General features: G+C 38.3%; 4 protein-coding genes across 6 annotated transcripts; 1 reads left to right on the plus strand and 3 right to left on the minus strand.

Moving 5' to 3' along the window:
- Positions 1-9385: 9385 nt before the first annotated feature.
- On the plus strand, positions 9386-13884 carry LOC103962661 (transmembrane protein 120 homolog). The gene is made up of 10 exons (XM_009375405.3): positions 9386-9866; positions 10086-10164; positions 10282-10379; positions 11237-11341; positions 11449-11528; positions 12270-12360; positions 12436-12543; positions 12625-12711; positions 13228-13296; positions 13510-13884. The coding sequence occupies exons 1-10, from the start codon at positions 9612-9614 to the stop codon at positions 13636-13638; spliced, it is 1101 nt and encodes a 366-aa protein (XP_009373680.2). The 5' UTR covers positions 9386-9611; the 3' UTR covers positions 13639-13884.
- Positions 13885-23781: 9897 nt separating this feature from the next.
- On the minus strand, positions 23782-28663 carry LOC103962683 (trihelix transcription factor GTL1-like). 3 transcript variants are annotated; one of them, XM_048566586.1, is made up of 4 exons: positions 28155-28663; positions 25738-27322; positions 25172-25503; positions 23782-24174 (listed from the first exon to the last, which is right to left on the minus strand). In XM_048566586.1, the coding sequence occupies exons 1-3, from the start codon at positions 28511-28513 to the stop codon at positions 25204-25206; spliced, it is 2244 nt and encodes a 747-aa protein (XP_048422543.1). In that variant the 5' UTR covers positions 28514-28663; the 3' UTR covers positions 23782-24174; positions 25172-25203. The 3 variants fall into 3 exon arrangements, with proteins under 3 accessions (XP_048422543.1, XP_048422542.1, XP_048422544.1); XM_048566585.1 differs by lacking the exon at positions 23782-24174 and having other exon boundaries at positions 24543-25503; XM_048566587.1 differs by lacking the exon at positions 23782-24174 and having other exon boundaries at positions 25312-25499.
- Positions 28664-36253: 7590 nt separating this feature from the next.
- On the minus strand, positions 36254-38882 carry LOC103962659. The gene is made up of 3 exons (XM_048566580.1): positions 37899-38882; positions 36916-37467; positions 36254-36814 (listed from the first exon to the last, which is right to left on the minus strand). The coding sequence occupies exons 1-3, from the start codon at positions 38730-38732 to the stop codon at positions 36704-36706; spliced, it is 1497 nt and encodes a 498-aa protein (XP_048422537.1). The 5' UTR covers positions 38733-38882; the 3' UTR covers positions 36254-36703.
- A 12851-nt stretch (positions 38883-51733) lies between these two features.
- Positions 51734-54547, minus strand: LOC103962658 (probable receptor-like protein kinase At4g10390). Its single transcript, XM_009375403.3, has 2 exons — positions 53662-54547; positions 51734-52536 (listed from the first exon to the last, which is right to left on the minus strand). Exons 1-2 carry the CDS (start codon positions 54332-54334, stop codon positions 51821-51823), a joined length of 1389 nt encoding a protein of 462 aa, XP_009373678.2. The 5' UTR covers positions 54335-54547; the 3' UTR covers positions 51734-51820.
- Positions 54548-71855: the final 17308 nt, after the last annotated feature.

The raw sequence follows: 71855 nt of genomic DNA on the forward strand, positions 1-71855 counted from the left end.
CCCTTTTGCTTGCAATTCTACTTTTTTCTTTTTCTTTTTTTTGAACTTTTTTTGTAACCTCTCTTCTCTTGGTGCATCATCAATGTTTTGCTCTGGGATTTTGTAAAAACAGTATAATTTGCTTCCAAGTGGGAAATTCGATAGTTTCTTTTTTGATTAATTTGGAGGAGGATTTGAACTTGAGATCTCTTTCAACATTGGGAGAAAAAGTGTCGCTAAACTGACACCTAGTCAGTTTTTAGTTGTGAAGATATTTAGCAACAAGTGTTATGGTTAGTGATTAAGTTTTACTGGTTTAGGAGTTAGGTAATCCATCCTGTTGAAGCTTCATGTATTAAAATTAATTTGAATAATCTTCCATTACTTTTATCTTTGAGTTTTGTTATCTTTCTCCACGTAAAAGTACTTTATTATAAAAAGGGCTGTGGGTTCCAGTTTTCTTACATATGATATTGCAGCCTGCAGGTAATGTTGCCTGCTTTGAGAGTAGTCAAAGTTTGTCTACTTAGTTGGAGCTTGATTTTGCGTATACAGACCATAAAAACGAGGTTGGCTACTTATTTGTGTATTCCATTGGAGATAGACCTGACATTCGTGTTGTGTTTTCTGTGTTCGTGTCATTTTTGTGTCATATCCGATATCTTAACGGGTCGTGTCGTGGAACATCCATTAAAATAAATGAGTAAAATGACCCAACCCGAAATCGACCCGGTAATATTAATAGGTAATATGACCCGACCCGTTACCAGTTAAGGAAAATATATTTTAAACTAATAAATAATCAAATGAAAAAAATAATACTAAATAAGTATATAAATACCATATTGTCACATCTAAAACATAAAAACGTAATTTTCTTTTAAGTATATTTTCGCCTACCTAAATTGATTGCTCTAACATTTTTCTTTGCAAGACTCGTATTTGTATTGTCTATACTTTCGTTTTCAAGACCTCGTTCTGTTCCTATTATAATCTCCACGGACTCCTCATCACTAAGGTTTACTGAATTTGAATCTCTAGCGTCCATTGCTTTTGAAACAAAATGGGTATAAATTAATTAATAGCTTAATTAATTAATATGGCGTACTGTGTAATGTGCCTTCTCCATCTCTAAGGCCCTGTTCCCTGTGGATTAGGCCAAGAGACTTAAAATCCTTCAGTTAGCTAGGCCTTGAAAAAGACCATTGTGCCTATTTCTAGGAATCCTGATGCAAGCTATCGTGAGTTTATCTTCCCACCTTAGAGAGCAGACCTATGTGGGTGTCGGGGAATTGGTTTACCTTCTCGCACTAGAGAGCATGGTTGGTCCCTCAGAGGGCACAATATCTGCTATGAGTTCTTTAGAAATGTGCGGTCTTCTTTTGAAGTGCAAAAGTGATCAGTTATTATAAGCATTCAGTCGAGCCAAGTTGTAGATTACTTCTAAATTCCTCATTGAAAAACAAATGAAACAAACGAGAACTTTGTTGTAAGGTAGGATCTGCTTAACAACTGGATAGTCCTCAGCTTGCAAGGTGGTGCACATCGAGCTGCTTGAGTCTTCGGGCTTTGATGTGGTGGGAGGTCACACATGGTACTTCCTTAGGTAGTAAGCGTTACACTGCTTTTCAATCTCTTTTGTCTTTCATGGTGGCAAAGGTGTAACTATCCTTACCGCCGACTTTGCTAATCTTGTATGGACCTTCCTATATGTGATCCATTTTTTTGGAGTATCATCTGCAGGCGATAAAAGCTTTTCTTAGGATTACATCTCCGGGTTGGAACTGCCAGATCTTGGCGATTTTGTTAGAACTAGAAAGGAATTACTGATGGTAGGCTGCGATGCGGGTGATGGTCTGCTCGGGCTTCTTTTCTGCCAGATCTAAGCTTGTGGGCATCTCCTTACTGTTTTGCTCAATACTTAGCAGTAGAATGCTGATACTTGACACAATGACATTTTGGGATGAATGATTACTTTTGAACCAAATGCTAAAGAGAAATAAGTCTCACCGGTGGCTCGTTGTTTGATCATGCGATATGCCCATAGACATCCGGAAAGTTCGTCTGGCCACTTTCCCTTGTTATCGAAGACGGATTTCTTGAGGCAGTTAGAATCGTCTTGTTGAATGCTTCGGCATGCCAATTGCCTTGAGGATATCTTGACGTAGATATGTGCTGCTTGATGCCATACTTTTGGAAGAACTTCGCCAAATCTTTGCTCACGAATTACGAGCTGTTGTCGGTGACGATGGATTGGGGATGCTAAATCGGCAAATACTATTCCTCTATATGAAATGCTATATGCCGGCATGAGTCGTGGTTGCCATAGGTTCTGCTTCTACCCATTTTGTGAAGTAATCAGTTGCCACGATCATCATGCCTCTACCCTTAGTAGTGGGCAGCATTGGCCTTACTAAGTTGATTGCCTACTGCATGAACAGCCAAGGACTCGTCTATAGGTATAGCTCGTTGGCAGGCAGTGCTGGTACCGGTTTGTAGCGCTGGCAGCGATCACACTTTGACACTAAATCCTTAGCATCTTGATGCATGGTAGGCCAGTAGTAGCCTGCGTTAGGAACCTTCTACGCTAAGGATCGACCTCCAGAGTGATTTCCAAAAATGCTTTCATGGATTAAGCTTAGAACCTTTAGGTTGTCGGGGAGGCGCTAGGCAACGAAGATGTGGTACTAGGCAACGAAGATGTGGTATAGTGTAGGATCTTTAGGCAAGAATGCCGTTCCACATGTAGCGTGTTGCCTTTATTTTAGACTCCAACATTTTCTTGAGGAATGTGCCATTGACAGGTAATTTATAATAGAACTTTGCCAGTTTAGAGTTACACTTCGGCTACCGACTCCGATTCTATGCTTGGCTTGTCTAGATACTCCACTGAGATAGAGCGTTTGAGTTGGTGGTCGAGGGCGGAGCCTAAGCAGACTAGTGCGTCTGCGTGGGCGTTGTCTACCCGTGGAACTTGAGTGAGGGTGTAAGTCTGAAATGCCTCAAGTTGCTTGCGTACTTTCTCTAAGTATTGTGCCATCCTTAGATGTGTTACCATGTATTCCACAATAATCTGGCTGGTGATTAGCTGGGAATTGGAATGAATTGCAAGCTTTTTCACCGTCAAGTCTTTTGCCATTCAGAGGCCTATTAGTAGGGCTTTGTACTCTGCTTTGTTATTGGATGCTTTAAAGCCTAGAGTGATTGCCTACTCGAGCATTTAACCATTTGGGGTGGTAAGGGGCCACGCCTACTCCTGAGCCCTTGTAGTTGGATGCGTCGCCAACGTGCAAATGCCAGAAATCTTCATTGGGTGAAGCAGGCGTGGCTAGGGTGTGTTTGGCTGCCTCCGAAGTGTCGTTGGGTGGCTCTGTTGCGTCTCCTAAGCGAGGCGTGAATACACGATAGGGAGCTGTGGAGCTGAGGCCATGTTACACATTGTAGAAGATGCTCAACTGTCGGTATCAGGCCATTCTAAAGTTGAATTATGGAGCAAAGGTCGGTTAGGGCCGTGTGACGCGTAGTAGGAGGTGATGCTCAACTGCCAATACATGTTACTCCTATGTAGAATCTTCTGGGGCAACGAGGACAAAACTTGCTTTCTAGTGTCCTTTTAGTGTTTGTCTGCCATTGGCATGCCTTTTGGGTTGAGTTGTTACATTTGTCAAAAAATAGTGCGTTATGAAGATGATTGTGTGCGTCTGAAGGTATAACTTGATCTTCCGGGTTGCAACGATTGTTGCCAAAGTTAGCTTTTAAACTTCTGGTAGCTGGTTTCTGCATCGAGGAAAACTTTTGAACTGTGGAATACAGGTAGTTGGGCTCCCAGCTCTTCTCATATGAAGGTAGAGCTTATTGATGCTTCAGATTAGCGGGGGACTTTATATTTAAGATCGCTTGGATTTGCCTTAAATGTGCATCGGCAAGCCTTGTCCCAAAGTTCATGCTTTTTTACCAAAGCGAAAGAGTCTGCCATAGTTAGATCTTCTTTCATGATCAATTCTTCGAACATCAGGTGGTCTATTGAGAGTCATTTCTGGAAGGTTAAACTAGCTATTAAGTCGTTACATCTGACTATCTTTGCCTTCTCTGCTTTGAACTTCTTCATATAGTTATGAAATGATTCCTTTGGGTTCATTTTAACGTTGAACAAGTGGTTGAACTTCTTCTTGATCGAGCGACATGATGAATATTCTTTGGTGAAAACCAAAAAAAGTTCGTCAAAACTTCCGATGGATTGTGGCAGCAGGGTGTGGAATCAATCTTGCGTCTCGCTTTGTAGAGTGATGGTGAATATCTTGCACATGAGAATGTTGTTGTTCCGATAGAGGATCATTGCACTTTGACAGTGCTTTAACTGTTTCTCCAGGTCTTCATCCCCTTTGAAGGATGCAAAATGCGGAATGCTGAACTTGCGTGAAGGCTCTGCTTGCTTGATCTCGTCCATGAAGGGTGACTTGCTTATGTTGGTCATGTCCCGTCGTAGTGCATCATCAGTGACCCTATTGCATTGGAAATCGCGCAATTGCTAGTTTAAGAGCCTCTCTACCTTTTCTTGAATTTGCCTTTGTTAGGGTAAATGAGCTCTCGGCTGCTCCCGATCGTGACCTGCTGGTCTTGGCTGCTCTTTGATGTGAAATATCCTAACACTCAAATTAAAACCCTATGATTGTAGTATATGAAAGTAAGAATCGTTTTATACCGGGGATTAGAAGGGATGCTAATCTACTCTAAACTGACTTAAAAATACAAAACAAAACTTAAAAACACTTAACTAGACTTATATGACTCAAAACAAACTAAAAAGACTCAAAACACACAAATCAAGTTAAATTGACTCGAAACAGACTCTAAGAAGTTATTTGGACGAATTTTAGACTATTAAGACTCAAAATACTAAATTGGATAGATTTGAACACGTTTCTAACTAATCTAACACACTTAATTAAAGGGGAGATTGATTTGGACGAAATTAAAGTAAAAACAAACAAATTTAAAGACTTAAACAACTTTGGACGAAATTAGGGAAAACTATGGGTGATAAGCTAGCTAAAGGGTCATTCTCCACACATGACACACTTGTATACAAATTGATTTCCAGTTGGTTTTCCAATAAACCATGAACCTTAACACCCCAGATTAACCGTTAACAACACTAATTAACCCTCAGATTTTCCTTAAGTCGTTGAATTGGATGGAATACGCATCGGCAACCAAATTATTCTTCAATAGTTCCCTACATGAATAGCACAATAGAGATACAATCAAAGATCATTAAGCCTTGTGAAAATCATAAGCATTGACAGGGCATTCGTAACTATAAACAGCATGATACTCTTGCCAGGAATTTACTTAACACGATTGTGACTAGCAACCTCCACTACTTATGAATATAAGTTCATAACAATTAGGTGAAACTCCCTTATATTCTAGCATCAAATTCATGCATGCAAACTAAGCGGGCCCTTTTAATCAACACATAAGAATAAGTTCTTAATCAAACAGTTAAGTAAATTGTATTCACAATTTATGAAATCACAACTGAAAGTAATCAATTCATATTGCAAATATAATCATGGTTTCAAAGTCTCCTCTAGCTAAAACAAGTTTAGCTCCTCATATTCGCAAAACAAAAATAATTAAACTTAAACATTAAAAACAAAGATAGAATACATCTAGAAACACTCCAGGTAGCTCATCCTTCCTTCCTTGATGTGCACAATGGGGATTTGTGTGAATTTAGGCTCTTGAGGGGTGGTGTGAAATTGTGGTAAAGGGTGGTGCTTATGAGTGCTGCGGCATCATGTATTTATAGGGTGAAGGGAATGCACAAAATTGGGCTGAAAAGGAGAGGAATTAGCACTCCAAATCACCAAAGAACAATGACACTTTCAATCAGATTCCAGGAAGGACAAGGAATGGTCCTTGTGGCAGACCGGGGGGCCCCTATAGAACAAATTCCCTCAGATGGAGAAGATTCCGAAAAGGAAATCTCAATCCAATCGCTGGGTGAATAACGAGTGGGACCGGTTGGATCAAACTGTGATCCATACTGAAAAAGAGAAAGCTTACGCTTCATTTTGATATGAATTCTTCTAGAACTTCTAGAAGGGTTACATGTGGCATAAACTTAGGCATGAAAATAGGGCTTCTAGAACCTGATATTTAGGTGATTTAATGTGAAAAGGAGTCCTTTTTGCAGCTGGAATTAAGGTAGGAAAAGATTAGGATATGATAAGATAAGATAAGGTAGGATAAGGTTAGGTTGTTTGGATAATGTTCCATGTTTCTTGCTCTTTCCTTATCTTCTTTGTCTTGAACTTGTTTCTCCAGATTTGTAGCATGTTCCTAGCCTCATTTGACTTCAAATTTGTTCATCCACCTTGCTCCATATGCAAGCTATCCATTCCATGCCCAAAACTACTCAAAATAGCTCCAAAATGCACTTTCTTGCCAACTTTGCCATTAGGACTTACAAACACACGAAAATAGCTTAAATAACTATAATAAATAGAAACTAACTATGTAAATGCAAAGAAACAAGCTAACAAAATCGCATAAATATGCTCCTATCACTATTCCATGTGTTCGGCTCATCTATGCAGTGGTTGCGGTGCATGTAGTATGTTCCTAGCGAGCGAGTGAATTTCTTATAGGTTGATGATTGACGGTTGAACTTGAGCCGGATTAAGTGACTGCTTCTCTCTGTCCGTCGTGTTGCCTACTCCAATGTGAGTTGAAGGATGCTTCTTATGGGCCTAGTCGCGAATGAACGCTTCGCCTGGAAGGCTACTCATGTTGATTATCAAAGTGTGGCCCCAACCATGAATGTATGCTCGTCTATGGGCTTATTCAAGAGTGCACACTCATTCGAGTGTGGCCCTAACCATGAATGTATGCTTGTCTATGGGCCTAGTCGAGAGTGCACGCTTATTCGAGCTCTAAGACGGGAGTATACACTATCTCGAGGGCCCAGTAGAGAGTGTACATTGCCGGAACAATCAGTTTGTGGCTGATCGAATGGCTGTTTGTCGGGATGCTGTTGGAGAGGTTCTTCGTCTGCCCTTGTCCTACTTCGGGACACCTTGTATGGGCACATTGCATCTTGGTACGCTGCAAGAGCTAATTCACCAAGGTCATCTGTTGTCCAATGGCGTTTGTTAACTCTATGACTTGTTGAAATAAGTGTTGTTCTCCGTTTGGGTTAAAAGAGCTTGGACAGAATGAGTCTCCTTGGGTAGTGAAAGTATGGTAAACTTCAGGTGCGACATTTGAGTTGGGAAATTAATACACCACGGGAGTGGGTTGAATTGCATACGCCGCACGCGGGTGTGAGGCTAGGGCTCGGCTCGGTAACGGGTTTGGCTAGCGTTGCTTAGGCCATCTTGCCTTAGGCTTGGGCCCGTGTGAGCTTAAATGGCATAGCTTGGACCGATGTTGCTTTTTTGGTGATTGCCATAATGGGGCTTTATGGTGGTGGTGCCGCTCCACTTGTCGCGTTTAGCCTCGTGGATCGCCATGGTCTCATTTCTTGAATGTTGGAATTTCTGTTTGTTGAGATTCTTGAATCTCTTGTCATTGTATTTCTCTTTTACGTTTTATCTAAGAATTTTTATTTAGTAAGAACATATGAAAAATCTACAAATGAACAAGAAAACAAAAAATCTTGAACGCGAGAGTCTTCTACGAACTTGTGACTCAAGCTCTCAATAAAAGCATCAATTTGTGGAAGCAAATTTCCGCCTTCTTCTTCTTGGACGAAAATGCACCTACAAAATAATTAACAACTTAGGTCAAGGCCAAGAGCCTCACGCACCCACGATGAATGAGGGGGCTTTGGCCAAAGAACCTCCAATGCCAAATTTAGAATTTGAGAGAGAATATGTTTAGAGAAATTTTGGAGAATTTTAGAAGAGAATTGGACTTAAGTTTTTGGGAGAAATGAGGGCTATTTATAGGGGTGTGCTGACCCCTATTTGGAGAAAAGGGGTCCGGCCATTTATGGTGGTTTTTTGCTAAATAATATCTTGCAATCAATTAAGAAATTAATTAGAAAATTAATCAATTAATTTTGGTAATTAATCCTAATTTGAAAAGAATAAATAGGGTTTGCCTTGTGGGTCGGATTTGATGAGGATTGATGAAATATGTTTTGAATAAATACGTATTTTGATCATCTTTGACCTTCATTGAGCCATTATTGTCTACTTTTTGTGCGTGGGAGTTCCAGTATGCCTTGAGGGTCATTTTGATTTTTTTCATTCATCCAAGAATCCATATTTTTCTTGATTATTTTTTGCTCCACAAATGCTTTTAAAACAAATTATATGTAGTTTAAAAAATAAAAAATTGTTGATGTGGCAATTGGTTAAAACCTCATAATAAAATCTTAGAAAGAAATCAATGTTTGATCTAACATATATTGAAAAAAATGCAAGGGATTCTAATTTCTCCCTTTAAATATGCAACTTACAAGACTTGTAGTTGAAGTAATATACTAATATTTATTCATTTATTCAAGATTCTGTTCGACTTCCCGTGGTCAAGGCTTCAAGCTTTATTAGTAGATGATGAAGCCAAACAATCACATATAGTGGTGGAGGCCCACATGGTGAGGGGGGTTTTGCTTAGCCTGGTGTGAGAGTGACACTTGACTTAGATGTCACTAGGATCAAAATTCAAGCAAACATAGATCTAATAATTTAATAAATAACACAACTTATGCAGGAGGAAGAAATCAAACAAATAGCTCCAATCACAAAATGATGTGAATCCGATGCCTTATTTAAATCCCAAAATTTCCCCCATTTATTAAAGTGAAAATACATTGAAAATTAGAAATTCATGCACCAAACAATGTATATTGCACATTTGTTTTTTAATCATTAGATGAGATGAGTTTAGTTTATTTTTTTTAAAGTGTATAAAGACATTTTATCATTTAATTTGCCAAATATATCATACATTGTTGTATAATAAAATTGTTTAAAACATACGAGTCATATGATACATGTGACTTATGGTCAATAACCTGTTGTATGTTTAAGATAAGAGCACTAAATCATGTTTCATCTCATAAATCATGTCAAATAAAACATACGGACTGAAATCGTAATATCTCTCTACATATAAAGCCAGGAGGCCTTTTTGAGGTCACCGACTTCACGAAAAAATTTAGGACAAAAATATCTCTCAAACAAAAAAGTTCAAAAACAATCTAAAATTATTCATAAAACCTTTGTGCATATCCATGAAGGGAGTTGAGGTTTTTTCTTTTTATTTTTTTATTTTTTTTATTTTATTTTATTTTTTACTGGATGGAATAAGAGAGGAAGAGAGTGAAAAAAAGAATAAAAACAAAATGGTTAATAATAATAATAAAAAATAAAAAAACAGTGTTTGCATCTACAACCTCCGCTGGGCTTCTAGTTTGTTGGCTACCACCGGTGTGGGGGTTCGTGCGTGTGTATTTGTGACGGTCGTGTTCCCCAAACCCAAAAACCCCATAAAAATTATATAAACATTTTGGGTGGACCGCGGAAGCTGGAGGAGGAGATTGATTGTTTCGATTGAAAGGATTAAATTGCATTGAACGCAGTCGATTGAAGCAGAAAAGGAAGAAGATTTTGGCGATGGGGGATGCCAAGAGGAACACTTCTTCTTCTTCTTCCGGCAGTGACGAGGAGATACGAGCACAAGTGGCCAAGGTGGTGGAGGAGGTGAAGGAGCTGCAGGACAAAGCTGCTTCCTTTGTATCCAGAGCCGCCACCGACGAGCAATCCCTCCGCCAGCGCGCCCAATCTCTCGATTCCTCCATCCGCCGCCTCCGCTCCCAGCTTTATTCACTGCTTTCCAGCAAGGCCTTGGATCCCAAGTTAGCAGAAAAGGTAAGTTCTTTCGACCCCTTTTCTGGTTTTTGTATCCTTCTGCTGCTTCTGCATGTCTGTGCATGTAAATCCAACTGCTGAAATTGCTGATTTAGCTTATTTCCTGGATCCATTCATCGTCCATTTTGTGATTTTGCTTTCCGGGATTGTAATTTTTCATGAAATTGAAATGGAATGTTTGGAATTTATGGGTGTTTTGGATGGATATGTTAATGGCAGCTGGAAGAAGATTTGCAGAGGGCCACATGTGTGTTGGTGGATGGCGAGGCCGCTTCGTTTCATCCTGGGAAATCTCAGGGTACCCTTTTCATTAACTGCCTCATTGATCATTTAATCTGAGGTTTTTGCTTTAGTTTTGTGTTAATTGCTTGGATTGAGCCGTTGTATGTATGTTAAAGGGTTAAAATTTACGCAGGAGGAGGGTTTCTAAGGATGTTTCTCGGTCCTATCAATGTGCGTTCCTCTAGCAAAGATATCCAACTCAAGGTTAAAGAGGAATACAACGCTTACAGAGTAAGTAATACGTCTTATTGCTTTACGCTTTTCTCCTAATTTGCTTTTTATTCTGGTATAGAACATATATCGTGAGCTAAATGTACACAATGTTTTGAAAACTGGTGGAATATATTCATCTTGCATTGGAGGTAACAATAGTATTCCTTACTTTAAATATGCTAAGTGAAGAATCAGTTATTGGGATCATGCCTTTAGTTCATGGTTACCAACTGAGCCAACTAATTACAGTCAATAGGGCCTAGGAAGAACCTAAGACTTATTCATGCTTAAGTGGTTTCACGTACAAAAAAAGACCACTTTGTCTCTTTCTTGAATTATTTTTCAAAGGATGGTTTTTGTTTCCCTTTTTTAATAGCCCTTTGAATGACACATGTGACATAAACGATCTCTATGATTTCAGGATAATCGGGGTTTATTCCTTCATTCCATGACTTTTTTGTCTTTTTTTTTTTTTTTTTTTTTTAATTTCCTCTCACTAACAAGCTATCTTGAATTGCAATAGGTATACGTTTCAATACAACTAGAAGGCCCTTGAGGTTAAATTGACTACTTATTCTTCCATCAGAGATAAATAAGTGTGCTTGGAAATTCTTATCATTCATCTTAGTGATTTATGCTAATCAACATAACATCAAGGTCATAAATGTTTTACTTGCCCCCTTTTTGTAATTATGCCTTCTTGTTTTCGTTGAGATCTGCTCCCTGAGAGTAGAATTGACTCATATAGTATGCTTTCCCTCATGCTGCTTCGTTACTCTTTATCTCATATAGCTACTTTCTCCATCTTGACTACAAAGAGTGTCAAGCAAAAATAGTTTGAGCAGCTTACATACAATGATGTTACTCTGGAGCAGGATAGAACTGCCCTGCTATTCCTTATTTTTCCAGCAACACTACTTATACTAAGATCTTGGATTTGGGATGGATGTTTGCCAGCGTTTCCAGTTCAGGCTTACCAGGTACATTGAGATCACGTGTTTCATATCGTATGATTTGAATGTGCTGATATTTGTGTCTATATGGATGATTTCATAATGGATTTGACTTGATTTTTTTGCTTATCAAGGCATGGCTGTTATTCCTCTACACTGGTTTGGCCCTGCGAGAAAACATACTGAGAGTAAATGGAAGTGATATTCGTCCATGGTAAATACATAGCATCTTTCCTCCGACATTTTTTCCTTTTCCCTGGCTGTTATTCCTCTACACTGGTTTACAAGATAAAATAACCAAGTTTGTGACCTCTTATGCTCAACTTGGGTCGATAACATCTGTAGTTTCTTTACAATAATGAAGCTGAATTAAGTCAAGTTCTGTGTGCGCATGCAGGCGTTTGTTTATATATATTGGTTCCAAATTGTGTTGGTTCAACTAGTACTTGTAATCACGTAAGGACTGTTTAGGATCCATATATAATTTCAGAGTAATTGTAATATCTGTTCTCTCTTTTCCTAAGTAATGTAAAAGTCACATTTTTTGAGGTATCATTTATTGAGGTGTGAAGGTGGATAAAACCAAGGAAACTTTGTCTATAATTGTTATTCATGGTCAATCTGATGACTTAGTACTATTATTTTTCATAACTTATCACAGAAATTTCTTGTGCCCACTTTTGTGATTTGGGTTGAAGGTACATAAACCAAGGAAACGTTGTTTGCAATTGTAATTCATAGTCAATCTTATGACTTGGTACTATAATTTTTCACAACTTACCACGTTAACTCGGATATGATTTCTTTTGTCATCCCATGCATTCATTCTTCTGGTGGAGCTTAATTCACGACAAACCCATATGTTGTCAAAATGGTCATTCATGCATCTATTTTGGTTGGTTAATTGGCATTGTAACTGAACAAACGAATTTCTTATACTCATATGCTTGTGCAGGTGGATATACCATCACTATTGTGCTGTGTTTATGGCCCTTGTTAGTCTCACATGGGAGATTAAAGGACAACCAAATTGTTCCCAAAAGCAGGTAACTTTTTTGTTTTATTGTGTGTTAGTGTTAATAGCTTTGGCGCCGTTAATGATTTTGTTAAATCTTGTCCAGAGAGGTGTGCAACTTTTCCTACAATGGGCTATGATGCAAGGAGTTGCTATGCTTTTACAAAATAGATATCAACGCCAGAGACTCTATACTCGAATTGCATTGGGAAAGGTTCCATTAAAAAGATAAATTGTTTGATTACAAAATTTAAGCCTGATTCTGGCGTTTTATATATTTGTTTTGCAATTTCAGGCCAAAAGAATGGATGTGGTCTGGGGAGAAACAGCGGGCGTAGATGGTCAATTGTGGATTCTATGTCCAATACTATTTGTTTTACAGGTGATTGGACAACTTGATTAGTTTTTACATATGGCAGAATTTGAACTAAGGATCTACCGCTACCCCACCTTATCCCAATCCCACTTGAGCTAAAGCTCATGGGCAGTTGGTAGATGTATGATTTAACCATGCTAAATGCAACCTTGTTAACTGACTGCATTGACTTAATCATGCGTCTTAGGAGTTTGCATGATATGCAGCAGAACGAATTGGTGAAGAAAAATCATAGTCTGTAGACTTTCGATTGAGTAGTTTTCTTTTAAGTTGCAGCACAAAATGATAGGTTGTATCACTTATGCTTGCCTTCGTGCAAGATAGAGATTGGACTGGTACACCACAGATAAACTGAAATAGGTTATGTATGATGTGCAAGTGGGTGGGTGGGAAAAGTTGCGTAAGTAGTGATTCGTTCTTTCAATGAAATGCAATGCAGACCAAGTCTGCTCCATTTTTTAATTCTATCCAGTGACTTAAATGCAATAATAACTGAATAATTGTTTGTGCTTCTTGTTGTAGGGTTTTGAGGCATATGTCGGAATACAGTTGCTCACAACTGCTTTTATTGGCGTTGTTTCGGAATGGCAGGTAATTTTTACCGAAAGCTTCCTCTGATTTATGTGAACAAGAACAAAATTGAAAAAGCATCATGTTGTCTTCAGAAATTAGACAGTTTGATGAGCCTCCTGTAATTTTCAAAAACAGAAGGGCTAACATTACATCTTCACGAAACATCAAGAGAACTTGGTGTAGTTTACTCAAAAGTGGAACCATATGTGACGGGAAAAATATTTTTGGCAGGTGAGTTTTTGCGGCGTGCTGTTAGTTTTAATGGCAGTTGGGAACTTTGTAAATACGGTACAGACGCTTATGGTGAAGTCGAGGTTTAAGGCAAAGATGAAAAGAAGTAAGAGCAAGCAGGATCTGTAGTAAGGAAGGGCCGACCCCAATCGGTAGGATTAATCTCCCTGGAGCATCATAGGAACTCATTTTTGTAATTTTTTTCTGTTTACTAAAAGTTGTTTCAACACTGGTAGCGAAAATTGCCTTTCGTTTTGAGCTTTTTATGAATGTAGAATTGATTACTTTACGAGTTTGGTCTGGTCTTGAGTTAATTGTTTGTACACAAAAATGTTCGGTATATGGGATTTACATGCATCTACAGTTGAAAGTCAAGTCACGAATGTGCTCATCGGCCATTTCATGCGTGTGCAACATCATCTTCTGTTGGTCGCATGCACGTGAACAATTGTCGTTGGCATTGACATATAATTAGAGAGAGATTGCTAACATGTAATTAGAGAGACGATTGTCGTTGTCGTTAGCATTGGCATATAATTGGAGAGACAGTGAAAGCAGAAAAGTGAAAACTAGTGCATGAAAAAAAGGGTTTGGTTTTCAGCCACGTACTAGACGCTCGGGAGTACACGTGATGCAAAAGGAAGGAGTCTCATCACACAGCCTTTTCATCTTGAAATGGAACTTGGAAAAGACACCATCACTACAATGCTTTGATTACGAAATACAAGGAATAAAGTGTAAACAATGTGGAATGATTTCCGTACACGCCTACATGGAAATAAAGGAAAATGGTAAAGAATGATCTTTACCGGATATTTTTCCTAGAGATCCTAGGAATCCATGATTGTAACATTTCATCGTACTTCGTGTGATCATAAATCATTTTAAATTTTAAAATTTAAAATTAAATATAAATAGTACGTAACGAAAACTGACTGCACGATGTACGATGAAAGATCATGATTGCGAGAGGATCTCGGGGAAAAGGATTCGGCGAGGATCCTCTTTTCTGGAAATAAACACAAGTGTGCAAATAAAAAAAATAGGTGTGCAGAAATTACTTTTCTAAATATATCTCAAAGTGTATAAATAACGGCAAATGAATTATGTAAAACAAACATGAGATGTGCATGAAGTGAAAAATGGTATACAGAAATAACTTTCCTAGATAAATCTGAGATTTTCACATCATTTTCAACTGGCAACATCTCAGATAAAAGAGAATGCTTTCAACAACTTGAGCTACGGTCCTCGGTAATAATACAACATTGATCAAACAATGCAAATTACATCCGGATATGAATACTTTGATAATTTTAATAATCATGTGTACATGTCTTATGAACAAAGGGCCCCATCACTCATGTAATTAACTTGAAAAACAAGAAAGAATAAAAAGAATCAATTCAATGGAAGTTCATGTCCACTATTTATAACTGTCTTTATATATATATATATATATATATATATATATATTCTATAGTGATTTTTCTGTACATTTGTTTATCAATTGGGAAGGGTGTTGCGTTGGGGATTTGGAGAGAGGGAACGAAGGAGAGTTGCAATCGGGTAGATTTGGGAAATGAATATAGTGTGGAATTCTAACCGGAATAAAAATTGAGAAGGGAAGCCTGAGTGGAGGCTTGGGTCTCTAGTATTTATTATTGTGGAAACTTCAAAAAGAATTTAGATATATATTAGAGGTTATTTTGGGAATAATAGTGAGTGAGAAAATAACATTTTAAGTTTTTTAACTTTTTTTGGTGGGTGGGGAGATGAGTATAGCAGCATGTTTATATTTTAGTTAATCATTCATAGATTATCTTTACAAAAAAAAAAAAAAAACTATTGAGACGTTCATTTTGACACATGTTTTGTTTCATTTTGCTTCTTTTTACTAAAAGCAACAAATAAATTAAGATGCATGTATTTATCAATTTTAATTGTTACAAGTTCTTCCCTGGTTTGTTGAACCTTTAATACTTGTTGCAGAAAGAGAAATAGTACAGCCTGGGACCTTCGTAAAATTAGATGTTTAATTTTTTTTTATCTTAAAAAATGGAACAATTGGTGGTAAGCCAATAGAATTTTATGGGATAATTTTTCTGTATTCCATAATTCTGAATAAAAGTTACATACCATCCTTGTTACAAAGGGAAACAAATAAAGGACATAATACCTTTCCTAAACAATGACTCTAGTAATTACAAAAATATTTACATTCCTTTTCTCCTAAATATTTACTTTTTCCAATACTCCCTCTCAAGTATGCCCAACTTGACAAGTGAATCACCAAACCTTCTGCTACATACGGCATGGGTAAGAACATCTGCAAGTTGTTCATCTGAGTTCACAAATGGTATTGACACAATCTTCTTCTCCAGCTTTTCTTTGATAAAATGTCTATCCACTTCAACATGCTTAGTCCTGTTATGTTGTACCAGATTCTCGGCTATCTCTTTAGCGGACTTATTATCACAATACAACTTTATTGCCTCCTTTTGTTTGAAACCAAGACTCCAAAGTAACGTTCGCAACCAAAGCATCTCGCACACACCATGTGCCATTCCCCGATCAGCAGAAGATCTTGATACCACATTTTGCTTCTTACTTTGCCAAGTAACCAAATTACCTCCAACGAATGTAAAATACCCAGATGTAGATCTTCTATCAGTCACATCATCTGTCCAATCAGCGTCTGTAAACCCCTCGATCCTCATATGTCCATGACATTCATACAAAATTCCTTTACCCGGAGCAGACTTCAAGTATGCTAAGATTCTCATTACTATCGCCATATGATCCACACTTGGTGAGTGCATGAATTGACTGACCACACTTACCGCATACGCAATATCTGGACGAGTGTGAGATAAATAAATCAATCTCCCCACCAGTCTTTGATATCTACCTTTATCAACCGATTCCTGATCTGGATAAATCCCCAAATAATGCTTCTCTACGATAGGAGTGTCCACAGGTTTACACCCCAACATGCCTGTTTCCTTTAATAAATCTAGAACATATTTACGCTGAGACAAGAAAATACCTCTAGATGATTGAGCGACTTCCATGCCAAGAAAAATTTTTAGGTCTCCCAAACTCTTCATCTCAAACAATGCGGCTAGGTTTTGTTCACGCTTCACCATCTATTCTGAATCATCACCAGTTATTATCATGTCATCTACATAAATGATTAAAGTAGTCACTTTACCACTTCTCCGCTCTACAAATAATGTATGATCTGAATGGCTTTGATAATACCCAATCCTCCTTATAACCTGAGTAAATCTACCAAACGACACACGAGGTGATTGCTTAAGTCCATAGAGTGACTTTCGCAATCTACACACTCTGGTCTTCCCTCTGGCATTGTACCTTAGAGGAAGATCCATATCTACCTCTTCTTCCAAGTACCCATGAAGAAAGGCAATTTTCACATCAAACTGTTTTAGTGGCCAATTTAAGTTTGCAGCTAAAGAAATCAGAACACGTATCGTATTCATCTTTGCTATTGGAGAAAATGTCTCCTGATAATCAATACCATAAGTTTGAGTATAACCTTTGCTACTAACCTTGTTTTATATCTATCTACCGATCCATCCACCTTGTATTTAACTGTAAAGACCCATCTACACCTAACTGGCTTCTTTCTTTTGGGTAGCTCCATTATCTCCTATGTATCATTTTTATGTAGTGTCATCATTTCCTCATCCATTGCAGCAACCCATTTAGGATCCCTCAATGCCTCCTCAACTCGGGTTGGTACTTGGATTGCTTCCACATTGTTAACCCATGCTTGACGTTATGGTGCAAAGCTTGAGCATGACACATAGTTAGCTATTGGATACTTCACTTTCCCTTCAGGAGAAAACATATCAAGAGCAACACCACGATTTTTCCTTGGCGGCAACTGATATATATTGATAATATTATCTTGATTAGTTACATGAGCATTATAGTACTTACCTCAGGAATATTCAGAGAAGACACATTGGGTGGCACTATGCAGTTCGAGAGAGAGGGGGTTATGGATTCGGCCACTACTTGCTGCTGTAGTGGCATACCTGGTTCGGCACTTTCCTGTTGAGCCCTTGCATCACACTCGGCAATTTCCTGGCCTTTCATCACACTCGATAACACCCTTTCCTGCATCACACTTGGCTTCTTGCTGAGACCCATTATCCACATTCTCGGTATTTCCTTTCTGAGAGTCTCCATTAATATTTTTATCACCAAATGCTCCCCCTAAGCTACATATTTCCAACCAACCAAGATCACTTGTAGTCTCCCCCTGGTGATCAGAAAGTGTTGAAAACGAAGCATAAAAGAACTCAGATTCAGAAAAAGTAACATCCATGGTCATATACATATGGCGAGTTTCAGGATGGTAGCACTTATACCCTTTTTGTTGAGGAGCAAATCCCAGAAAAACGCACCGGTGAGCACACAGATCTAACTTACTTCGATGAACCTTGTGGATATGGACATAAGCTACACACCCGAATATACGAGGAGTAAGATGATTACTTGATACGATGGGTACAAAATTGGTCAATACTTTAAGAGGTGTTCTAAAGTCCACAACCCGGGAAGGCATACGATTAATAACATACACATCATAGGTGACGGCTTCAGGCCAGAACCGTTTAGGTACGGATGCACCAATGAGCAAAGCACGGGCAGTCTCCAGGATATGACGGTTATTTCTCTCAGCAACTCCATTTTATTGTGGGGTATTAGTCTCATGTAGAGTTCCTTGATCCTAAAGGAAACAGGACAACTCGAAACCAATATACTCTCCTCCATTATCAGAGCGGAGAACTTTAATAACAGAGGAATATTGTGTTGCTACCATTTGAGAAAAAGATCGAAACACCATACTTACATCACTTTTATTTTTCATCACATAAATCCACGTCATATGAGTGCAATCATCAACAAAAGTAATAAACCATTTAACCCCGGACGTTGTACTAACAGGAAAGAGACCCCAAACATCTGAATGCACAAGATCAAAGGGAAACAATCTTTTATTCATACTAGGAGGAAACGTAACGCGATGACTCTTCGCGAAAATACATACTTCACAATGTAAGTCTGATTCTTTTATATCATGAAATAAACTAGGCAACATATACCTTAAATAACCAAAGGAAGCATGTCCTAAGCGACGATGCAATAACCACACTTCTTGTAAATTATTAGTATGGGATGCTCGAACCGTATTGGCTCTGCCAGGAACGACGTCATCCACATAATATAACCCCTCTCTCTTAGTGCCACACCCAATTATCTCATTGGTCTGAATATCCTAAAGCAAACAAAACAGTTGATACATAAGTACAACACAATCTAATTGCTCAGTAACTTGAGGAATAGATAACAAATTATGAGATAACGAGGGAACAAGCAAGCAGTGATGAAGGGGAAGGGCCGACGTGAGGTGCACTGTGCCGGCCCCCAAAACTGGTCTTGTTGTTCCATTAGCAGTTGCTATACACTTCTGTGGACTTGTTGTCATACTAGAAAATAAATTCTTATCAAAAGTCATATGATCAGTTGGACCCAAGTCTAGAATCCAACCTGTATGATGTTTTATATCAGAGGCTAAAAGAACACGCCCCATACTACCTGGAGTGGCCGGGGTTTCACTAGGAGTGGTCCTGGTCAACAAGCTTTGACTTGAATCGCTTGAGGAGGGCACGACATCCTTGGTGGTAGTGGCAACGGATGCCCAGCTTCCACTTGCTCCATTAGCAGCTCTTTCCTTGGTACGTAATTTCTTCTTCAATTTGGGTACTCCATGTTTCTGAAAACATATATCCTCTGTATGACGGGTTTGACCACAAAAAGTGCACTTCAGATCATCTTTGTTTTCCCAAGTGAATGGCCAAGAATTGGCCGATGGAGATGGGTTTAAAAACCGGCTACCAGAAGGTGGCCATGATATCATAACTACTGGAGGAGCTCCTCCTTGGTTCCCCACGCCACTACTTCCCATCATAGTTGCATGGCGTTGTGCTTCTCACTTAACAACGAAGAACACCTCCTCTACAAATGGTAATGGTTGAGTTCTCAAAATATCACTACGCACTTTGTCAAAAATATCATCAAGCCTTGCTAGGAAGGCATACACACGATGTAACATCCCACATCGCTCAGGGGAGTGATCCTTATATGTATATTCCCATCCCTACCTAGCACGAGGCCTTTTGGGAGCTCACTGGCTTCGGGTTCCGTAGGAACTCTGAAGTTAAGCGAGTAGTGCGCGAGAGCAATCCCATAATGGGTGACCCACTGGGAAGTTGCTCGTGAGTTCCCAAAAACAAAACTGTGAGGGCGTGGTCGGGGCCCAAAGCGGACAATATCGTGCTACGGTGGTGGAGCGGGCCCGGGAAGTGGTTCCCCCTGGGCCAGGATGTGACAATTTGGTATTAGAGCCTAACCTTGGTCGTGTGTGTGCCGACAAGGACGTCGGGCCCCTAAGGGGGGTGGATTGTAACATCCCACATCGCCCAGGGGAGTGATCCTTATATGTATATTCCCATCCCTACCTAGCACGAGGCCTTTTGGGAGCTCAATGGCTTCGGGTTCCGTAAGAACTCCGAAGTTAAGCGAGTAGTGCATGAGAGCAATCCCATAATGGGTGACCCACTGGGAAGTTGCTCGTGAGTTCCCAAAAACAAAACCGTGAGGGCGTGGTCGGGGCCCAAAGCGGACAATATCGTGCTACGGTGGTGGAGCGGGCCCGGGAAGTGGTCCGCCCCGGGCCGGGATGTGACACACGATCCAATTAAATTTCTTCTCAGAGTGTCTTCAAGTCAACAGCACACTCCATCTTGATTAGTCTTCTTTAATCCAATGCTTGCCAAACCGCTTTGAGATCGACATAGTATACACCAATAGGTCTTCCTTCCTAGCAAAGTCGAAATGACTTCACCTTCTACTCATAAATTTGAGAAATATCAGACCCATCAAAATACATTCGAGCAACCTCTTCCCATACTTCTTTAGTTGTACGAAGATGAATGAAAAATCCCATGATGGTAGGATCCATGGAATTAATCAACCACCCTTTCACAATTGCGTTCCCCGTCTCCCAAGCTTCACACTCAGCACTATTCTCCTTGGTCTCCTTGACGCTCCCTGTCATTAACCCTTTCTTGCCACGGCCAGCGATATACATCTCCAATACCTTGGACCACATATGATAGTTTGACCCATTCAGCTTTACAGTACTTGGTACGGCTAAAGCATCACTCTGAATAATAAACCGAATTCACAACTGAGCCGTGGATAGAGCCATATGCTTCGCCCTCCAACTTTAGCCTTAACTCACCTTTGTCCCCCGTCATTGATCATGTCACGGTACACCACAAAGAACACACACACAAGCCGTAGCAGTACACGGCCCACTGCACTGCAGTTAGTTTTTCTGCGGCAAAGATGCAGCAAAAATAACCAAGCAGCTTTCCTTCTCACGACACAAGCAGCACGGTGGTGGGATTAAGGTTACAGTTGGCTCTGGTGCCAAATAGAATTTTACGGGATAACTTTTCTGTATTCCATAATTCTGAATAAAAGGTACATACAATCCTTGTTACAAAAGGAAACAAATAAAGGACATAATTACAAAAATATTTAGATTCCTTTTCTCCTAAATATTTACTTTTTCCAATAAAGCCATGGTTATCCACAATTTTTAGGAGTCGAAAAGACTCACAGAGGCATTTCAACCTCTCCCTGGCCACAAGTCTGGCTTCCACACCAACAACTGATTTCGAACCCGAGACCTCCAGTTTTTAGTTTGAAGGAAGCATCACAATCCATCATTTACCACTGGGCCACCAGCTCGTGGTTAAATTAGATGTTTAATTAATCTTTCCACTAACACCAATCAAGTACATTCCTCTTTGTTCCATGTGCTGTATTTTAAAAACCTAATTATTTGTAATTAACTATTAGAGACATGTGTTATATATATATATATATATATATATATATATATATATATATATATATATATTTTTCCAACTCATACAAACACGTAAAGTGGGTGAAAAGATTCGAAGGCTTGTAAGCAAAACTATGTGGCATTTTGAGATAGGAAATAAATACAGTAACATGCAGAAGAATATTGGGCAAGATTTGAAACAGGAAAAAAAAAAGAAGAAAAAAAGAAAAGAAAAAAGAGCTAATCATTAATCGTGAGATTAATTTGAGAAGTGTACATTGTCTATTGAGTGACTCAAACCTGCAAAACTTCTTGGAATTCTTCAACGCACATTTAACCATTAAATTCAACAATGTATAAACTTGTTATGATCTTTATAAACTACATTAAAATTGAAAAACCTAATCACGAGATACAATTAAGAACTGCTTTGCATTAGAGAAGAGAAGGTAAATTAATATTCAGATAGAAACTGCAAGTTTGCTTCTTATAGAATTAGCCTGGATGTTGGGTTGTCAGTACTGAAGGTAAATTTTTGTTTGAAAACATATCTAGGGTTTTAAGACAAATTTGTGTAGTTTTGGATTTTGTGACATATTTGGCACCAAAAAGAAAATGGTCTAATAAGTTTAAAATTTTGGGTCAGATTCCAGGACACACGCTTTTGACACACATTTTGATATTTATTTTGTGTGGACCACTGTGTAATGTATTTCAACAATACCATCTATATTTTAGTACATCATTTATAGATCATTCTTGCAAAAAATTAGACAAATCCAAAACCCTTAAGACATCCATTTGTAGTGAAGAAAATTAATGAATACGATCTACAAAGAAACACTAACTTCAATCTAATGATCATTTGGTTTTGGATTTGAGCGATCTTGGTAGATATGATTTTTGAGATGAGATAAAAAAATAAATGATTAGATAGTTAAAAAACATGTGTCAAAAACGTATGTCTCCGGATCTTTACCTTATAATTTTTGGTGAAAACATGTTATTGACTACAGATGGAAACAAGCAAATCAAAGATTGATAAGTTCTAACCAACCCAAAATAATTATATAAGCAAGTCAACCCTTTTTGGAACACATTATTATATATTCATACAGCACAATAATAACTGGCAATAATAAGAGACTTGGATGTATTTACCGACAAATATTCAATCATGCATTTGTTTTGTGATAAATATTAAAATACATGATATTGCATAAATTTACTTAAAATATTATCACAGTTATATGTTTATATGCTTATATTCGATATGTGATTGTATTTATCAAACTAATCACACATTGTTACATAATTAAATTAAAATATATAATTATATGCATAATTAAGTTGAAATATTGTAACAAGCCTTGTCCGTTATCTTTTATATATATACACACACATACACACAGACCCTTTATGCAAAGGGATCATAATTTTTTGAAAAAATAGGGATTAGGTGTGAGGCCCACTCTACATCGAATTTCAACGATCCGAACCGTCTATTTTGTAAGTTTCGATTCATAGATCATCCTTGCAAAAATTCAATTCAATTCGAAACCATTTGCCTATTTAATTATCAAGATCAAATTTCATTGTTTCTTTTCTTTGAACACAATTAGATGTCTTAAATATTTTTGATTTGGCTAATGTTTTGCAAAGATGATCTATGAGGTGCAACTTAAGAAATAAATGATTTGGATTGTTAAAGTTCGATATGATGTGGACCCTACAACTAATTCCTATTTTTATAAAAAAACAAAGAATCTTTTTCCTTAAAGGCTTCTTTTATATATATATATATATATACACACACACATAAGGAATTGTTATTGGCTCTTCAAAAATCTTGTTTTGTGCTCCAAATTATTTATAATTAGAAATAAAAATACACTTATAAAAAATGTAAAATGAAAATTTTAAAATGCTAATAACAGTTCTTTATATATATATATTGACGTGGTGAAAAGCAGGGCAAATGCCTACCTCACCACCACCACACGGTAGGCCGAAGCTCTGAAAGCCCCATATTTCTCAGAGAAAGTCTCTAAATAAAGGTGAAAGCCAGCTGGCATCAGTGACGCGCGCAGAGTTGTAGCTGCAGATTACTACGATAAATGAATTATCCACTTGCTTTCATCACTGTGCTGGTGTTTATCTATAACTTTTTCATTTTTGGATCCAGTTATACATTTATGGAAAATCACAAAGTTGACCAAAATTGAAATGAAAAACATAAATAAGGAGGATTTTTTTTTTTATTTTTTTTGGGTTAACAACCGAGCATAAGTCCGAAAGGCAAGTGCAGAATCCGATTCTACCATAATCTTCTTAATTTCATTATTTCATGAAAGTAGCAGGGGAAACTATCTTCACCCGAAGCCAATTTCCAAGTAAATAATAACAAATTTGGAATCATTAGGGAGAGCAAAATCCTGCCCAAAATACTTTTGCTTCGCTAGTGTCACAAGAACCAGCGAGCAATGCAAAAAAAATGTCTCCATTGCAAATCATCAAAACTAATATTTTGGAAGAGATATTATTTTGGAACCAATTAGTAGTTCATAAACCAGTAAAAAATTGATCAAGAACAGGGAAACTTCTCCGAACCTTAGCAGCAAAGGAGCAGTCTCTAAGTCAAAATCACCATCATATCTGCCGTATAGCCAACCCCCGTCTAACTCGTTGAGCATTGGTCAGTAATTTACCTAGCAACACAAGTCAAAGAAAAGAGAGCACTTGAGGAGGAAGACGCAACTCCCAAATAAACTTTCATCGCTATTTGGTATTCATATTAGCGTTTAGGTCTAACACATAGACAGAGACTTCACAGTAAAGTTGCTATCATTAGTTGGTCTCCGTATACACTTGTCTGTCAAGCTACCAATACCATCCACATAAATATTGACAATTTTATCCAACGTTTTATGTCAATCATACAATAATATATGCAATTTAAGTCCACATAATACTATATTCATAACACAAAACGGCGTGGTGACTCTGGAACATGCAAGTTGCTCCTTAAACAAAAGGGAAAAAGAAAAGGAAAAAGACTTATTGCACAATTTGAATAGGGAATATGAATTTTAGAGAGAGCCCAGCTTGTTCATTCATTCAAACCAAGCAAAGTTTACAAAAGAAACACAAAAGTTTAATTAATCAATTAACAAGAACAATATAAATAAAATAAAAGTGAAAAAAAAAAAAAGAATAATGGTGAATCATCTCTGCTGATCTGCCTTGTGCAACTGTCCACTTTTTCTCTCCCTCTCTATATTTCCAGGGCTCAGTTTTGTTTTTCTCTGTAACGATATATGACTGCTGCTACGTAAATTTAGAGCAAGCTTATTTCTTGTGTCTTAATCCAATCCCCCTCCCCGTTTTTCAAACGGTTTTTTTATTCACCAATAAATCAATAAATTGGAAAAAAACTGATGACGACGACGACGACGAAGACTATCCGAGAAGCAGTAGAAGAAGAAGAAGATCAAGAGGACAACAAAAATCAGAAGATGATGAAATGGGGTGGTGATGAACAAAGGAGAATGAAAGAAATTAATTTAAGAAAACAAGAAAAGGCCAAAAAAAAAAAAAAAAAAAAAAAAAAAAAAAGAAGAGAAAATAGAAGAACTAATTTTTTGAGGGTTTCAACTTTTGCTCATGTGAGGTATAATCTTACTTGAGCTAGATTGAGATACGTACATATTGTACAGAGATTTGGCCATGCACATTTCTCACTGAACCATGGCGAGGAAAGAAGGTGCACCATTGCCTCCGCCGTTGGACGAAGGGCCTGTATTCTGCTTCTGAAACTCTATCTTGTAAGCCATCTTCCGCTCTTGCTCCGTTTCTTCATCGTCTTCCTCGTCCATGTCCTCGTCTTCCATGTCGTCCTCCTCTTGATCCATAAGATTATCGCTATTCGCTTCCTCCATCCTATTGCAGTCATCTACTCCAAAATGTTGTGGGTGCCCTTGTTGGAGGACTTGTTGGTGATCATGCACCTCCATCAACTCCTTCACAATGTCTTCTGGCTTCAAATGTAAAACCAATAATCAGTATGTATCTATGCTTACATTACTAATTTATTCCCCAAAAATTTGTACGCCAAATAATGCGGACATAAATTTTTGGATCATATTTGTTTTGAACAAGTAAGATACTGACAGACGCGTAACGAATTTTGTCAACAAATTTGATGACTCTAGTATCTCAAGACCCTAGCATTAGCAAATATTATTGACTAGAAATATATGGAAAAACTTTACCTTCTTGGCAGCCTCTTCTGTTCCCTCTCCAAAGAGGTTAGCTCTCAAATTTGTTTCCACATTCGTGCTATCATCTGCATTCTTGTTTTCTGATGCAGCCACTACTTGCTCCTGTTGAGGTTGTTGTTCTAGCATATTTCCCAACGAGCTGCTGCTGCCGCCCGTAGACCCACCGCCAAGCACCCTTTTCCGGTAAAGGGCATCTAGTTCGTGAAAATACGGACACGTTTTCGCATCCTCGGGCCGCTTCTTGTTGCTCTCCTTCACCTTCTTGAAGTACTTGTTGATGTTCTCCCATTTCTCCTTGCACCTCTTGGAACTCCTATTGTACCCCATCCGCCCCATGCCGGCGGAGATTTCCTCCCAAAGTGGGCCTTTCGGCCCCGCATCTTGGTACCTCGACTCAAGCCCGCTCCTCAACTTTATCAGCGCCAGTACTTCTGCCTTGGGCCATCTCGAAGATGATGCAGGCTCGGAGCTCCCTCCTCCTCCACCGCTAGCAATATTCTCCTGCGCTGTCGGAGGTACCTGCTGTTCCGGTACAGCCATCACCGGTTGAACATTTTGAGGCTGCTGAACATGACGAACTTGTTGCATTTGTTGCGGTGGCTGAGGTTGTTGCTGTTGAACATTTTGAGGCTGCTGAACATGACGAACTTGTTGCATTTGTTGTGGTGGCTGAGGTTGTTGCTGTTGCGGTGTTTGATATGTCTGTGTCGTCGGCTGTGGCGTTGTCTGTGGTAAAGGCGTGACAACCGACACCGACGGAGGCACAGGTGGTGGGGGAGCGGCTTGGACATTGACCGGCGGAGGCAACTGAATAGTCTGACCAGTAATTTTCTGCAGGAAAGAGATAATGGCGGCATCTCTTGAAGCAGAGATTGCCCGCTCTTGACTCATGAGCTCCTGCTCGCGAGTCAACCGGGCCATCTCCTGACGTTTCCACGCCTCCTCCCTGATAGTCCTGTCCTGCTCCCTCTTCTCTATCACTTCTAGAAACCTCTGCTGCATGCTCTCTTGCTTTTGCATCACTTGCTTCATCAGAACCTCGAAAAAGTTCATCATTTTTCGGGTACTACCGCCGCCACTAATTCCGGTACTAGTACTAGCACTCCCCCTTTTTCGCTTCCGACTCGAGCGCTCTCCTTCCACGTCATCATCGTCGTCCTCGTCGTCAGTTCCCGGGGAAGTCGACGAGCTGTTGGAGGAGAAGTTAAAGTCCATCGGAGTGGCTGCAGGCTGGGACGAGGGTATTATTGGAATTACAGTGGCGGGAGGTGGTTGTTGTTGCTGTGGCATTCTGAACGATGAGATGGGCATGGGGTTACTGACAGATCCGAACCCGACAGAAACCGGATTCGGAGACGCGACGTGCACTGCCGGAGAGGCTGACACGTTAGCTGTCGTAGCTGCGGCGGTGGCGGCGGTGCCATGCAGAGCCTCCAGCTCGCTGAAAAACTTGTAGCTTTTGCCGTCTTGGCGCCCCGCGCGGCCTTCTTTTGTCCGCTTGTAATATTTGTGAACGTTTTCGAATTTCTCCTTGCATTTCTTGGCATTTCTTTGGTACCCCAATTCCGCTAGTTTCCTGCACAATGTAACAAATCCATATTTTTGTTATAAATAATTAAACAATTTTTTAAATTTAAAAATTTGAATTAAACCCAATAAAATAGAATAAATCATCATCTTCCAAACTAGGACTCGAGGGAGGGTTAATGGAGGAAAAAAAAATGGAGGGGAGAGGGTGGTATCTATCTCCTATGCAATTAATTAATTATATAAGATTAGCTGTATATAGTCGAAATTTAGAAGCATTAGCATTTTATTAATTAAAAGGGAAAAAATGGAGAGAAAAAGAGGGAAATGTTGCTAATTTTTTATATTTTGGGGGGAAATAAAGGAAATCTTATTGGGATTTTAAAAAATTGGTGTGATAAAAATTGAATTTAAAGGGGGAGGGACAAAAATAAAGGAAGGAGGGAGGGATTGGGTACAAGTGATGCAGTGGATCTGAGCCGCTCTAAATACCAACAAGAAGAAAAAGAAAAGAAAGAGAGAAAGAAAGGAAAGATGCTCGACTCGTGAATCGTGATAGAAAGAGAAAGAAGCCCCATCTACCATGTGCGGCTGGCTGCCTGGCTCCCTCTGTATCTATGTATTTATATATATATATATATATGCAGAAAAATAATTAATTCATTAATTTCTTCCTCTCTTTCTTTTTTTTTTTCAAGGAAAAAAAAAAGAATTTTGTGAAAATACCCATCAATAATCAATATTGGGAATGCCAAAATGGTGAAGAAGATGACTTGGAAAATCGAAAAATGAATGAATTTCGAAACCTAAAATTCAATAAAGTGAAAAAGAATAAAAATTAGCATGAATTTTGATTTGATTTGATTGTTTTTGTTAATTACCTGGAGACATCTTCCCACAAGGGGCCTTTGAGGGTGGCGTCACGGAAGGCCACATCCATATCGGACCTGATTTTGAGAAGCGCCTGGGTCTCCTGACGCGGCCATCTGTTCCCGCTGGACCCACCACCGCCACCTCGATCCGCGAGAGCATCTTCAGCTGCAGCCGCCGCGCCGGACAAAGTCATGAGCTCGTCCAAATTCACCGCCGCGGAAGCTGGCGGCCTGCTGCTGATTGGGGACGCCTCTTCCACCACCAGCTGGCCTTGCTCCGCCGCCGCAGGTTCAGCAGCACTCATCTCTCCAGCTCCTCCGTAATGGGTTTGGGACCCTCCAGCTCCTCCAGCTGCTGGTTGCTGCATAATCTCGCGAATTGAGAAAATGGGTACTTCTCAATTCCTCAACGCACCTCGAAGATGTCGTCTTTCTTCCAATTCTTCACCGCCGATTCTGTACCCAGGGAAATTGATTGTGTACATTAAGCAGCGGGGGAGGCGGATCTTCCTCTTGGGTGAGAGAGAGAGAGAGAGAGAAGGGGGGGAGGAGGAGTTACGGAGGAGGGGCAAAAGGAAGGAGGGTGGGGGGATTAGATTAGACAACTAGAAAGATGAAAGGCAGAAAGTGAATTTTCCTATGAGTTAGTGCAGGACTTCACACACACTAGAGATTTGATTTTTATTCCCTTGTTTACTTAAAAACCCAACAACAGAAAAGAATATTAAAGAAAAAAGGAATAATAATTAAGGAAAAAAAGAGCAGAAAGAGGAGGAAGAGGAGGAGGAGGGTATAATCATCATCATCATCATCCCCATCCCAACTGCAATACTGCTGCTGCTTCTGCTGCCTGCAAGAGATGACAGACAGAGAAAAGAAAAGACAGAAAGACTGGATGGGTTGTGGGGGGCGATAGATAAGCGAAGAAAGAGAAACAGAAGACCGAGAGAGAGAAGTGAATGAATGGAGAGATGGCGATTATGAGGGTGCTGATGATGATTAAGAGAGAGATAGAGAGTGCGTGAGAGAGGAGAGAGAAAATTATAAGAGATGCTGTGTTGTCAGCGGCTCTCACTTTGCTGCTAATAATTGTCAAAACCATTTACCACTATATTTTACTCTCCATTTTCTTAAACTTTAAGAATGAATTATCACACTACTATTAAAGTCTAACTGTATTCTTCTGTATTTGTAAGTTTCAAGTAAGTTTAACTTTAATGGATGGATAGTTCGATACATATTATGGTTGATCGTTATTATTTTTACATGTAAGTTGAAATATCAAATTTGATTTTCATAAATAATAACGAGTTTGAAATATAATTATAGTTGATTGATTGTATGACTTAGTTTAAATCTCTCTCTAATATCGTTGTGTAAAGAATATATTTAAGACACACAACACAGACAACATTCGTGACGCTAAAAATTATAGCCCATCAATGTAAGATATGTATTATTGAGTTTAACAGTTGAATGTCAGCTAAAGAATTGAGAGAATTTAACAAATGAATATAAGCCATTTAAAGACAATTTACACCATAAATTTATTCTATATACTAAAATGATTTTGTTGATACATTCCCTAATTGAGGTGCACCTTAGCATATATAATTTCTCCAATGCTCTAGAAATTTAGACTCAAATGTTGTATTTGAGTCCAAATATAACTTATTTTCTATTGCACTGGAAAGTTAAAATTCATATATGAATTTTGATTTGTATTAAAACTTATAATTAGGTTTAGTTATAAGATTTGAGTCTAACACAGACTTCACGGTAATAAGAAAAGATAGTATTTCAACTAGTAAAGTTTTGACACCAACCATCTCCAATGCACAAAATTAAATGTTAAAATTCACATATGAGTTCTTATTTCACTATTTTTCTGTATGATGCACGTAATCAAACGTTAACACTCAGATTTAAGTGTAACATTTGGGTATGTGTATTGTGGAAGAAGAAGAAAAAAAGGCATCAATATTTTGAACCCAAATATAAAAATATAAGAATTATGTTGTATTATTTTATAATTATTAAGGTGCTACGCATAAGTCTTCTGGTTCGAATTTGTGGATACGCCCTAACGTTGGTGGTGAGAGAGAGTAACTAATTTCTCCCTAAACTTTTTCCATCAAACTAATAGCACATAATAATTATTTTGAAATGCAAATAACAATTTTCTATTATAAATTTATAATACATATTGAATAAAAGAGAAAAAAGGAAAGAAAATTCAAAGTGAATGGACCAAAGAGCAATGGAGCATAAGCTAGGCAACTCTCACATCCATCTTTAGGAATAAAAATCAAGGCCATCTTTTCTTTGCCATCACAATAATTTCCTACTGAATTGACCCAACAATCCCTCTCTGTGGGCAATGCCCTTGCAAAATTGGACTTTGCTTTTACTTTACTATGTAGCTTGGGAGCACCAGAAACTTTGCTCTCCTCCCCCTCAAGTTGTGCTCTCACTCTCTTTAATCCGTACAGTTTCACGTCCACACACCCACGAAACTCGTAAGAAACCAGTAGCTAAACCTCGCGCAGGGACAATTGACGGTAGCCTATGATGGATCCAGAATTTTAACTTTAGGTGGTCTTAGTACGTCAATTCAAGATTATTTAAGACGAAATAGAACCAAAACCGAATAGGTGGGCAGCCAAATTTTACTTTCCGTCTGAAACTTAGCTGTGTGTATGTGAAAGGGAGAGGGAGAGTTTGTGGTGGAAAGAGAATTGAAAACCAAAGGAGTGGGCTCCTTTCTTGAAATATTGTAGTATATGGGTTCCCCCTTTATTTCTTTTTACATTTTAATGAGTCTGTTGAATAAAACGCAACGTTTTACTAAAGCAAAAACAGTCATATTTTTGTGAGAAAAATTAGAGCAGCTTGTCTCATCTTCTTCCCAGCTTCTTTACTTAAGCAAATCTACAACAAACAAACCATGGTTGCAAGGCATCACCACCATCGTCGTAGCTTCTTTGCAGATCAGCCTCTGCACATCTATGGGACCGAAGAGGTCCTGGTCACGTCTACACCACCACCTCCAAGAGAATCGAGAGGTACTTCAAAGGATCTTCTACCGGTTTTCGGATGATCTCGAGACCACTTGGGTCCCTCTAAAGATAGCATTCTATAATTCAACCGTCTATCTAAGATAGATATAACCCTTATTTTTTTTTCGTATTTGTTTCTTCACATCCAAAATTGACACCCTAATTTTGAGCTGGAACAAACCAAAATTGTTGAAGCACACCAATTAGGACGGGAATCAGAATATGATCTGCACTCACTCATCAGTCATCACACTTAACCATGGTTTAAACTTTAAACTCAACCTAATTATACGTACTCTGAGATCAATCTGTGGTTTTTTTAACATTTATTTGTAGCTAGCAATTTAAATGATACTCCACGCTCCTCCTCTTCTTGCTCAAAACCAATATTATATAGATAATTAATTATCTAATTATTAATTAATTAAAGGGACTATTTGGTGATTAATGATATAAAGAGGAAAAAATTGGATATTTTAATCCCACATCGAAACTTTGAATTAACCTGGAGGGAGGACGACCTGTGATGCTGTCAGATGATGACTTTAGTTTCCAATTCCTTTAGTTTAAACAAAGTTGTTGTCGGTCCCATCTCCCATCTGACATGCTTGTAAGTCCCATGTGATTGGAGCCCTATGGAGGCTGATGGAATTTATCATATAAACCTGCATATTTATTTTATATGTATATAGATATTAAAGCTAGAAAGAGATAGAGAGAGAGAGATCTATTTTACACCAACAATGCCAGCGGCCATTGATGATTTGCTTAAAACTAACACTAATTGACAGCAAACAACTCCTGTTGTAAGCTTATTCTTTCCTTCTTTATACTTTTCCCATTCACACAAACAATGCCCTCACCTCAAGAAAAATTATAGTGGGATGATACTGAAACAGCGTCGCGTGATATAATCAGTATGCTTTCTTTTTCTTTCTATGCAAGTGATGGTGGAAGGACGGAAATCAAACTTAGGATTCTAAGTGCTTCTGTAAAAGCTATTAATCACTTGAGTTGTAAGTTATTGTTAATCAGTTGGGCTACGTTTGATAGAGATGATTGATTTGGATAGAACTATTCACTATATTGAGGTATTTTAAAGGAAGAAACGAATGGCAAATTCCTTACTTGTCCAAGTTAAAGGTTACTCATGAAGAATAGTTGGCGCTTTTAATCCTACCTTTGTTGTGGGGATTAGTATGGATATCTTTTCTTCATTTGTAACCTTCAACTTAGACAAAATGACGAATTTATCATCCATTTTTTCCTTTAAAACGCCATTAATATAGTGAATAGTCTTACCCAAATCAATCATCTATCAAACATGTCTGTATGTATTATGATATGAGTGAATGAACATCTATATAGTTTAGGAAATAAATATTAATAAGTATATATAAATTATAACATGTAAATTTGTTATACCACAGTATGATGCAATAATTTCTTATTGGACTAGTAACCATTGCGTTTGAATATCCAACTTTTGATCGCATTAACACATTGTGGGGGGCACGTTACGCGCTCTCAAACTGTCATGATGCTCCTCAAGCCGAATGTATATCATTGTGGCAATCATGCTTTTTCTAAGTCACCATAATATAATTATATACAGGTACATATATATGCATGCATGCATTATGTATTTACTATAATTATATGTTAATTACAACAAATCGCAGATACTATTAGGTTTAAGGCGCCAGCCAGGAAATAATTAAGACTGCCTAACTTACAGATATGCATAGTACTTAATTAAGGAAGAGAATATATACACACACACACACATACATACATATAGCCTCTTTATCCAAAGAAATCCCAATTTTTTTTAATACAAATGGAGACTAGTTATGGAGCATATTCCATATAAACTTCAACGATCCGAACTGTTTATTTTTCAAGTTTCACTCCATAGATTATTCTTACAAAATATCAGCCAAAAAAATTTTGGAAATGTTTGAGTCATCTAATTGAGTTTACAGAAATTGACATACAGTACATTCTAAAACATATTGGAATTTCATCATGACAATTAAATAGATAAATGGTTTTGAATTGAATTGATTTTCTATAAAATTAATATAAGAATGAAATTAAAAAAAATAGACGATTTGCATCATTGAAGTTCAATGTAATGTGAGCTCATAACTAATCCATATTTTTACAAAAAATAAAATAAAATGAAGATCCGATTCTCTCTCTCTCTATATGTATAATGTCAATGTGAATACATTAATTTGTTAACCCTAAGGGATCTTATTCTGTGATACTATTTGTCCAACAAGTTTTTGCTTCGTTGTATGCGAATCTTTTTGGTAAATAATTTGCACAAGTTTAGAAGGGAACCTTTTTCCCCTTTTTTTCTGTGTTTTTTCCCTAATGAATAGGTAAGGAATTAACTCGGTTGCTATCACATGGTAACCATCATGTTGCTAACATGAAAATGTTGTTAGATGGCCGGATTCGAAAATGGAGGATGCCCATGCAAGAAAAGGGAAGTCGCACTTATTAAAATGTAGTAGTAGCATTCTTTGTTCCACACCATACAATCACCAATTAAATTGTGCAATAGAAAAAGACAATGTGGGTGCATGAGAGAAACCCATGTGGATAAAAGAGGGAGTTAGGGTTTTAGAGCCGACAACGAGTGAGAGGTCGTAACTTCTTATCTATTCTCATATGTTATGTTTTCAAACTGTCAACAGAAAAAAGAAAATGTGGCACATGAAAGAAATTATGTGGATAAAAGACTATGTTAGGGTTTTGAAGCCAACACTAACAATGAAAAAAGTCGTAAGTTACCATTTAATCTAACATGTTATGTGATCATACTATCAATTATAGAGGTCATACTTCAACATCATACTAGTATGTTAATTATGAGATGGAACTGTTAACAGAAAAAGACAATGTGGGAGAATGAAAAAGATAAACCATGTAGGGTTTTGGAGTTGACAATGAGAGAAATTGTCAGTTACTGATTTACTATTCAGTCTAATATGTTACGCTATTAAACTGTCAATTGGCATCACCGATCATCCAAATAAAATATACAAAAAATGTGAAATTTATAAATGGGAAAAGTAGAAAATGAGGTGGCCAAGTGAGTGAAGGCATGATGATGAGAAAGGAAAGGAGTTTGGGTTGGGGAGAAAGAGGAGAGAGAGAGAGAGAGAGGCATTTAGCAATTAGGTTATGAGAGGGAGGGGAGGGGGAGACCAGAACAGATTGGCACAGCTGTAGAAAGGGGCCCATTACGTGAGGGCAAGGGGAGGAACGTGCGTGGCGTTTCTCCCGGATTTCTGAAACCCCTAACTGCCGATCACTGCACATGCCACTTGCTTCTCCTCCTCCTTCCCTTTCTTTCTTTCTTTCTTTTTTCTCCCCCACTTTTTATTTTTAACCACTTATAGTTTTCCTTTGTTTTTTTTTTTTAATAAACCCCCATTCTCTCTCTCCTACTCTCTCTCTCTCTCTCTCTCTCTAGGTTTTTTTATTTCCATATTGATCGATTTTACATCTCACCTGTGAGCTGGACCCTAACATGCTCTCCTCCTCCTCGCATCCCATCTTCTTCTTGTTTTTACACTGACCTACCCTCAGACAAACAGTAGTGTCTTGTGTTTTGCTTTATTCTTCGATCATAAAGAAAACTGTATGATATTGACCAAAGCAACTATGCGTGGCAAGTGTTTGTCTATGTTTACGTATTTCGAATGAAGAATGGACGAGAATGAAATCAACTCTACGATTCTTTTAGGTATTGAATTACGAATTTGAAGATGGAAGCCCTACTTCTTTTGATCAGTAAACTTGAGGGAGTAAATTGAAATAATTCAAATGCCCATGTTCTAGTAAAGGAAACTCCTTAGTAAATGCTGGAAATCAAGAAAAAAAATGCATTTGGAAAACGAAAATAGATATGGAAATCACTATAGATCTGTTTGGTACTGTACTTGAATCTAACTTTTTCAACTCAAAAGTCATTTTGAAATTTTAGGCCTTAAAAACTTGTTTAGCATGACTATTTTCAAAAAGTGAACTTAAGACTAACTTAAAAAAAAAAAAAAAAAACTAGTTCATTCTCTAAAAACACCAAAAGTGAATTTTTAAACTCTAAGGTCACTCATTTTTTTCCTTCTCTCTCCCCGCCCACCCCCCCCCCCCAAATTCCAGCCTCTTCATTCTCTCTCCTCCTCTCTATCTCATTTGATCATCTCTCTCTTTCTCTCTCCTTTGATCATTTCTTTCTTTTTTTCCTACTCTTTCCTCGTTCTCCCTCTTCTGCGACTCCCTCTCTTTATATCTTTTTGTCTAGTTTAAGTTTTGAGATTTACAAAAATATTAAATTTCATACCAAACAAGTTTTTGAGTTTTAAAGAAAATTATTTTCAAGAAATGTTTAGAGAAATAATGAATTTTTTTTCAATAGGATACCAAACAAACTCTAATATCCCTAGGGTCACTCAGTACTACGGTTTGGTAATATTCATTTTGCACTTGGAAATGAAGGGTCTTAGATTCGAATCTCGTGGATGGCGAATTCGATATCAAATTAAACTACCCATTGTATGGTAGGCGAACTTTCCCTCTTTGTGTAAAAATATCAAAGTACTAAAAAAAAAAAAAAACTCTAATATCCCTCGGGAATTATTTCTTGCTCAACATAAGGACCAATTGAACTCATATTTCTTGTTTAAGCGCGTGTCACACCCGTTTACGAGTGTGTTTACGCACAAAACAGCTTAACCGAAGATTTTTCCCTTTTAAGACGATCATCCTTTTTTTTGTTTCCGGCTCACAAAGGAGACTAAACGTAGGGTTGGCGGCCCTAAGCGGGAGGGGCAAACGTCGAAAGTGATACGTGGGAGGTACCCAAAACAGTAAAACGCCCGATTACGTGCCATAGCTAAGGGCCAATACACATCGTTAGGTTGGTGCGACACTTACCTTCCAAATTTTACTTAAGGGCCTAAGTTTATTAGTTTTTGGTTTCCTCCGCTGCAGCTGTGAAGGTCTGGGCTCTCTGCGCGCCTCAGTGAAAGATTCAGCAACAATTTGGGCCCAGTTTTGGGCCTACTATCCAAAATTACCTCAGCCTGAGCCCATCACCCTAACACACCCCAATTTGGGCCCAACGATCCCAACCCACCTCAAATTCATTACATCATTTCAGAACACTGATTCAATAAACTTGTACTAGTTTTGAACGACTAACTACAGCTAAAATCTCACCTAATCAGCTGCTTGATCGTTGAATCTTAATTTATGATTAGATTACCTTCTGAACAAAATCGAAGGCAAAGAATGTACTCCCCAAGCCAAAGATTTGCATGCTCGTCTTCAACTGTTCTTTTACAATGAAGCACTCTCAATCTGCAAGCACATACTTTCAATTTTCTAGAGGTTAGCCGAACTGATAACAGCAAGTGATGCTCATTTCTGAAATCCAGATCGATTCAGAGTCTACCCCGCTAACACCATCCAAGAAACCAGTTATTTAGTATCAGTAATCGAGCTGAAAGGTCCTTTACCACACTGTCCCACTGTTAAACTGACAACTTCCTCACTTGTTTGGTTCAGTTTGCAACATAACCGCCGCGGTACCTGTGGTTAAGAGATATTCATTATATCATAAAAACTGGAACAGGCAAGTCAGAAATCAGTTTCATTACATATGGCAAAAGTAGCTGAGTGAAGAAACTCACCAAATGCCATTTCTCGGTGGGCGGATAGCCCAAAACTTTAACTTTTCGCAGACTGCGCAAAAGTCGAAATCGGGAAAAGCAGAAAACCTTTCTCTTGAAATCATCTTTTGCTTTGCTCCGCATATATGATCCCAATGTAGCATCCCCCTGTTTCCTAATATCTTTCAAGAAGAATAAAATAGGCTTCTTACAAACAGACCTATAAGGGTCTTTGGTATCAAAATCAAATTCATTCCTGTGACTTATCCCATTCCAAGCAGAATAAGTCTGCTCTGAGCGCTCGAGGTCACGAGGGAGCACAATGTTTGGGAAGACTTCAACCACATAACCAAGCGAGACAGAAAATGTGAGACGGTGTCGATGATCATAGCAAATGGACCGCTGCAAAAAGCTGGTAGGTTGGAGTCTCATTGCCTGTGTGAAAAGCTTCAAACTTTGCAGAGAGGTGAAGCCGGGATAAAAAGGGTCAACAGCTTCAACATGGTGAATGGACACAAACGGTGCTATAGGATGCGAAGATAAAAGACCGTGCGCATTACCCCTAATGTCACACTGCCATACACAAATCCATTTCACTAGTTAAGCAATGCTCTAATAAAAAGAAAGATATATACGAAACACTCTTGTGAAACAATACAAGAACAAACACGTTTCACCAATCAAGCAATGGTCACGGAAACAAAATGATCCATCCATTCATACATATAGGTGTTTGTTTGTAGAACTAGTAGCTAATATCACACTGCCACAACAAACCCATCTCACCAATTAGCAATATTCTGTTTTTGATAATGCGATAATCTAAACTACTATAATCTACAGCAAGGGATAATCTAGACTACTCTAATCTACAGCGAGGGGGATTCGAACTAAGGTGCAACATGGCGGGCACACTGCCCCCAGACCAACTGGCCTAACACACATGTGCAATTAAGCAATGCTCTTTAAAATAGAAAGATATATGGATTTATATCTGAGATTACCTGATGGAAGCCAGGTTCTCTGGTTAATGGAATCCCAAGCTCAGTAATGCAGGCATGGAGACGATCGTCGCTTCCATAGAGCTTCGGGTACCTCTCGAGACACTTGTCTTGCATTCCGGATAGGGCTTCCGCCAAAGGGTGGCTAATTGCAATGCCGCCGCCGCCAAACGCCATAGAGTGGCTGAAATAAGTGTTGGCAGAGTGACTCTCCGACGGGCTTCCCACATAAACCATCTCCGACGAGTCGTACTTGCCCAGCACGGTGACGAGGTTATCGACGTTGATGATGGTGTCGTCGTCGGCTAGGACGAACCACCGGACATTGGGGAGGCCAAGGCGGAAGCACTCGGAGATTATCCGGGAGATTCGAAGCCCCGACGGGTGACCCGTCGGGTTCGTGTACCGAAACCGCGAGATGTCTTCGGAGACCATGATCGGCGGCAACAACCGATCGACGTCGTTTTCCGGTAGCTTCTCTTCCAGCCATACGTGGCCGCGCATGTCGTTCGGGCGCCACCAGAGCCGGACGTACTCCTTCCGCTGCTTCCAGAGTTGGGCCGACCCGGCAATTCCGAAAACGATGTCGTTTAGAGTGAGCTCCTCAGAGTGTCCAACCCGTCGCGAAATGGTGCGGTTTCGGGAGCGAGTGAAGGACTGTGAGGCGGGGAGGGAGTGCGGGGTGGCCGAAAAGACGAGGGAAAGCCAAGCGGTGGTGGAGATCAAGAGGGCCGCGACGGCGATGACGGCGGTGCCCACGTGGCTCTGACGGTAACGCGGAGCTTTGGGCGATCTGGGATTGGCGTTGTTGGGGTTTATTGTTGACGATGTCGTCATCGCCCCCAATGTTCATTTCCGTGCGCCGACCGCCACCGAATCAAAACCCCTAAACAATAATCCGGGATTTCGAATTCGGATTGGGATTTCGGATTTGGGACATTTGGGGATTTCGGAGTGCGAAGAGTGAGAGTGTGGAGTTTTGGGTGGAGTGCAAAGGCGGAATATCGTGGCGGTACGTGTGTGCCGTGGGTTGGGAATCAAGACACGTGTGCGGCGTGCGGCGACGGGGAAAAAGCCCTGCTAAAACCTACGCCACGTAGCGGGATTGTCAGGGGTAGTTCCGACCGGTAAAGTTTTCCCGCAGCCATTGGGGGTCGTCTCTTTTTCGTTTAAGGATAGTCGGGCGGCCGCGCGGAATAATAAACGTCAATGTCAACCGTTATTTGAATTTTGAATTGAGCACGATTTCGGATTTTTCTCCCTCCATTTTTTCATTTTAAATGAAACAATTGCTTCACATTCTTTTTTCCTCTTTTATACACGGTGAATTTTTGCTCAACATTATAAATTACGGATGTTTACCGTACATCTTACATATTGCACGTGTCATTTTAGCTAATCTTGATTAATGTTCATATTAAATAATCTTTACTAATTAATAAAATTTTCTTTGTTAATTAAAAAATGATGAAAAGACAAATTTGATTTCTATCACACACAAAAAATGATGGGCAATAATGTAATTTCACAGTTTTAAATTTTACTATTTTTTATTGAAGTCTCACCTACATGTGATGTTAAAATACCTCTAATATTTAAAAATAAAAATAAACCAAAAACAAAGACCTCTCACTCTCCATACGTTCTCTCCCTCTCTCTTTCTCATTTTCTAAAAAAATATATTCATACACACAAAGTATGTAGGCAAATGCTAGTAAAGATTAAAAAAACTAAAATACTCCTTATCTTTTCTCCACACTTCTCACCTTTCTATCTGTATCTCTCTCTTCCCCCACCCTACCTAATTTGTAAAACTTAACACATCTAATAAATCCTTGCATTCAACTCATATTCTTCTCCATTTGACCATATGTAGCAGAAAATATGGCCATAAAATCAAGAAGGCACATACTAGACGAAGAGTTAAACTTTTCTTTTATGTCTAACCATGGCCATCGCAAGCCCAAGTAATCGTAGTAGTGATGATGATTTTTCCAGTCATCATCTTCACAAAATAGCGGCAGTATTGGGACGGTTAATCGTCAAAAACTTCAAACTCCTTTCTTTTCAGTGCGGCCACGACCTCAGCGCCGTTAGCTATCTTGGCTCTCTACTAGTCACGTTCCCATCGTCTCTACCGAAGATTTCTAGCTGACGCCAGCAAGTTCAGGCCATTGGGATGGGTGGTTATGGAACTGAGGTTTTGTGACTATCAGACTTTCTTTTCAGATACTTTTTTGAAAGTAAAATATAATTTTTAAATGAAAATTAACTAAAATTAAGTAAATTGGCACATGACATATTTTTAGATGTATGGTGAGCATGCATTATAGTTTAGAGCAGCTCTAGCGAGAGCTCTAGCACGATGGACCGGCGACATTTCATACCCAATAGCCCCAGCTCTTTACTCCAGCCCATGCGGGCAATTGGGCTGAGGGGGGTCCGAATGAAAGGCCTGGCTCAAATCTGTGGCCCGAGAGCCTGAGGGCCGGCTGATGTCAGTCACTATATAAAATTAATAACTAATTAATTAAAAAACCAAAAAATTAATAAAAAAATCCAAAAAAATAAATAAAATAAAAAGATTTAATTTTTCTATAAATATGTTATCATTATCTTCCAACTTACACCACAATTTTATATTTTCTCAAATACTTTGGGTTGCAATTTCTTATTTAATGACACGTGATCTAACGAGACAGATTAAAAATCCTATTCGAAATTACAAATAAAATTAATTTTTATTATTTTATAAAATAAAAAAATACTAATATTTTATTACTTATTGCCATGACTATTTAGTTTAGGGGTGGAGATGCAAAAGACAATTACTGTTTATTAAAGGCAGTTACTGCTCACTAAAGGCTATTCAATAGGAAGTTGCCCTAGGGGGGCCTTGATACGTTGGACTTGCTCTTAAGGTGGTGAGCAAAAATGCACCCTAATGTTTCAGTATCAAGTCACTGCACAAGCACGTGATGTGTGACAAAGCCAAGCAAGTGTTTTTAGATCCCACTCTATTTTGTAATATGTGTGGATGCAAATTTTAGCCAACTTCTTATTTGATGAAAATGCACCTGCAAAATAATAACACCTAAGATTATGATCAAAAGCCTCATGCGTTCATGATGAATGGTGGGCTTGGCCAAAGAATCTCCGATGATAAAGTTAGAATTATGAAAAGAATGTGTTTTGGAGTTTGTGGGTAGCAAATGACTTAACTATTCAATGGGATAATATGGCTATTTATAAGGGAGTGGCTACCCTTATTTGGAGAATAGTGGCCGGCCATATATAGTGCAATTGGGTGAATAATTGCAAGAGATTATGTGAAATAATATCTTACAATTAACATGGCAATTAATCCTAAATTACATAGAAAATTTGGGAGTTATCTTTTGAATAAGGATTTGATGAAGAGTGATGAGAAGGATTTGAATAAATACCATTTTGATCACCTTTGACTCTTCTTTGATTGAGCCGCTATTGTCCTTTGCATGCGCGTGGGAACCCGATTTGCCTCAAGGGTAATTTTGTCATTTTAACCCAAAAGTCCATGTGTCACCTCAATAATTTTCTTGATTATTTTTTGGCTTCACAAATGTCCCCACATTGTTGGGCTGCTCCCAGGAAAGGGCAGCAGATGTAGAGATCTTCCTTTGCTTTAGAAAACATAAGATTGCTTCCTATTTTAATGTAGATTCCCACTTTAATTGGAAATTAGATCCTTCTAGGAAAAGAAAATAAATCACTTCCAAAGTCTATTTAAGTCTACCTTAAGTAAATGATTAAATCAACTTTAGAGAGCAATTTATTCTACCATACAGGAAAGAGAAAGCTAGAGGATATTTGTTCCCCCTCCCCTAGCAATCTTTTTCACTTGCCCGTGCAAAGGACTGTCTTTCATTGTTTTCTTCATCTTCACAACTCACCAAAGACAAAAAAAAAAAAAAAAAAAAAACAAAAAAAAAAAAATTACCTTGTCTTCTTAATTTTTTGGAGCCTCAGGGCTTGAAATTTGGCTAGACAGGGGTCGAGGATGTGTGAAAAGGTGACTGCAAAGGCCATGGTGTTGCTGTCGTCGGTGGCTTAGTGCGGCGGGGGCTCGGCATGGGCCGAGGGTTGGTTGCAACGCCGTGGGCCGCCGAGGTGAGCTAGGTTCAGATGGCATGTGCTAAGGCCCACTTGGCATGGGCTAAGGCTGGTGGGTGTTAGGGCACAAGGTTTGGGTTGTTGGGCTTGGGCCTGTGCAAATATAGAGGAATGAGGTGCAAAGGCCACTAACCCATCTCTTATTGGTTTTGGGCTGTGAGCCATTGGGCCAAGAGCAAAAAGGGAAATGGGAGCCACCGCGGGTTGGGCTCCCTTGGATACGCCTGATGCACATTTTTTTTTTTGCAGCTGTCTAACAATTCTTCCTTGCGTTTTTGTAGAATTTCTTCGAACACGTCTTCTTCAAGCCACAATAGTGACGATGGTGTATTACCGTTGTATCATCAATGAGGGTCTTTGAGTAAAGTGGGCTGCTTCAAGGCTCCTCACTTCAAAATTAATTCCTATGACTCGTTTAGAAAGCATATAGGCACGCCATTCCGTCTGGGATGCGTGTGAAGCGTGTCAAGAAGGGTAACAGCCATGAGCCATGTAGTGGGTCTCGGAAAGCTATCAAGTTTCATCCATACTACTTCATGCTGGCATTTACTTTTCCTATATCATGTTTCTTTCAAGAAGTGTTTTGCTCCATGAAGTGTGCCCCTGCACAGTGTTCTCCAAATGTGGTCCTTGTGATGATAAGATTCCTTAATTTGAGCCAATTTTTTACTTGGATCTAACTGTCAATAAGTTTTGGTACTTCTTTAACATATGCTGCATTGATGGAGTTAGGCAGCTGCAATCCCGCCATAGGCCCTTTGATCATTCGAGCAAGGGAGATCATGACTGGGCCAATAAGACTTTGGAGATAAGTGAAGAGTAAGAGTCTGATTCTTTCCCTAAGCTGTATATTCCAATCGCTTTCATCACTAGTAAGTAAACTGCTTAGTCTTTAGGCTACTTTATGCTTTCGCTAAGCTGCTTTCTGATTTATTGATTATCCTTCTCTATTTATGTAGATTCAGAATTTGGCTATACTTCCAAGACTTCTCCAGATATGAAGAAGGTACACGTTGCTTTAGGTATCCCTGTTGAGCACCATGAATGGCATTGGCTGCTTAGTACTCTTTGCCGGGAGAAATGTGTACTGCCCTTAAGGGAGGAGATAAGGAGGATCAAGGTAGATGCATTGACTAGTCTGATTGTAGTTGTAAAGCCTGCTATGAATGAAGGTGGAAAGAAGAGATCTTCCTTTCTTGCTCAAGAGATATCAGTTGAGAAAATGATAAAGGCTTCCTCTACTGATCGTGAGGGTCCACTTGCTGCTGAAAAACTTATGATTGACTTGACTTCTTCCAAGAAAAAGAAAGATAAGGCTGCTAAATTTGAGCCTGTGACACCTGCCATGCCAAAAATGGCTAATACGATCGCTGATAGGATTGCTTAACGTAGAGGTTTCATCCTGCCCCTTGTGCAGAAGCTTGTACCAAGACATCCATTAGGAGCTAAGTTCGGTTCACCTTTAGAGAAGCTTACCACTATGAAAAGTGATAAGGTGGACTCTACTGCTAAAGTGGTGCCAATGCCTACTCCTCATGCTGTTAAGACTGGTTCACCTGCTGAGAAAGATGAGATTGTTTGTGTAGGCAGTTGTGAGAATTCCACCAAGCCTGTTTCTAGAGAGTCTATTGAGATCTGTGTGCCAAAGGGATACCAAGGCTGCCAAGGAGATGGTAACGACTATGGCAGATGAGGCTTATTCTTTTGCCGAGAAGATAAAAAAGTTAGAGTCTGAGCGCGTCGCTTCGAAGGGGTCCAATATCTCTGCCCCCACTTATTTGCAACTTGAGACTGCTTGCCAGGAGATTGTTGACTTGAAGGCTAGGCTTGACGTGATCCATGTTAAGTATGAAAGTGTAGAGAAGGAGATTGGTGGTTATATACCTCAGATTCAAGATCTTGGGCGTGCCATTTTTGAGCTTCTTTCTGCTTCCTACGCAAAGGATAAAGACTTGATTGCTGCTTATAATCAAGTGATCCACTTCTAGAAGATTGTCAATAGGCTTAAACCCAAGTGTTGGAACTCCAAGGTGTGTTGAAGACGAATGAAAATCTGAAGAAAGAAGTGGATAGGTTGCAGTGCGTCTGTGCTGGTTTACTCGAGGAAAACGAGCAGCTGAGAGGTGAGAAGGTATGCTTGAGGCTTCGCTTGTCCAATGTCAGGCCAATTTCTACAAGTTGAGCTATGTAGATCACCTTTTTGGTAAGTTGTCTGACTTTGAGTTTGCTGAGAAGGACTTTGAAACCTTCTATATTTCTCCAAAAGATTTACTTGCCTTTACTTTTGAGGCTTTCATTGGTGAAGTAGTCAAAGAAGTTGGTGCCCAGGTTGGGGTAGCTGAAGGTGAAGCGCTAGATGATGCCGCTACTGAGACTGTGGCGGCTGTTGAAGGTATGGTGACTGAGTAGTCATGGGGTGTCCAAGCTGATGAAGAGTAGTGTTTTAGGTAGCCTTTAGGATTTTCTTTGTTTTCCTTGTTGCTTTTTTTGTTTTGCTTGAACTCTATCAACCTTTGTTATTTGTTTATCAATTTTGCTAGAAAAATTAATAAACTTGCTTCCTTCGCTTTTCTTCATCTTCACTTATTTTTGTTTACACCCAACCTTTGACCTTTAGACCAGCGGCAGACGTGCTGCTTTTCTATAAGCAGACATGCCCACGTAGCTTATATAGCCATAAGTTTTGGTGTAAAACATTTGTAAAGTTGTTAGCCATATAGTTGGTAGCCGAACGCCTTACTTACAGAAGTAGACGAGTCCGCGTGACAACTTGGCTGTTAACTTTGGCTTTCTTCAATCCTTTGAGTTGTATGGGCCTGCATCACAACATACTAAAGATTTATGGGGCATGAAATTCGCTAACCTGTTGTATCAAAAGTACGCAGTTATATGGAATTTTGTAGGCAAAGGTTCGAGAGAACTCCTTGCTCTTTATATAACCAATTATATGGGCTATATAGCAAGTATCACAACATTTTAGGAATTAGTGTAAATCTGAATGATCATTTAGTGCTTGGCAGAGATGAAGCTTATCGACTGCGTAGCATGTCAGTAGTGGGTAGGGCTTCGTATATGCATACTAATTATTTAATCTTTCACAAAAATGTGCGGTTGTATAAGTTTAGTGCAACTTACTGCTCGAAGGGCAAGCCGTAGGCAGTCTTCTGGAAAACGTAGGCTATCTTAGTGCACTCGATAGCAACACTAGGGTTCCAGGGTAGTCATCCATAAAGCATACTGCGTAATATGCCTCATCTGTCTCTGAGGCTTAATTCCTTGCAGATTAGGCCAAAGACCAAAAATCCTTGAGTTAGCTAAGCCTTGAAAATGACCATTGTGGCTACTTCTAGGAATCCCAGCGCAAGCCATTATACACCTAGTTACACCAAAGCAGCCCAACTCATCCATGTCTGGATATTCATAATGTATAGTTTATCCTCTCGGATCAAAGAGCATACCCATACAAGTGCCAGGGAATTAGTTTAGCATTTTGCACTGGATAACATGGTTGGTCCCTAGAGGGTGCAATTTTTGCAATAAGTTCCTAAAAAGGGCGCGATCTGCCTTTGAAATGCATGAGTAATCAGTTGTTGTAAACATGCAGCTGAGCTAAGTTATGAATTACTTCTGAATTCCTTATTGAAAAATGAGTAAAACGAACGAAAACTTAGCTATAAGGCAGGTGCTACATAACAATTGGATAGTCCTTAGCTTGTGAGGTGGTGCTCGTTGAGCTACTTGAGTTTTTGGGCTTTAATGTAGCGGGATGTCACGCATTGTACTTCCTTAGATTGTAGGCATTCCATTGTTATTCGATCTCTTTGTCGTTCATGGTGGTGAAGGTGTAGCTACCCTTGCCACCTACTCTGGTGATCTTGTATAAACATTCCCAAATAGGATCCATCTTTTTGGAGGCTTCTTTGCTGGCAGTGATGAAGGTTTTTCTTAAGACTAGATCTTCAGGCTGGAACTGCTGGATCTTGGCCCTTTTGTTATAGCTAGAGATGAGCTACTGCTGATAAGCTGCGATGCAGGTGATGATTTTCTCGCGATCCTCTTCTGCCATATCTAAGTTTGTGGCCATCTCATTTCTGTTATCCTCGATGTTTGGCAATAGAGTACTGATACTTGGTACGATAACATTGAGCCTGCTGTTGTGCAGCATGGGCTTGGGCTTGGCGTTGCTCTATGGTGTAGGCCTAGGCATGCTAGGATACAGTTGTTAATGCCTGGGCCTGGGCTGCTTGTTGGACTCCTTTGTGCCGCGGGCCTGGGCTCGCTGCTGCAAGGTGGCATGGGCCTGGACTTGTGGTTACAAGGTGACGCCTTCACTGTGGGCTTGGGTCTCGTCGTAGGCTGCCATAGTGGCTGCTGTCGTGGTGGCTGTCGTTGGCATAGCCATTGTGGTGCCCCATGGGGGTGGCACCGCTCCTCTTGTTGTTGCGTTGAGCCTCGTGGATCATCATGGTGGCGCTACATCGAGTCCTTCATCATTTGGTTCATATCTTTGAACGTAAGAAGCTCCATTTGTCGTGGTTTTCGAATTTCTCATCATTGTGCTTCTCTTTTATGTTTATTCGAAGAACTTTGTAAAAAAATTTAGGAATAAGAATGTGCGAAAAAATCTACAAATGAACGATAAATGAGAAACTTGGAATGCGAGAGTCTTCTCCGAGCATGTGAATTAAACTCTCAATGAAAGCACCAATTTTTGGATGCAAATTTCAGCCGTCTTCTCTTTTGACGAAAATGCACCTGTAAAATAATAACACCTAAAATTATGGTCAAAAGCCTCACGCCCCCACGATGAATGGGGGGCTTTGGCTAAAGAATCTCCAATATCAAAGTTACAATTATGAAAAGAATGTGTTTTGGAGTTTGAGGGTAGCAAATGACTTAGCTTTTTAGTGGGATAAAATGGCTATTTATAGGGGAGTGGCCGGCCATATATGGTGTAGTTGGGTGAATAATTGCAAGATATTATGTGAAATAATATATTGCATTTAACATGGCCATTAATCCTAAATTACATAGAAAATTTCGGATTTGATGAGGAGTGACGAGAGGGATTTGAATAAATATCATTTTAATCACCTTTGACTCTTCTTTGATTGAGCTGTTATTGTCTGTTGCATACACGTGAGAATCACAATGTGCCTTGAGAGTAATTTTATCCTTTTAACCCAAAAGTCCACATGTCACCTCAATAATATTCTTGATTATTTTTTGCTTCACAATATGCTTTGTCCTAATGAGCTCTCCTAATTCAAGAACCTGAAGAACACTCGCAAGTTATAAATGTGTTTGAGGGTGCTTGTAAGGCTATCTCTAATCTCAGGGGCTAAAATCCCAAAACTTAGCCTTGTATTTTCAACTATTCACTTGTACGTATAAGGTTAGATAGTTTTTTCCGCCAATGGTAAGGGACCTATAATTCTGACTCCCAACTTTATAATTTGTTAAATTTTTGTATAATTCGAACATTTTGATGTAAAAAAATTCAAAAAAAAATTGTTGAGAAAATTGTTTTTTTTTTTTTATATTTTTTTTATGGATTAGTGAACAAATGGATGTGTCTTTATAAAGTTTTAGAGGAGTTTTGGTATTAACTAAAAACATTATTTTGATTGTTGGATTTAAATTTGCGCCTTTTTTTAATTACCATTAAAATTCTTTTTTTTTTTTTGGTCAAATTACCATTAAAATTGATTAAATTGAATTTGAGTTGTTGGATTTAAAAAGGATGTAGCTAGACACACCACACTAGACCATAACCTAGGAGGCACAACAACTATTAGATGCCAACGACGCACTAATCTGGGACATAGAAACCTTGCTGCTTATGCGCTCATCTGCAACCAATCTCTCCACCTTAGGCTGCTAACTGGGCCCACATGGGTTGGCCTTTGCTGCTGGTCTTCAGGTGGGTTCCTCTCCCTTTTTACCTTATCCATCCTAAGGAAGGAGAGCATACGCAAATTCCTACCCACAAACCCAAAATTCCCACCTCCAAAATACACTCTTGGAAAAGAATTGGACACAAATTTTGGGCTTTTTTTTTGTTTCCCAACCCCCCCCCCTTCAACCTAAGCGTAGATGAACTTCCTTGCAATTTCTATTTTACGATGTTAGTATCCCAAGTCAAATTTATGGTAGTGCGTGATTGAATTGGATACTACAATTGTGACATCTTTATGCGGTACACTCATAAAGGCAATGTCTTGTTTACTTCTCGATTTTTAACGCCGAGCAGAGAAGAGTATATGAATCTTGCTCTATCGCGAACTTGTTCACTGTCCCACCTAGAATTGAAAACCAAATATGAGGGGTCATAGGAACCACCATTCATATAAGCAACTAATTTTTGAATAGCTTTGATTATATAGAGATGTTGAACTCCTTTTGACTTCATAGAGGCAGAGCCAATGAATGGCCGGGGAGGAGGAGATGGTGATGGGCATCTAAGAGTGATTGGTTCTTAGGTTGTAGTGGTGTTGGCAGTGGTGATGGTGTAGTGGATGTAGGCAAGGGCTGTAGACTAGAGGCAAAATATAGCCCTTTAAAATGATAATATTACCTACCAATATTTTTTTTGGTTCTAGTGGTGAAGGGTTAGAGGCTAGGATTCTAAATTTTTAAGTGGGCTCCAACTGCCCAATGCTTAGGTTAGGACTAGTTTGGTCTTCCAAAGTGCCTAGGCTTCAATTTGACCAGGCAAATTTTGTTAGGCTAGAAATTAGTTTTCAATTTTGAGGCAAGATTATCAATTTGCCTACGCTATAAATGCTCATTTGTTACACCCCCTTAAAAAGGACAGGACTAAGTAGATTTAGGGTTAGGATTAGGGATTACCTTTCTATTCGGCTCAGTGCAATTACAAGCAAAGTGTCCATTCTTTTTACAGTTAAAGAACATTGACTAAGATTTGTCTTTCATGCCACGTTTACCTCTGTGGGCCTTGATCTTATTAGAATTAAGAGCAAGCTTTGCATCCTTTTTCTCAAACTTGGTCTTACCCTTTACTTTGAATTGGTTACCATTTATGGACCCACCTTGAGTCAAAATGGCAGTACTCCAAAAGGGCAGTACTCTGGGTCACCACTCGGCACTCACCTTCTAGTTCAACATGACGCGACATGTCATGAAAGTTCTTCACATGATCATTATGCATCATAATCTGTTTAAGAGCATCCAACGAGTCTGGGAGGGACCTAATCACAGCTTAGACTTGCTGTTCATCGGTGAGGATACTCCCAGTAGCTTTCAAACCTCGTATCATGCTGGACATCTTCCTAAGATGTTTAAGTACAGAGTGCTTAGGATCCATCCTGTAAACCTAAAACTTCAAAACTAGACTTCTTAGCCTAGTAGTTGAGGTTCCACCAAAAGAAAATTTCAACTGGTCCCACATTTCCTTGGCGATTGAGTACCCTTCATACTCACCAATAAGATCATCATGCGTGCTGCTTAACATAGTAAGCGCACATTTCGTTCTTTCTTGAACCAAGATTCATAGGATACTCTAACCGCATGCACATTGGTTCCATCTTTCTCAAGATCAAGCTCATCCATCGAAGCCTCCAAAGGTTCCAAGAGATCTTGTTCATTGAGAAAATATTGGATCTTCCTATGCTAAATATCATAGTTGGTTCCAACCAGCTTTTCTCCTTTAATCAAATCAGCAACAACATTTTTGGCACCATTTCTTTCTACAAGGGTGAAATAATTTTGACATTATTAATTACACATCTTACATTTATTTATTTCAAAAATTCATTAGAAAATATTTCACTTTTTCTCCTAGGTTGAAATTGAAAAATCTGCTAAGTCGCTCGTAATTACCATTCAATTCTAAGAGTCAAGATCATATTTTCTAATTATTTTTGAAATAAATCTTATTTAAACATTATTATGTTTTAAGCTTATCCATTTTTCATGCAACATCCAATTGAGTGCACAATGATTAGGGCTTTTAGACAATGGGCTCGACATATGGGCCTCCGAAAGTGCTGCCAGGTCAAATCCAGGAGGGGTGGCAGCGCGAAGCTTTTAAAAACTGAACCTCTTTGACACCTAGAGTGTCTCCATAAAGATTTTTCCTCGACACCACATCAAATAAGAGGTGACCATTAGTGAACCCTAGTCTAACTCAATGGAGAAATAAACATCGTTCGAAAGGAACCTATTTCTTTACAAAAAATCATTCAAAAAGAAGGGCGTATAAGAAGAATTCAACCATTAAATTTGGAAGCACAGTGCTCTATGATGTTATTAAAGAGTGGTTAACTTTGAAAGAACAAGTGACGCGATTCCCAGTTTCCTTCCGATCCGTCTAGCTCTAGACGTTAACTAAAGTGCTTTTTTTGGGAGGCAACCAAATTTTTTTTCTAACTCTTTTCTTTTTATTTCGTTTAATTTATTTTCCTACTTTTATTCCTAATTACAAAAATAAATAAAATAAATCAGAAAGAAAAAAATTGCAATTTTTAATTCTTATTATTTTTCTTTACTTATCTAATTAGGTTTTTGATTTGTGATTGTAGGCTGCATTTGGAACTGATTCGGTCTAATCTCAACGAGAATTTACTTCATTTTGATTCCAACTAGGATTCTAAACTTGACCCCATTATGTATTTACTTCATTTTTATCTGATCAAGAATAAATTATGATCCTAGGAATAATTCTTATTTAATCATGGCTTTATTCTGACCATTAACAATTGCAGTTTGCCTAGGACACAACCGAGCCATATCTAATATGAATCCTCACACACTCCTATTTACATAAGGACTTGATCCAATCACCCATTTCTTGGGCTAAAAGCCCAGTGGCGTAAAGGATCTTTACTGAGCTGAGGATTATAACTTTCCAGCTTGGGTTAACCCATTCTCAACCCAAATTGTTATTTAAGGCTCAAACAATTACTTGCAATTTTTTGTTTTCATGCATCTCAATCCCTTTTATGTTATAGAGAAAAATTGTGTCACTGAATATTCGATGAGTTGAGAGTTATCATGGCCTAAAATTCGAACTGGATAACGTGGTCTTAAATTCAAATTTTATGATACAATGATTTTTAATTTAATGGAAAATGAAAATGCAAATTATAAAGTGATTTTCGAGAATATAAACACGTGAACTTTAAAGATAATGAGATAGTGTATAATCTTGTGGAGGCTGGATATTGCTCACACTGGACGTCACATGAATGTTGCTCATATAATATTACAATTATTTTTTTGGCACACAAAGCTGACGCTTTCGAACAGAAGTAAATCCAACAATTGTATGTTAGACTCACATGTATTAAAGAGTATGTTACTACGTGTGTGCGTTAAAAGCATCTTCAAAAGATTTTACAAATGTTGTTCTACAAATGCAAGTTTGGTTACCTAAGTGACACTTTGTTCTACAAATTAGTAGTATTTTTACTCTGATTTCAAACAAATAGAATAAACAACTTCAACTAGAATAAGAACTTGACTCCAGCCCCTTCCAACCTTTATTCATTTCAATTCTCCTAATTTAATTCCTTTCATTCCAATTACGAATCATTGAACAAGTTATCGAGGATTTGTGGAGTTTTGATGAAGATGCTTTTGAATAGGGTTACTCATTATTTTGTGTGTAATTTTCTCTTTGTTGCTAAAACTTTTTGACACAGTACAAATTTACATCAAAATCATTATTAAACCAGCTTTCTTTTACATCTTTTTTTATACAATCAACTCAACAAGGTCGTCCAAATCAACGGCTGGGATCAATCAAGCAATCAACTAGTATACAATTTCTTTGGCATGTCATCAGACACTGACTGTAGAAACGAAACAGACGAAACTTTCTCCCGAATGGTCTCCAATACTTGAGTAGCCGAAGGCCTCAGTGTCGGTGACTGACGCAAGCACGTTGCCGAAATGCCAAGCATGGTCTTGGCCTCTTCGACGTCAAACCCCGCAGCGCCCAACCGCGGGTCCACCAACTCGGCCACCTCCGCTGCGTCACAACCGCCGTACCTCAACCTGGGCCCCACCAACGTCGTCAAGAACTGCCCTTTTTCGGAGCAAAATGCCTCCATTCCGGTCACGAGCTCCAAGATCAAAACGCCGAAGCTGTATACGTCGTTTTTCTTCGAAGCGATTCCTGTTCGGAGGTAGTGCGGGTCCGTGTAACCCGGCGAGCCCATCATCGTCAAGACGTGATTTCTCATCGACGACGGCGGTTGGACCGTCGAGGAAAACCCCATCTTCGCCGACCCGAAATCGCAGAGCTTGCAGTTGAGATTTTCGTCGAGCAAGATATTTGAGGCTTTGATGTCCTTGTGAACGATTTGGAGGGCGCATTTCTCGTGGAGGTATTCTAATGCTTGTGCGATTTGGAAGGCGATTGCCATTCGGTTCTTCCATGGCAGCGCTGAGGTGGCGTCTCCGCCGTGGAGCTTCTCTTGGAGATTTCCGTTGGCGACGTACTCGAAAACCAGAGCACCCTCCTCTGTTTCACATAAAAAAATACAAAATATTATTATTTGAATAAATTGGATTGAACCCACAAAGAAAATAAGAATAAATCACAAATTAATATCAAGAAAATTGTACCCTACTACAACTCATCTGACACAAAAATGTTTAAAGTGTTGCTGAGTGGAGGATACACTAGATCCTTATTTAACAAGCAAGTTTTCTCAAGAAGTAATTACTAAGAGGCTGTTTGATACTCTACTTGAATTCAACATTTTAAACTCAAAAATAATTTTCAAGTTTTAAGCTTTAAAAAATTGTTTGGTAGGATTATTTTTAAAAACTGAACTCAAGACTAACTAAAAAATATAGTTTATTATCTAAAAACACAAAAAATGAGTTTTTAGAATTTTTAAACTTGAAACTTATTTCTTTCTTTTCTCTCCCTCCTCCCTCACTCCACAGATATATCTCTTTTCTTCTTTCTCTCTCCCCCCCCTTTTTTTTTTAACCTTTTTCGTCTCTCCTTCAATCCGCTCTCTTTGTTCTCTCGGTTCTTTCTCGCACTCCTCTTCCTCTCTATCTCTTCCGATTCTCTCACGTCTTTCTCTTTCCTCTAATCGTCTCTTACTTTCTTTCCTCCTCTCTCCTCTTTCTCTCTCGACCCCATCTTTTTGAATCTCTTTGTTCAGTTTAAGTTGTAAAATTTAAAATTTTTAAATCGCATACCAAACAAATTTTTGAGCCCTAAAGAAAATTGTTTCCAAGAAAAATTCTTAAGAAATATTTTGAGAAATTATAAAAATTTTCAAATAGGATACCAAACAAGTTCTAAGATTTTTAATATAAATTACACATTTAGCAAAGTGACTCTGAGATTGCTTCCTAAGAAAACATTCTCACTTCTGAGCAATTTTGCTCGAAGTAATTTATTATACACGTTGAAATTTTATTAAAAACCAACTGCTTAATGAAAATACAATTCATGGTTTATGAGGAGCATCTGATACGTGCTTCTCCACAAAATGCTTTTATGACTCAAAAACATTTTTTTGTCTTTGTGTGTGTGTGTGTGTATGGAGTACAGTCGAAAACAAGTTTGACTATCAAAAACCATGTTAAGCACAATCCTGAACATGTCCTTAATTTATGGACTGACCTTGGTTGTCGGAGTAGCCAAGAAGCTTGACGATGTGGCGGTGCTCAAGGCGGAGGAGAATATCGAGTTCTTGCTTAAAAACCCGGCTCAGCCGCTCGCTGCCGTTGTGGACCTTAATCGCACAGAACCCATCACTGGAATTAGGGTCCGGGTTTCGCGCCAAGTACACATTGCTGAACCCTCCAGTTCCAATCACCTTGGAGAAGCCATCAGTAGATCTCTCTATCCAATCCCACCTCAATTTCTTCACGCTAAACTCCCCACTTTCTTCAATATGGTCCTCCTTCTCGACGTCGATTCGATTTTGCTTGCGTTTTGATCTGAATCCGAAACATCTAATTACCACCATGACTGAAACAATGAGGAAGGCAGCGGCGGCGGAGATTGTGAGAGATGTGATCAGGGTTTTGGAAGTGTCAACGGGGGAAGATGGTTTTAAAGGGGAGGTTGACGGTGGGTTGGTGGAGGAGAGAGAGGAAGAGAAGGAGAGAGAAAGGAGGGTGGTGGACCTGGTGGTGGTGGTTGGGATGGAGCGAGAAGCCTCGGAGAAAGTAGAGAGTGAGGAAAACAAAAGTATGGAGGTGAAGAAGTAGGAGTAACAGCAGACAAAACTGTAAGCGTGTGGTCTTTCTGTAACAACTTCGTCTTCTTCTTTGAGGTGAGATTTGGCCATGGAAGGAGGCACAATCTGGCAGGGGTGATCTCGATCTAGACATAAAAGAAACAAATGGGCAAGCTTCCTTCCTACTTTCCCACATATGGAATTGAAAAAGGAAAAGGAAAAAGAGCGTGTATTTAGATCTCGCACCAATCAAAATCAAGATCTTAGCCTTTTTTTATTTATTGATTTCATAAATTGAAAAGCAAGAGAAATAGTTTAGTGTGCCAAGAAAATAACCCGTCTGGTACCCCATATGTCATGATATAATTAATTAATTTTTAACAAATTGTATTATTACATTTAGTATAGAAAATCGTGTTAAAAAACACACTAAAAATCTCTCCCCATTTTCCCATTTCCTTACCAACAACATTTAGACAACTACAATAGGAATATTTTTTTGGCCGAATTTCATAACTATTGGCAGAAGAAAAAATTATTTGGCAAGTGATGGATTGTCCTAATCTATAAGGTCTTCCAGTTTAACTTTTTGCATCCTAAGTTTAAACCCCTCTTCCTTCTCTCAATTTAATATTTAGAGAGTGCTTGAAAGATAATTTATCACCTCTGTTATTCAAAGACATTACTTCTTGACAGCTATATGACTTGCGGATTGTTTATTTTGAATAAAGGGTAATATCTACAGTGAAGGAGTGGGCGGGTGGACTTAGCTTCACAATGGACTAACAATATAACTTGCAGACTTAGGATATGAATTATGTTAAACTATAAAAATAAAGTAAGAATAGTAAGTTGTAAAAAAGATGTGGAATTTGTCACTTGTACGCACGAAGTATTTGAATTTTTTTTTGGGTAAAGTACAAAAAACTACCTCAGCTATTGGTGTCACGACACTTTCATATCTTATCTTTTTAAAATGACAATGTCATACCTCATCTTACGAATTTGTGTCAATGTCATACCTCCGTTAATTTTTCTGTTAAGTCCTGATGTGGCTAGATAAGGGGACCACTCACTAATCCAACTGGATTAATATATAATTAAATATATTTTTTAATAATTAAAAATTTTAAAAAAATTATATTAAATCTCTCTCCTCTCTCTCTCTCCTCATCTCTCTCGCCTCTCTCTTTTCTCTCCATCCCCAAAACACCGTCACGTCATTCAACACTACCAACGCATTCACGGCATCCTCATGCGCCTTGACCGACTCGACGCAGCGGAGATTCGAGTCCTGCCAAATCTTCAGGCTCCACGCAGTGGAGATCTAGAGGCATTTCTCGTGGCCCGCTGCGACGTATAAGAGGTTGTGGTTGACGGCAAGGTAGGTGATTGAAAGGGAGGGGTGGCGGGGTGGGAGAGCGGCGAAGCAAAGGTGGGAGACGGAAAGGTCGAAGGGCTCTAGATGGGAGAGTTTTTGGAGGGAGAGGTTGCGCAGAGAAGATGGGAGCGGGGGGAAGAAAGGGTGTGGGGGAGGAAGGTTGGGGGGGATGGGTGGGAAGGCTGGGAAGGTTTTGGGGATGCAGGTGGGTGTCCAGAAAGAGAGAGAAGAAAGGCGAGAGAGAGAGGAGAGAGAGGGTGGATCCACAATTTTATATAAAAAAATAATTTTATTTTTATTTTTCTATTTTTTAATTATTAAAAAAATATATTTAATTATATTTTAATCCAGTTGGATTAGTGAGTGGCCCCAGTATCTAGCCACGTCAGCACCTAACAAAAAAATTAACAGAAAAACTGACAGAGGTATAACATTGGCACAAATTCGTAAGATGAGGTATGACATTGTCATTTTAAAAAGATGAGGTATGAAAGTGTCGCAACACCAATAGTTGAGGTAGTTTTTTTTGTACTTTACCCATTTTTTTTTCTTTTAAAAAAAAAAGAAAAATGGACCAGCTGGTGGCTTTATCATGACAGTCTACCCCTTCAGAGATCGGGAAAGACTCACAGAAGCATTTCAGCCTCTTTCTGGCTACCATCATGCAACTTATAAAGGCATTTCAGCTCCTCCTAGCCATCATCGTGCAACTTACAGAAACATTTTAGCCTCTCTTATTATCGTGCGATTCATTAGCATTAGGAATCAAACCTGGACATGTCGTATGAAATACCGGTTTATAATTCATCTTCAACCACTGAATCACCTGTGATGATTTGTTTGAATTTTTTCTTAAATAATCCAATTATTGTTAGCGATATTGTTTAATTTTATGGTCGTTTCTTTTCTTTTCTTATCAGAATTTAATAATGTGGTCCAGTCAAAATAGTACGATTGTTACTTGCCAGTTCCCTTGTTTATAATGTTTTCTGAGTTTTGCCGTGTGCACAAGGTTTTGTTTTGCGGGAGCTTCATGTCATCCTAGTCATTTTGCACATTTCAAGGTCATCATTTAATTCCAACTACCAAAATACTCTCATTTAATTCACCAAAAAAAGCTATAATTTTAGGAAAATGATCAACTTCGGATTTCTTTCTCCTAATTCATCAAGTTCGGGGTTTCAAATATTTGAAATTTGATCCAATAGCTACAAACAGGGGTTCACTTTAAAAGTATAATAACTTCAACTGTTAGACCAAATTTCAATGGTCCGGATCTCCAAACTTGGTAAATTAAAAGAAAGGGATCCGGAGAGGATCCCTTTCCATAATTTTATTTTAGAGAGCTATAAGACTCCAGTGTCCTATTTTTTCGCACACATTATCATCTCACTCACCATAAAGAGCTAAAAATTTGAAATGTTATTTTGTCATCAACTATTATTTTTAAAATAACCTCTAATATTCTATTTCCCCATCCACTATTATGTTTAAAAAAATTGAAATACTATTTCTCAAACAAATCAATCAACAAATGAATGACTTGTCAAATGCTCTTTGGCTGTGTGATTATGCATTCTAATAATGACTAACAATATCCAATTATCATCAATCGCTAGCTTCTTACTCTTTAATTAGAAATGACTTCTACAGTATTTTGGTCCAAAATTCTACTATCTTCATCTTTTATGATTTTTTTGCAAATTCGGCTTACATATGTTCCACTCCTTTTGCAATAATGTAAGTCTAGGGGCTCCTATTACCTTTTAACCTATTATTATTATTATTACTAGCATTTGCCTACACACTTTGTGTGTATGAACACATTTTTTTTAGAAAATGAGAAGGAGAGAGGGAGAGAGAGAATATGGGGGGAGTGGGAGGTTTTTGTTTTTGGTTTTTTTTTATTTATTATTTTATTAATATTGAAGGTATTTTAACATCACCGGTAGGTGAGGCTTCAATAAAAAACAGGAAATTTTGGACTGTAAAATTACATTTTTGCCCATCATTTTTTTGTGTAATAGAAGACTAAGTAGTATTTTCACCCTCTTTTGGTTGACAAAGAGGGTTTCATTAATTAATAGAGATTATTATTATTATATATCTTTTAAGGTTTTTATTGATTATTTTACAAATGAACAAACTTGTAATTAAAAAGTGGATGGAGAGATATAACACCGGGATGAGAATAACAACACTCTTATTTTATTATCTGTAAAATGTCTTCAAATTTATTAGTTGCATGTATTTATATTGAGTGGTATGGTCCACATACATTTTTTTTCCCTTTTACATACCGTTTCAATTTCTAGTCGTTTCTTTTCGTTATCAAAAGGGAGACTCTTCATGGACTCTTTGTTACCTTACAGTTGGACGTCAATTTATGTGCCAACATTATAAAATATTATATAAAAAACATGAGGTGACAGAGAGTTTATAAAAAGCCCCACTTTGAAAGAGTTCTTTAGCATTTCTCAGATAACTTGTCATCATATACAACGTTGTTTTCACTAATTATTAAGTTGTAGGATCCAATTAAAAAAAGGTCTAGGAAAATAAGATAAAACACACACTAACATAAAATTAAATTAAAACAAACTTTTATATCACATTAGGTAAAAAGTAGCTTCATCGTGGATTATCTTCATATTGTTTCAAAAGTTAGGGTATAATTTAAATTAATCATCGCATTAAAAAAACAAATAATGTCACATGTTTATTTTTTCTTTTCAATTATTCATACACGTTGCAGGCTGAATAAAGTTATTGAACAATAATTACAGCGAAATTTGAATAATTTAGTCAATGTAAATCAACCATAACAAGTGGGGACTTCTTTCTCATAAGAAAATAGCATGAACCCAATAACGTAAAGCCAAGAGTATTTGACATTCTTGTGGCACATCATCCACTGCATTCCGTAAGCGAAAGAACGATAAATAGATGTGTACTTGTTTGTGTGTGCACTAGCATCTGTCCTATGCCACTTGTTCATATGTAACAAGGGAAAAGTTAAGGAGATTTTCTTTAAGATTGAGTTTTTTATGGATTTTTTACATAATGTTTTGTAATATTGACATAAGAACTAATGTTAAAGGGAGTTTTAACAAAACACTTCTGATACTGTTCACTTTTAACGACCATTATTTGTCATTTTTCATTAAAACTAAAGTTTTTTTTGGACTTTTCGTTAATTTTCCTAATGTTTAAACTGTAAGTTGGCAGAGAGTTTCACTTTAAAAAAATTTCCTTAGCATTTAACATGTAACAATTTTTTATGGGATGGATAGTTATATTTTTTGAACGGTGGTAAATGTTTGTTGGAGGGTGACACTATTAAAATTAAAATAAGTGTGTTAGATAATTTCTTGTGCTAGACACAGGCGACCATGCATTAACCTAATATACTTTATAAGAGATGGATAACCAGACAGACATGTATAAATTTCAGAAACAGTTGCTCATGTTTGTTTGACATGAGTCAAACATTCAACCACGAGCCAAATATGCTTATGCCCTATGAGTTGTGTTAAAGTTAGTCAGTTGCTCATACGGTCCTACTTAATTTACATATCATCAATGATAAACAGTGATTCACACATGCGTGACAACTTTTGGTATGATTCACACGTTCGATTGCTCATGCCGTCTAACCTAATCCTCGCAACCCTTTTTCTTCTTCCTTCTATATTTTATATTTTTAATTGAATGCGGCCTGCAACCATTGCATACTCATCTGTGACTTGGCTCCTCTTGGAAAGAGATTTTATGGTGTGAACAAAACTAAAGATGATATATCATATGTTATCATACAAATAATTAGATGTTTGTGTTAAAAAATTAATAACTTAAAAAATAAAATTTATCATCACTTATATAAAAACAAGTAGTTTACCATTCGTATTCCGTTCACAAAGAAAAATTTCTTCTTCTTAGAAATCTTCCTCAAAACATTGCTACTATTAATTATATTATCAGATGACCCGTGCAGAAATTAAATACGTACCAACTGCATTATTATTATTATTTTCTTCACGTCCATTCCGATTTGTTAATTAGATGAACCTGGTACACAAAAATCACAATTAGTCTGGCTAATTATTTTTGGGTTTAAATTACATGATGCTGCAGGCACGGCGTCGTTTTCATGGTGTAGTTATCGGTTACATCCCGACACCAATATATTTATGAAAGTATGTGGACATTTTGTATTGAAATAGTTAGAGGTTGTGATATATTTATATAGTGTTTATGTCATATGTTTCCTAATCCTCTTAAGCATGTTATATTATAAATTTTAGGGTTTGATGGTGATCACGTAACCACGAACTAAAGCAACTTCCTACCTCATTCCTTGATTGTTAGAGGAGGGGGACATGAATACTTAGATAAATAATTTACTTTTTATTTATTTATTAAGACAATGAGATAAGATTATCAATACCTAGATAAAATGAATTGTACAAGTCTAAGGGTCTGTTTAATAATCATCTCATTTTTTTTATTAAATTGGAAACTATTTGGTTTTTAGTTTTAAAAAAATGAAAATGAAAACTGAAAACTAAAACCCAAATGAGCCATTTGGTAACTATTTGTATTTCAATTTTTGTTTTCACCTTTTGGAAACTACTTTCAATTTTTTTTAATTTATTTTTTATATTTTTATTTTCTTTATTTTTTACTTGAAACTAAAAAGTGAAAACTACTTTATTGAGTTTTGACAATTTGGTTTTCAGTTTTTAGTTTTTATTTTTTTGAAAACTGAAAGTAATTTTCAAACTTGTTTTCAGTTAAAAAAAAAACTAAAAACCAAAAACAAAATAAAATAAAAAAACGATATGGTTATCAAACAACCCATAATTTCTTAAATTTTAAGTTGCCAAAGTTCTTTTTCAAAACAAAGAAAGGACCAAGAGATAAAAATTTTGTGGCTGATTGTTAACCCATTGTGAGGCTTAACCCATTCTCCAAACCCTTAGTGTAGATATTGTTTGGTAAAAAAAAAAAATATATATATATATATATATATATATATTGTGAATACGGAAAATTCCTGAAAACAAGAGACAGGAATACGCGTACAAAATAATATTTTTGTGTTTAATGATTTTGGGGTTACGATCTCTCAAATTTGGTCCTCTGATTCGATCTCCGTAAGATGTAGATTTGTTGATCCAAGGGCCGTCGAGGCTTGATCTTGGATGAACAGTTGTAAGTTTCTTCAAGGGCCTTCGTGGCTTTGATCTTGAAGGTTGATAGAAGTTTCTTCAAGGGCCTTCAGGGCTTGATCTTGAATGTTGATGGATGAGCGGATCTTCAAGGGCTTTTGGGCTTGATCTTGAAGAACGGTTGGTTTTCTTCAAGGGCCGTCGAGGCTTGATCTTGAATGAACAGTTGGTTTTCTTCAAGGGCTTTTGGGCTTGATCTTGAAGAATAGATGTGTGGATTTGTTTGTTGATCTAAGGGGCCGTCGGGGCTTGATCTAAGGATGAACAGTTGATGAATGGATCTTCAAGGGGCGTTGGATCTTGAAGAATGGGTGTATGGGTTTGTTGAGGTTGTTGATCCAAAGGGTCGTTGGGGCTTGATCTTAGGATGAACGGATGATGAATGATGAACACTTTCTTCAAGGGGCCGTTGGGGCTTGATCTTGAGTTGGTGGGAGTTCTTTAAGGGCCGTTAGGGCTTGATCTTGAAGGAGGATTTGACGAAGAACGAAGAGTGCTTTCTTGATCCTTCGGGATTTTCTTGAGAGCTTTAGAACTTTAAGGCTTCAAGGTTTTGGTGTGTGGGTTTGTTGAGGTTGTTGATCCAAAGGGCCGTTGGGGCTTGATCTTAGGATGAACGGATGATAAATGATGAACACTTTCTTCAAGGGCCATCGGGGCTCGATCTTGAATAATGGTTGTGTGGACTTCTTCAAGGGCTTTTGGGCTTGATCTTGAAGGTTGATGGATGAGCGGATCTTCAAGGGCTTTTGTGGGCTTGATCTTGAAGAACGGTGATGAACGGATCTTCAAGGGTCGTCAAGGCTTGATCTTAAAGAACGGTTGGCTTTCTTCAAGGGGCCGTCGGGGCTTGATCTTGAATGAACAGTTGGTTTTCTTCAAGGGCTTTTGGGCTTGACCTTGAAGAATAGATGTGTGGATTTGTTTGTTGATCCAAGGGCCGTCGGGGCTTAAACTTAGATGAACAGTTGAACACTTTCTTCAAGGGCCGTCGGGGCTTGATCTTGAGTTGGTGGAAGTTTTTCAAGGGTCGTCGGGGCTTGATCTTGAAGGAGGATTTGACGAAGAATGAAGAGTGCTTTCTCCATTCTTCGGGATTCTTGGGAATTTGGGGGTTGGATGCTTGAGAGCTTTAGAGTTTCAAAGCTTCAAGGATTTTGGATGTGTGGGGAGTATTCTCTTCCATTTTGGGAGTAGAGAAATGTATTTGTGAATTAGTGTCCTTTCCTCTTGATGGAGAAGCCTATTTATAGGCTTTGAGAGTGAATCACCACCATTCATTTTTTTGGTGAAGTGGGTGGATGATGTAGGTGAAGTGAATGGAGGTTGTAGGTGAAGTAAGTGGATGTTTGTAGGTGAAGTAAGTGGATGTTGTAGGTGAAGTAAGTGGATGATGTAGGTGAAATGAGTGGAGGTTGTAGGTAAAGTAAATGGATGATGTAGGTGAAATGAGTGGAGGTTGTTGGTGAAGTGAGGGAATGATATAGGTGAAATAAGTGTTGTAATTTTAATACATTGGTTAACATTTACTTCACTGAAATTTCGATGTCTACATATATATATATATATTAATTTAAAGGCAAGTTATAAGAGATTAATGACAAGTTATGAAGGAGTGGACCATAAATGTAATCTGGAGGGGATTAGAAACGCCTCCATAAGCATTATGTAGGATTTATCTTATGGGATAAATAAATATCAAAGGATATTCTACCCGCATGAGGATATTAACCTCCTAATTATCTATGTGATAATTAGATGAAAATCAAGAGACATTCATATTAGAATATACTTGGGATTTTGATGGACTTTTCAGTCTTTGTACACTTTTCCCAACCACTATATAAGGAGGCTTTGGGGAAGAGAGAAAAAAATAAGAAACACAAACTTTTCCACAATTCAAATATTCTAGTTAGGTCTTTAGAGCTCTCACTTTTGGCTCTAGGTCTTGGGAGGCGAAAACCAAGGGGCAACTCGACATACCATAACCAACCCGACGACCTGCAAGGTTCTAGACATGCACGGAAGGACATAGTAGTTGTTCATGTTTGTAGGGGCGTGTTGAGATTCAAGCTTCTGCATAAAAAGGTACACACGTCCTTTCGAATTTATTTATAGTCTTCCAACAGTGGTATCGGAGCCACTCACACACTTCTCGCATGAAAGCATGAGATATATATGAATATGCCATGTATGAAAACCTTGAAAGCATTAGATATATATATATATATATATATATATATATATGCCATGAATGCTTGTCATTAAAATTTTCACTTTTGCCATGCTTATTTTTTCTGGGTTTTAACACTTGGATTATGTTCTTTACATTCATATGAGACTATGTTTAAAATTTGGTAAAGAAAAACCAATTGGTTAGAGAGATAATTGAAACACTAGTTTCATAATAGCATGAAAAACGAAAATTTTCAAGGTTTTTGCTACCCGTTTTCGTGCGGTTAGAGTTGTTTTTGGAATCCACCAAAGAAGACTTAATTGTAGATGGTAATCTAATCTTTCTAATGACATAAAATTTGCATAAAACGGATGCATATTTGCTAAGTTATGGCCTTTGTAAACAGGCCTCGCGAGAGTGAAAAATCTAGAAATTCCAGATTTTTTGGAAGAAGATGATGAACAGTGGTTCATCTCTTTCACTTTCGGCCTAAGCAAGTACGAGTACAACACTAGGCTTTTGTGGATGTTAGCTACACTGTTGGATTCATCTTAGGGAGTTCAATCCAACGGAGGTCAAAAGAACGGCATCGGACTGCCAGAAGGCAGCATGTGTTTGTCACGCGCCACCCACAGCTAGTGGGTTCACACAATATTAAATTAATTATTAAAATTAATTAATTACTTAATTTTGCACCACCATTTTGGGCGGCCCGTGGGCCGTGTTTTTAGGGAGACGGCTGGCAAGCGAATCATTGTGGTTCACTGACCTACGTAAGTGTATATTTAGGTTTGGTATTAGAGACATTTTTAATTTACTAAAATTTAGGAAACTTTCTTAATTAACCTTTAAAAAATATCCAACATATGCCAAAATTTTAGGAAAATCAAAAAGAGATAATGTTGATCAAATTTGCTCATGTTGATTGAGCATTTTAAATTAGAAAGGAATATTCTTTAGGAGAATATTTTAAAAAGATTACCTAATTAATAAAAAATAATAATGATTGACTTAAATCGTGTATTTAACACCCATAGTTTTCGCACTGGTTGAAATTTTCTACGAGGAACTTGGCTATCAATAAGCTTCCTCTTTCCCATATGGATCTTTGCCTGTTTGCGACACTCGTCTAGCATTTCTTTGACTTTGATGGGCTGTGCAGGTGCACTGTCCATTATCGCCGCTAAAATTTTTTGATCAGTAAGCAGATGTCCTTTAATCAGATTTGTCAGAGTATTCATGCATTCTTGCTGCTTAACGGGTTGCCTTGGAGCCTCAAGTAAATTTCAATTTACTAATTGCTTTGGAGCTTTCTCAGGCGCATCTCGTTACGGCAGAGTAATGTGCACTTTTGCATGTGTCTGCATAGAATCTTAGTGTGTTGATCCATCATGGTCTGCTACAACCTTTAGGAAAAAGGCATAAGTGGCACGATAACTTAGGTAATAACAAGTTCAAGGTCACCAGGCGTTATTGGGCATGTGTCATTGGCTAGTGGTTCTTCAATTTCAGATTCTTCCATTGTAGTATCGTTGGTTTTCCCCCATCTCAATGTTTGATATGCAGAGCACTCCTCTAAAACTTGATGGTTAGCAATTGGTTGAGTAGGAAGATTTGAATCGGAATCGTTCTCTTATTCTGCCAATTGATACGTGAGCTGCCCAATTTGCTACGCCAGATTGTCGATTGAATTTATTTTCTGCAACTTTGGGGTACTCTCCATAAACAACCTGGTGGACTCCTCTAACTTAGCAATCTGGTCCTCCAAAGAAAGTTTTTGTGGCACACAGGGCTGCTAAAAAGCTTGTCGATTGCTTACCCACATAGTAGGATGCTCTGTCCACTGATTGTAAGAGTTTGAATATGGATCGTTCTCATTTTCTGTGAATTGATACACAAGTGGTCCATCTTGCTCTTCCATTATCTTTATTGATGGCTTGGCATTTGGCATGCTGTCAACAAATTGCCTGACACACTCTGCCAATTCAACAAGTTTGTCATCTAGAGAAGATCTTTGTGGCACACTTGGCTATTCAAAGGGCTCTTGATTACCCATCCAAATAGAATTAGGCTGCTCAGTCCACTGTGGATTGTAAAATTCTGCAGAGGGATCACACCTAGGCATTTGAGAGTTCCTTGTAGTGATATAATTCTGCTCAAATTCCCTTGATGTTAATGATTCTCACAAAGGCAGTCCTTGTGGTGGTGCAAATCTAAGAGGCACGAATATCATCTTTGCACAACTCTCAAAATCAACAAAAAGTAACCTACAAAAATAAAAATAAATTCAACAAATAAAAAGAATATATACAAAAATAATTAACTAAGAATATGATAAACACAATTTATTTAAAACAATCCCTAGCAACGGCGCCAATTTCTTAATAGGATTTTTACTACCTGCAAAAGTAAGGATAAAAACACTTAAAAATACTTGCAAGAGTACAAGGTTGTCGTAGTATAGCAACTCAAGCAAGGTCGTTTTCCACAGGAATTGAATGAATAATTTATATTTAAACTAATTCTTAATTAATTATTTAGAACAAAGTTTGGTAAAAGTTGATTTTGAATTTAAAAATAATAAAAACGAATTTAATTAAAAAGGTTAAAGAAATTAGCAAAGTAAAGAAAACAAAGGAAAATGCTTTGAAAACCAAATTGTAAAAGCCTAGGGTTCCGCCGTCCCCTTACAATCCTATGCAATTTTACCAATTACTTATGAATTTCTACATACATGCTTTGAAGGTTAGATTTTCCTAATACATATTTTCCTCGTGATGTTCAAGTGAAAACGTATATCTAACATGCAACCCGTCTGTGATGTTTAGATCAAATATAAACATGCAAGACTTATTAAGCTTTGTGAAAACCCTTTGAAAAACCATGCAACCCTTAAAAGCGTGATGTTCGCCTTAAGTGGACTTACAATTACTAATCACAAGAAGCCCTCTTCAATTTTGAGGGTGATGTTCCAACAGAAATTGCATCAAATTACTTGTCTAAAAACCCTAATGGTCGCGAATCACTAAGACAATTAGATAGTTTAATTACGGTAATTAATAATTCGAAGCAAGCAAGCATGCATCCATTCATAAGCAAATTAATAAAATCACATATTCATGTTAAGGCTTGTGGTTTCGCCCTAGTAAACGAAAATTAGGTACGAACAACTATAAAAACTAAAGAAAATATATTAACTAGAAAAAGGATTGAAAACACCATGTAGGTAAAAAGTCTGAAGTTCTCCAAAATAATGCATGCCTTCTACCCCAAATCCTAATGGCTAAAAAGCCTTATTTATACAACTCCAAATTAAAACCCTCATAGAAAAGGTTTTATAAAAACTACGAAATAAAATAATAAAAAGATAATTGGGAATTACATTCCTATTCGGACTAGGAAATCTGCCCAGCAAAGAGATAGTCACATTTCTGGACCTTCAGGGTTTCAAAACAGGCCCAAAATGACTCAAATTAGAGATTAGGACCCCCTCTTCAAGTTCCAAGAAGAGCCTGAGTCCAAAATCCATAATCTTCCAGCCCAAAAGTTGCAAATAAGCTCTGCACCCCAATTTGACAGCACTGCACGCTGGTAATTCTCCACGATCAGATGTTTCAGGATAAAATTATGAAATTTTAAGACAACCTTTGATGCGAACATTATACGCACACAAATTAAACCCTCTTTTTGTCAATTGTAGTGAAGAATGTAAGTAGGGATCGTTCTGGACCGGGGATTATGAGGGATTGTTAATCACTTGGATTTGACTCAAAAACGTAAAAACACAAACTAAATTGATTTCTAATGACTAAGATTAAACAAAATATGGGGGGATTGGTTTTGGACGAATTTAAACTAAAATGGATAGATTGTAAAGAAAACAAATTGTAAATATGACTTTGATGGAATTGAATGGATGGGAAGCTAGCTAAGGGGTTCATCTCCACACATGTTATACTTGCACACAAAACGATTTCTAATTGCTTTTCAATAAACCATGAATTCTCAACACCCCGGGTTAATTAGGTCCGCTTAAATTAACCATCAAGTTTTCCTTAAGTTAATGAATTGGATGATTGCATACGACAACCCAAAGCATTCCCCACAAGTTCCCTACATGAATTGCATAATAGAGATACAAGCAAGAATCATTAAGTTCTTTGAAAACCATAAGCATTGACGAGGCATTCGTCACTATGAATTGCATGAAACTTATGCCAAGAATTTACTTAACGCGATTGTTTATAAGCAACCTCCACTACTTGTGAATATAAGTTCATAACTATTAGGTGAAACTCACTTATATTCTAGCGTCATATTCATGCATGAAAATTAAGCGTGCACTCTCAATAAACATACATAAATAGGTTATCAATCAAATGGTTAAACAAATTGAATCCACAACTTATGAAACGCAATTAGAAGTAATCAAATCATATTGCAAGCATAAACATGTATTTCGAATCCCCCCCTAGCCAAGGGGGGTTTAGTTCCTCATACGTACAAGACTAAGAGAATTGAAATTAAACATTGAAATCGAGGAAAAGCAACACCTAAAAATTCCAACAACTCAAACTTGAATTGTATGAACGTTTAGGCACTCTTCTCCTCCTCTTTGTTGTGGCATAAGGTCTAAAGATAGGTTTTGGATTGGTGTTTGTATGGAGGAATGGTTGGATAGTGTTTTGGAGGGTTGGGGAGTGGTGGAAATGGAAGAGGAGAATGATAGAAATGGAAGGGAACCCACGACAAGGCTTATTTCAGGATGTGTTATGTGTTGTGTTGTGTATAAATGGAGGTGTGGAATGAATGAATTGTGTGATGGGATTGCATGGTTTTATAGGGAGAGAATGGGTGAGAATGTGAGAGAATGTGGTTGCAATGCATGTGAAAAACAGCTAGGAAAGTGGGTGGAAAGCTGGAATTGCACAAGGGGAATGCATGTGCACGGCAATGAGTTATTTTTGGGTGATGAGTGCATGTGTTGGCTGATTTATTGAAGGGAATGCATGTGAGTGACAACTAGGGTGAATGATGATGAATGCATGTGAAATGAAGAGTGAATGGTGGCTGCAATGATGAAGAAAAGCTGGAAATGTTAGGGGGGAAAGCTGGAAATGAATGGTTAGGTACGGCTTAGGGTTGTTTGGTGTTGGAAATGCATGTGTTTGCATGTGAATTAAAACTAGAGTAAATGATGATGAATGCATGTGGATTAAAGAAGGAGAATGTGGTGTAATGATGAAGTGGAATGCTGAAAATGTAAGGGGATGCACGGCTAAGGGTTGTTGATTGTGTGAAGTGTGTGTGGATGGTGGTTTTGCATGGCTTTGATGGATTGTTTGATTGGGCTAGAGGTTTTGCATGGCTCAAAGGATTGTTTGATTGGGCTAGGCCCTTTGTTTTATGTCCAAAGTGCATACAAGGCTTTCAAATTCGTCCAACACTTTGGCTCCAAGCATATGCTATCCATTCCAAGCCCAATTTTGCTCCAAAATGCTCCAAAATGCATCTTTTTGCTTCATTAGCCATATGAACCTAAAAACACACGAAAATGGCTTAAACTACTAAAACAACTAGGAATTAACAATATAAATGCACGAAAACAAGCTAAGTAAGTCGCCTAAATATGCTCCTATCAACCTTCTTGACAGATTCACGAACCCGGTCCACTTGGAATCACTAAAAAATTCCACTGTTTGATTACTTTACGCTCAAAACAAGTTTGCATGTCCTACATTAAAAACATATAACAAAGCATCAAAATCTCACCCAAATAATAACCAAAATATACCAAGAATAGGAAATAATATATAATATAAAATCAACTCATCAACGTTCATCTCCTTTGAGGATCTTTGCCCCTATAGCTTGATACTGATTCGGCGTATCTATATTCTCACGAATATAGTTAAGGTAGCCAAACCTGGTGCAGGAGATCCTGAACTTTGCAATGAACTAAACAACCTTGTCTTTAGGTTCCTAGAACCTAGGCTGAGAGGTGTTCCTTCCTTACCCGTAGTCGCTCGTGCAGAAGTCAACAACGCATTCAACACCACCACTACATCTATTCTACTCACCTGACAAAGCTTCGTTGGGAGTTGGCATGCCCGCATTCACAAGAAGGACGTAGATAACTCATTACTTGGCATGCGCGACAAGTAGGCTTTGTAACTTTTAGGGTCAACACTAACAAAATCAATGATGGAAAATTAAAAAAAAAATATTGATGATATATAAAAGTAAAAAACAGAGACATAAGTTTCAATCTTATCAATAAAGTCACATTTGAATTTTGTACTTTGGTTAAAGTTTTACATTATTATTACGCATTTTGACATACAATAAACTTAACATATAAATGACTTTGGATAGAATCCTCTATTTGAACTTATTGTGTCTCAGATTCAAATCTTTCTACATCTTAGAGTACTAATTGTAATAAAACAAATTATACTCACTTAAAAGTTTTTGTAAACACGAGAAATTCCTGAAACAAGCGACAAGAATACGTGTACAAAATATATTTTTTGTATTAATGATTTTGGGGTTACAATCTCTTTGTAATTTGATCCTCTGATTCTATCTTCGTAGGATGTGGGTTTGTGGATGAGTTGTTGATCCAAAGGGCCGTCGGGGCTTGATCTAAGGATGAACAGTTGATGAATGGATCTTCAAGGGGCGTTGGGCTTGATCTTGAAGAATGGGTGTATGAGTTTGTTGAGGTTGTTGATCCAAAGGGGCCGTTGGGGCTTGATCTTAGGATGAACGGATGATGAGCGATGAACACTTTCTTCAAGGGCCGTCGGGGCTTGATCTTGAGTTGGTTGGAGTTCTTCAAGGGCCGTCGGGGCTTGATCTTGAAGGTTGATGGATGAGCGGATCTTCAAGGGCTTCTGGGCTTAATCTTGAAGGTTGATTGGATGTATGGATTTGTTGAGGTTGTTGATCCAAAGGGGCCGTTGGGGCTTGATCTTGGGATGAACGGATGATGAACGATGAACACTTTCTTCAAGGGCCGTCGGGGCTTGATCTTGAGTTGGTGGAAGTTCTTCAAGGGCCGTCGGGGCTTGATCTTGAAGGTTGATGGATGAGCGGATCTTCAAGGGCTTCTGGGCTTAATCTTGAAGGTTGATTGGATGTATGGATTTGTTGAGGTTGTTGATCCAAAGGGGCCGTTAGGGCTTGATCTTGGGATGAACGGATGATGAACGATGAACACTTTCTTCAAGGGCCGTCGGGGCTTGATCTTGAAGGTTGATGGATGAGCGGATCTTCAAGGGCTTCTGGGCTTAATCTTGAAGGTTGATTGGATGTATGGATTTGTTGAGGTTGTTGATCCAAAGGGGTCGTTGGGGCTTGATCTTGGGATGAACGGATGATGAACGATGAACACTTTCTTCAAGGGCCGTCGGGGCTTGATCTTGAAGGTGGATGATGAACGATGAACACTTTCCTCAAGGGCCGTCGGGGCTTGATCTTGAAGGTGGATTTGACGAAGAACGAAGATTGCTTTCTTGATCCTTCGGGATTTGCTTGAGAGCTTTAGAGTTTCAAAGCTTTTTCCTTTCTTCCTTTCTTTCTTTCTTCCTTCTCCCCTTTTTTTTTTTTTATGAATGTCTTTGGCCTCCTATTTATAGAATTCCAAAACTTGATTTTTGGATTTAAATAATCAGATGAAATAAATCATTTCTGCCAGGTATTGACACGTGTCCTATTTGATGACTTTTCCAATTTATTTCGATTTTTCGTTGAGTCACACGCTACATGTAAAATTTATGTGATACGTGAGCGTTGAAATTTTAATTATTGGTCAACATTCATTTCACCGAAATTTTGATGTCTACAAATGCCCCCACTTCAAGGCGCGTCATAGACATGTGCTTGTCACGTGTAGAAGATGCGTTTTGAAGTCCCTTAATGTAGATGTCAACCCAAGGGCCGTCGAGGCTTGATCTTGAATTGGGCTGGAAATTTCTTCAAGGGCCATCGAGGCTTGATCTTAAGTTAGACTGGAAGATTTTCTGGTTTCCTCCAATCGTTGATTTTCCGCAGGCTTAATCTTGAACTGGGCTGGAAGATTCTTTTGGTCTCCTCCGAAGGTCTGAACTTACCCCTTTTATCTGGAGTTGAATTTGATTCAAGGGTGGTGAACACTTGATTTTGAATCGGACTTGTGATTTCTTCAAGGGCCATCGAGGCTTGATCTTGAACTGGGCTGGAGGATTCTTTTGGTCTCCCCCTATCGTTGATTTTCCTTTGTGCTACTCTTAAACTGGGCAGCAGGATTCTTTTGGTCTTCCCCGAAGGTCTGAGCTTACTCCTTTTTTTTTGTTTCTTTGTTCAATCTCTCGTATTGAAGAGGGTTAGAGGATAGCTCAGCATATGCAGTTGTAGCTTGTCTCCACATGCTTCAATGCATCATTTTCACTTGCCTTACTTGCTCCCCTTTGCAGAAGTGGTATTTCCTTATGCAGGTTTAGCATCTTCTCTTGTACTATTTGTTCCTGATGCAGGAGTTGAATGCAAACCTTGCATTTGAATGGACCATCACTTCTTGGTGGCAGCGCAAGTTTGAGTGGAGGTTCCGACATATTATTTTCTCTGTCCTTGTCCTGGCAGATGAGAACAAGGGCAAAGGAAAAGATAGGGGAAAAACATGATATGAGATACCTTTGCTTTCGCCCTTGATGATATGAGATACTTTTGCCTTGGTGTCATTTGTTTGCAAGGGTATTCCCGGAGAGGAAGAAAACTGAGCATCTTGAGATGCTTTGCTGGGAGTGTACTCTCGGAGGTGAGGAAGAGTTGGGCATTTTTTTTTCTTGTTTGCAGGTTTGTCTT

The sequence above is a fragment of a genome, unplaced genomic scaffold (assembly GCF_019419815.1).
Source record: "Pyrus x bretschneideri cultivar Hongxiangsu unplaced genomic scaffold, Pyrus_bretschneideri_v1 Contig42, whole genome shotgun sequence".
NCBI classification, from domain to species: domain Eukaryota; kingdom Viridiplantae; phylum Streptophyta; class Magnoliopsida; order Rosales; family Rosaceae; genus Pyrus; species Pyrus x bretschneideri.

Bases quoted from the DNA above. Each gene is read 5' to 3' on its own strand.
- LOC103962661 (XM_009375405.3), top strand. From the start codon at position 9,612: ATGGGGGATGCCAAGAGGAACACTTCTTCTTCTTCTTCCGGCAGTGAC. The intron at 11,342-11,448 runs GTACATTGAGAT...TTGCTTATCAAG, and splicing joins TTCCAGTTCAGGCTTACCAG to GCATGGCTGTTATTCCTCTA. The intron at 11,529-12,269 runs GTAAATACATAG...ATGCTTGTGCAG, and splicing joins GGAAGTGATATTCGTCCATG to GTGGATATACCATCACTATT.
- LOC103962683 (XM_048566586.1), bottom strand. From the start codon at position 28,513: ATGCAGCAACCAGCAGCTGGAGGAGCTGGAGGGTCCCAAACCCATTAC. The intron at 27,323-28,154 runs GTAATTAACAAA...TACATTGTGCAG, and splicing joins TTGTGGGAAGATGTCTCCAG to GAAACTAGCGGAATTGGGGT. The intron at 25,504-25,737 runs GTAAAGTTTTTC...TTACATTTGAAG, and splicing joins CAGAAGAGGCTGCCAAGAAG to CCAGAAGACATTGTGAAGGA.
- LOC103962659 (XM_048566580.1), bottom strand. From the start codon at position 38,732: ATGACGACATCGTCAACAATAAACCCCAACAACGCCAATCCCAGATCG. The intron at 37,468-37,898 runs GTAATCTCAGAT...TGTGTATGGCAG, and splicing joins GAGAACCTGGCTTCCATCAG to TGTGACATTAGGGGTAATGC. The intron at 36,815-36,915 runs GTGAGTTTCTTC...TCTTAACCACAG, and splicing joins CCACCGAGAAATGGCATTTG to GTACCGCGGCGGTTATGTTG.
- LOC103962658 (XM_009375403.3), bottom strand. From the start codon at position 54,334: ATGGCCAAATCTCACCTCAAAGAAGAAGACGAAGTTGTTACAGAAAGA. The intron at 52,537-53,661 runs GTCAGTCCATAA...TATGTGAAACAG, and splicing joins TGGCTACTCCGACAACCAAG to AGGAGGGTGCTCTGGTTTTC.